At 44.4% G+C, this 71,863-nt stretch overlaps 2 protein-coding genes across 5 annotated transcripts; one reads left to right on the top strand and one right to left on the bottom strand.

Annotated features, from left to right (window-relative positions):
- Positions 1-26,206: 26,206 nt before the first annotated feature.
- On the top strand, positions 26,207-29,315 carry FAM181A (family with sequence similarity 181 member A). Of its 4 annotated transcripts, none has more exons than XM_028717033.2 (2): positions 26,207-26,501; positions 27,802-29,315. In XM_028717033.2, exon 2 carries the CDS (start codon positions 27,986-27,988, stop codon positions 28,889-28,891), a length of 906 nt encoding a protein of 301 aa, XP_028572866.2. In that variant the 5' UTR covers positions 26,207-26,501; positions 27,802-27,985; the 3' UTR covers positions 28,892-29,315. The 4 variants fall into 4 exon arrangements, with proteins under 4 accessions (XP_028572866.2, XP_028572873.2, XP_028572880.2 ...); XM_028717040.2 differs by having other exon boundaries at positions 27,738-29,315; XM_028717047.2 differs by having other exon boundaries at positions 26,207-26,537.
- A 5,328-nt stretch (positions 29,316-34,643) lies between these two features.
- Positions 34,644-61,196, bottom strand: ASB2 (ankyrin repeat and SOCS box containing 2). The gene is made up of 10 exons (XM_028717011.2): positions 60,889-61,196; positions 55,806-56,063; positions 52,845-52,925; positions 51,920-52,086; positions 51,082-51,237; positions 49,344-49,589; positions 45,845-46,016; positions 41,614-42,175; positions 38,101-38,254; positions 34,644-37,799 (listed from the first exon to the last, which is right to left on the bottom strand). Exons 2-10 carry the CDS (start codon positions 56,024-56,026, stop codon positions 37,663-37,665), a joined length of 1,896 nt encoding a protein of 631 aa, XP_028572844.2. The 5' UTR covers positions 56,027-56,063; positions 60,889-61,196; the 3' UTR covers positions 34,644-37,662.
- Positions 61,197-71,863: the final 10,667 nt, after the last annotated feature.

Raw genomic sequence — 71,863 nt, 5'->3', positions numbered from 1 at the left:
AATTGATAGAATTTTACATAAATGAAAATTAATGGCTCCATCACCACCCCTTTCCCCAACTAGGTCACTTGAATGTAAATTTCCCATTCCCCTGAGGATTTGGTGATGGCGCTAACGGACATGTGCTACAAATCAGTCCCCCAAAGCACTTATCCCAAAGCACTTCTCTGTGGGTCAGGGAGCAAGCCTGGCTTTCCCCAACAGTTTTCAACCTCACTGAATGCCTCCCCAGGGGATTAAAATAAAATAGACGATTCTCCGCTCAGGACACGACTTCAATAAAACACTGAAATCCTACTAAGTTCAGCTGCACGGGCTGCCAATTAGTTTCCAGACCCAATTCATAGTGCTGGTGCTGGTCTATAAAGCCTTACATGGCTCAGGACCTCAATACCTTAAGGACTGTCTCTCCCCATACAAACTGACCCAGACTCTGTGCTTGTCATCCAAGGCCCTTCATTCTCTATGTCCCCCCTCTCTGAGAAGTTCCAAGGGTGGGAACATGAGAACAGGCCTTTTCTGTGGTGGCTCCCTGTCTGTGGAATGCTCTCCCCAGAGACATTTGCCTGGTGCCATCATTATATCTCTATATAGGCACTAGGTGAAAACATTCCTCTTTACCCAGGCCTTCAGTCATTAAATAATCTATGGCCTCTTAAACGTGTGGGGGGGGGGGGGGCGGACAGATTGTGATTATGATCCTTTTATTATTATGCTGTGTATTATGCCTTCATTCATATGTTGTGTAGTATGTTCTTAACCCTGGGATCTTTGGATAAAGGACTGTATATAAACCACCACCACCATAAAATAAATAAGACAGTGTTTGATTGCATTGCTCTTGGGCACTTGAGAGCTAGAGAGCAGCAAATATCTCTGGTTCTCTCAGTTCCTCATTTCCACATTAGTTTTATCTATAAAATTTCTTTTAAGTGCACACAAAAATTGTGTAACACATTTTTGCATGCCTTTATTTTGTTTATTTTCTTTTTTTACACCCCACCTTTTTTCCTTGACAGGATTCAAGGCAGCTTACAGATAAAAATAAGAAGCGCTGAAAACAAAGAAAAAACAATTAGGCAAAATACAATTAAACATTGAGAGAAATAAAATGATGTACATACAGTATATGACTTCTTCAAAAAAATGTGCATTTTTGTACGCAACTTTACCAAACCTACACATTTTTGCAAGTGTAGACCACTGATATCTTTCACTCAGTATTGTTTACACCAGTGTTTTTCAAACATGGGTTCCCAGCTGTTGGTGGACTATAACTCCCATCATCCCTGGCCACTAGTCCTGCTAGCTGGGAATGATGGGAGTTGTAGTCCAACAACAGCTGGTGACCCAAGCTTGAGAAACACAGCTCTGCACTAATTGGCAATGACTCTCCGGTGTTTCCCTGGTCTTTCCCTGCCTTGGGACACCAGGGATTACAAATAGGACCTTCTACATGCAAAACTGGTGTTCTACCACTGAGTTAAGACCCTTCCCACAAGCCAGGTGGCTCCACCTCAGCCCTATTGTTTGTACCTTGTTAGTATTGACAACATACCCTCCAACATTTCTCCACTGAAAATAGGGACGTCCTGTTCCATAATATTAATATTAAAAATTTACTTTTTATACCCCCACCCTTCTGACTGGGTTGCCCCAGCCATTCTGAGTGGCTTCCAACATACATAAAAACATAAAGGTAAAGGGACGCCTGACCATTAGGTCCAGTCATGACTGACTCTGGGGTTGCGGTGCTCATCTCGCTTTATTGGTCGAGGGAGCCAGCGTACAGCTTCCGGGTCATGTGGCCAGCATGACTAAGCCGCTTCTGGCGAACCAGAGCAGGGCACGGAAACGCTGTTTAGCTTCCCGCTGGAGCGGTACCTATTTATCTACTTGCACTTTGACGTGCTTTCGAACTGCTAGGTTGGCAGGAACAGGGACCAAGCAACGGGAGCTCACCCCGTCGCAGGGATTTGAACTGCCGACCTTCTGATTGGCAAGTCCTAGGCTCTGTGGTTTAACCCACAGCGCCACCCGCGTCCCTACATAAAAACATAACAAAACATTAAACATTTTTTTAAAAAAAAAATCCTATACAAGGCTGCCTTCACATGGCTCAGGGGTTGGTTAACTCCATACCCTCCAACATTTCTCTGATGAAACTAGGGACATCCTGAGGAAAAGCGGGACATTCCAGTATCAAATCAGAAACCGTGATGGCTTCTGTAAATCCGCGTCTCTCCCTGGAAAATAGGGACACTTGGAGGGTCTGCGTGAATCACAGCTGAATGAGGTGGGTCTGGGTTTGTGGGCTCATAGCTTTTGCCTCACCATACAGTTTCCCTGAAGCAGAGGCAGAGGTGCTGTTAAAATACGCAACCCTGAAGCTCTAGGAGGATAAGATAACTCCTAGCAACTACAATGGTGATTTGTGACGGAGGAGGGACATTTCTCTTCTCCGGGCAAAAAGGCTGTCATCCCTGACTCTGCATAATACAGATGGCGCTTGCATGACATGAAAAAGCTATTATCGCAAGCCACCTCTCTCTGTTCTCTAATAAACGCATCCCAGGAAGAGAAGAGGGACAGTATAAAGAATGCAGAAGAGGGCGGCAGAATGTCCATGAGAGGAACTTCTCCTTCTCCCGTGGGCATTTCCTAAGATTTATTTGGCAATGAAACAGACCCTGAAATTCACGGGGAATTTTTTTAAAAAGCCAATTGTCAGCTTTTCATGCACTGTCAAAGACCCTTCCAAATAAACACAGGCTCAAAGATTCAGAAGAGTTCCTGCTCCGGCAGTTGGATCTGGATGAGTTTTTTTTTTTAGGAGAGAGTTTATGCAATGATGCAGCTTTTCCTAAAATGTAAGGCGATGAGAGAGAGAGAACAATAATCACCCCCTATTAAGCTGATAGATAAGTAGGAAAACAGCAGGGAGAGAATCATTCAGCAAGGCTGTTTTCTATTGGTGGAGTTGGCTTGCTTCATTTCAGGTCTGCCCCCTTTTCTAGATCTGCAGCACAAACCCTGGTCCAGCTTCTATGATATATATAATAAATGAGAGAGAGAGCGCACTTGGGACCTCCTGCTTGCAAAATGCTTGCTCTTCCATTGGCCTATAGGATTTCTACTTTTCGCAGTGTTTTTCTTATTGTTGTAGTGGGTATGAATGCCAGAGCATTAAACACATGTGTAGCATTTATTTATTTATTTATCTATCTATCCAGCAGAGTCTCCTTTAAAATATGGACAGAGGCCCAGTCTCAGCCAAATCACCTTGTATGCCTATTATAAAGTGGTCCATGGTGGTACATACCATAGCTGTCAACCGTCCCTTATTTGGTGGAAAACTCCCTTATCCTAGCGCCGTGTCCCGCTCCTGTCCCTTATTGATGATGTCCCTTAAATTTCCTGGGTTTCATGCTCGCCCGGCTTGGAAGGGAAGCAGCGGCTCGGGGTTCTCCGCCGCGCAAGAGAGCACACGCATGAGCTGCTGCATCTCCGTCTCTCCCTTTCCCCCCTCAGGGGCGCGTCGTAAGGAGACGGGTGGTGGTGGGCGGGCAGGCAGCCCCTCTCTTGCGAGACTTCCTCCACGAAGCTGGAGGTGGCAGCAGAGGTGGCGGCGGCTGAGGAGGCGGCCTGAGGGAGGGGATGGGGAGGGACGCAGAAGGGCGGCGCTTCAGTGGCTGCCGGCGCGCCGCAACCACCTCATGCCGGGCTCGTGGGTGGCGTGGGCGAGAGTCTCTCTCCCTCCTCCCCTCTCTCTTGGGTGGGGAAGGGCTGATGGAACTCCTCGTGCCAGGACGACGGCAGCCCCGAAGTGCCCCTTAGCATACCCTCCAACCAGTGCAGCATCTTAATGTAGTGATTTCCCCCTCTGCATCCCTTTCATAACTCTATTTTTATAAATCATTTTTCCATCCATAGTTCAAATTTTTACTATAAGTTTTCTGTCAATCCTACCAATGTACCTACCTCTTTACATTAGCTTTTCAACTAAATCATAAACTTGCCCCATTCTTTATTAAAGAGGTCCTCTTCCTGGTTTCTAATTCTACTTGTAAGCTTTACCATCTCGATGTCATTCATCAGTTTTGTCTGCCACTCTTCTTTGGTCGGAGTTGTAGATCCTTAGGATCATCGTCCAACCCCCTGCAAAACACAGTCAGTCGCAGCAAAAGCAGCATGGCTCCATCAGTGCCGGATTTCTGTATAAGCTAAGCAAAATCCCTTATTTTGGCTGCTGATCCCTTATTTTTGAGGCTGCTGGTCCCTTATTTTCAAATCTGTAAGTTGACAGCTATGGTACTTACATATCTGCACCTGACATGCTCATGCATTGCACATGGATGTAACAGTCAGATATCTGTACTCAAAGATGACAGCAGAAACCAAAAGAGAGGCAGCAACAATAAATGTTATATTTTATAGAAGGTATACAGCACACGTCTATAGATGTGGAACGGTCTCCCTTGGGAGGTTGTGGACTCTCCCTCCTCGGAGGTTTTCGATCAGAATTTGGAAGGTCATCTGTTATAGATGCTTTAGCTGAGATTCTGGTATTGCAGGGGGTTTGACTAGATGACCTTTGGGGTACCCTTCCAACTCTGTGATTCTATTATTCTATGTGTCTACTCAGACAGCTTAATAGCATTCACTCCAGAGTGAATGTATATAAAGCTGCAGCCCCCACTGTATTATCTGTAGGCCTCGGTATTAGAAATATAATTTTGCATTTTCAAGAACAATTTGGATCATTATTGGATGATGCTGAAGATCTAAAGCAGAAGCGCCCCCTACTGGTGACTAATATAACTACCATTCACTTTGTAAATAAAACAAGGTTCTTCAGCACTGAGTTTACAGACATATACACAACACAGACTCCAGCTACTTTTATAGGTATTTCCTTTCCCCAAGGAATGCAGGAGCCTGTGGACTCTGAACAGATCATTCTCAGCACATTCAGCAAACTGCATGTCCCAAGATACTTGGGGAAACATTGACAGCTAAACATACATCTATAAAACCAAGATACATTTGTAGTGTAGATTGGGATAAGCAGATTTTAGGATTTTGGGTCCTGCCTTCTTCTTTTAAGCAGAACCCTAGGAGCCACCAACAGAAGACAGGTGCAAACTATAGACTCTCCATGTGTCCCTATTTTCCAGAAATGATCCGGGATTTACAGGAGCTGTCCTGGTCTCTAACTTGATCCGGGAATGTCCCGCTTTTCCTTAGGGTGTCCCCATTTTCACTGAAGAAATGTCAGATGGTATGCAGTTATCTGAGCCAAGGTGATAAGTAACTACACAACCTTCAGAAGTTTTATTATGTTTTTTATATACTGTATGTTGAAAGCCACCCAGAGTGGCTAGGGCAACGCAGTCAGATGGGTGGGATATAAATGATAAAATAATAATAATAATAATAATAATAATAATAATAATAATAATAATAATATAGGACACCCCTATTTTCATTGGAGAAATGTCAGAGGGTATGGAGTTATGTGATGCCTGAGTCAAGGAGATAAAGAGATAAGATACAACCTTTAGAAGACATCTGAAGGCAGCCTTGCATAGGGAAGTTTTTTCAATGTTTAATGTTTTATTATGTTTTTATATATGCCAGAAGCCGACCAGAGCGGCTGGTGTCAGATGGGCAGGGTAGAATAAGAATAAGAATAATAGAATATGTCCCTATTTTCTTTGGAGAAATGTTGGAGGGTATGAATACAGTTCCGGACATTGATATATACATACACCTTGTAGGCTTTGCAGATACAGATACAGATATATACAAGTGGAAAGTATCTCTATTGCTCCAGCAATTCAAGACGTAACACAGACTCCTACTCCTCAAGACTGACCCCAACACACGAACAGACTAACTACCTGACTAATGAGATGACATGCCTTAATCACTTATATTGATGTCACTGGACTGTTGCCGTGGCAACTGGCTTGGCTGACCTGTTGACTTATCTCCTCCATGGGATGATTTGTGTTCATGAAGGAAATTAACCTTTTCCTCCATGCCCAGTTCCTCCAGCATCTTGTATGATTCCTTTGGTGTGCATTGCTTTGAATCCAGGACATTTTGCATGAAAAGCAGATCCTCCCAGCTCTCCCATCACAAGGGGAGGGATCATAGCCCAGTGCTTGTGTGGCATCTGAATATAGACTGCATTTTTAATCAAGGCATATATTGGCTTATATTTGATCAGGTTCCTAAATTAAATGGGCTTAGATTTTCAAATGTTTCATGCCAGGCAAGAAGGCCAACTGTTTATAGAGAAAACCTTGGCCATTCTCCTAAGACAAGGGGCCCCCCTTTGATTTATAGCAGAAAACAATTCTCAAAGTCATAAAAGCTGGAATTACAGGTTAAAGAGCAAGGTTACGGAAAATAAAACCATGTGCCTTAAACTTGAGCCAGATCTTCTTTCTAAGGTTAAAAGGCCAAGACCAAATGGAGAAGCATCTAGCTGGCAGAAAGAGAGGCTTTTTGGGAAGTCTTTTTAAAGCATTTTTGGGAAGTCTTTTAAAACTGTTTCTTTCTTAAACTGAGAGAGTTTGAGGAAGAGCTAATGGAAACGAAGCAGCTGGCTGAAGGGGGGGGGATGTAAACTAAAGAACCTTCTTCAAAAACTGTTTTTTACTGAGTTCCTTCCTTTTTACTTTGAGAAGCTTTATTCTTTTAAAAGGTTACCTATGATAATGTATGAAATATATTATCTTAAATATATTGGTTTAAATGTAATTATGCAAAGGATCTAGAAAGAAAGAAATGTTAAATTCTTATTTCATAGAGTCATATTGCTGTAGGAGACCAGGGGGGCAGATGAGCCTAGCTCCCTGCCAGAAATGAGACGCCAATCGAGCACTCATGACAAATGGCTGTCAGACATTTGTTTAAAGACCTCCAAAAGGAGATATTTCATTGATGATGCATGAGAATATGAACCCAAGGTCTCTGACATCTGTTCAAGATAAAAATTTAAGATTAACCATTTGTTTTAGAAGGCAATAGGGCAAGGAGGGCAAAGAGGTGAGCTGGTAATTAAGATTCCTTGTTGAGACACATGTAAAGATATATTAATACTTGTTTGCCAATTATAAATGGAAGGAAATATAGCTCTTTGTCTCCCATAAAAGGCAATAGGAAATGAGTGTATTTTTGTGATTGGTCATACCAATCAGCCAATAGGAATTCCAACCAGGCTGGTTGGACAGATGCAGCCAGAGGAGAAGCAAAGGGGGCTGGATTAAGGAAATATAAGTGCTGGCCATAATGGCAGGAGGCCAGGCCAGAGCTTGGTAATCATATACCACTGTGCCTCACATTTATTTGTCTGACAAATAAATTATTATTTTAATTTCTCTGTTGCTGCGTTGAATATTTCATTCCAGCTAAGCGTTAACCACAAGCAGGGTGCTACATTTTATGGTGCCTGCGACTCGGATAAGTGGTCTGCTGGAACGCAGCCCCTTCGCCTACTGAGCAGGGTACAAGACAGAGGATCACTCACTGCCTACTCAGCGCGCAATGGAAAATTTTTTTCCAGGGGAACGCAGCAGTCTCGTCTGTCTGATACCCTGCCCACCGACGGCGACGGACCGGGGGGAAACGGAACCAGCTAAGGGTAAGTGCACTAAAGGGTTTTGGCCCTCCAATTAATTGGGAGGAAGAGAAGTCCTGATCAAACTTCTGCGTCTCAGTAAAGGGGAACTGAGTACGCTAGGTGGCTGGGTACATCAGATGGTGATCTGGTGTAGGGCAAAAGGGAAGATTGGGAGGTAGAGTGTGGGTGAAGTATCTTGCGCATTGCATGTGTGAGAAAGTACAATGTGTAACTGACCTAAGTGTGGAGTGAGTACTACTTCGTTTCCCAGTAAGGTGTGTGTGTGTGAGTGACTGAGTGGATACTTCACAGGGCCATACAATGGGAGTTGGGGGTTCAAAGGGGGGAAATACACCTCTTGAATGTATGTGAAATAATTTTAAGAAAGCCTTCTCAGGGGCATATGGAGTCAAAAGGACGCCAGAGCACTTGAGAACGTTATGTGAACTAGAATGGCCAAAACAAAATACTGAATGGCCATCTCAAGGAACCTTTGATATAAATTTAGTAAGCGAACTTTGGTCTAACATCACCAAAGAAACTGGAGGGTGCCCAGAACAATTTTCATATATAGATTCTTGGCTGAGCACATTAAATAAAAATCCTCCATGGATAAGGGAATGCAAAGTCCAACGATGTAAATTATTGGCTGTAAAAGCCAAAGCTAGGAAAGGAATCTTGCCAAATAAATTCAAACCCTCCACCAGTTGTAACCCCAAGGCAAGAAAGTGGAATGAATAATGGGGGTGGAGTCATAGAACTTGATTCCTTGATAGATTATGATAAATATCTTCAGGAGGCATTGGAGTCCTATAATGAAGCCCAAGCAGAAGTGGTTATTCCACCTGTGAGTCCCAGTAGAACTCCATCTACAGTCTCCTTTAGTGGAACAACTGATTGCCTACCCCAAACCCCTGTACATCTATTATTACAGAAGTTACAGGGAGACCTTAATCGGTCAGCAAGCAATACAGCTAGGCGTATAGAGCTGCCAAAAGAACGCCTTGGGACAGATACCATCCCCTATGATTTGAGGCCCCTAGAGCAAAGCGAAGAGAAAGGTCACGTAGTAGCCCCTCTTAGAAGAGTATTTGATGCACTTGAGGAGCCTGTGCTGGTTAATGGGCAACCTGGACCACGGCCACCTCGAACTTCGACCCTGCAATGTATTCCATTCACAACTACAGTCTGATGAATTGGAAAACGCCCCATCTTTCGCAGAAAAACCTCAGGCTATGATGGACTTGGTGACTTCAATAGTAAAATACTCATAGTCCTACTTGGACAGATTGTCGCCAGCTCCTGAATACTCTCTTCACCACTGAGGAAAGGAGAGACGTAATTAAAAAGGTACAGATATATTTGCGTGAGCAGGCCAGAGTGGGAAATATTTATAATATTGACCGTCATCTCCAGGACAACTATCCCTTGGAAGATCCTAATTGGGATCCAAACAATGCGATTCACCTGGCCAGGCTTACCACCTACCGCCAGACGCTTGTGCAAGGTATCTGCAGGGCATGCCAGAAGCCCACTAATATGTCTAAAGTCTCAGGAGGGTAGACGTGTTACCCATAACACTGTTTCGTGTTCGGTGTTACCCACAAAAAGACTTAAGTTGTCACCTTTTGAGCTCCTGTATGGGAGGCCGCCCTCCTTTGTTCAGGATATTCCAACTGACCTCAAACAAATAGGAGACCATGTGACACAGGGATAAGTGCAATCTCTCTCCCGTGTTTTTGTCTCTCTCCCGTGTTTGTTTGTTTGTTGTTGTTTTTTTTTTCTTAACAGGTGGGCCCTCAAGCACACGCCGTGCAGCATTGCCAAGCCGATTCATCAGCTCCAGGCTGGCATAGCATATGGGTGAAAGAGTGGAAAACGTGATCCACTTGCACCTAAGTGGCGTGGACCTTACACCGTCTTGCTTTCTACTCCAACAGCGGTGAAGGTAGCTGAGGTGACCCCCTGGATTCATCACTCTCGTTTGAAGAAGTCTGAAGGCAGTTGGACGTGCAAAGGTGACCCCTCTAATCCTTTAAAACTGACTCTCTCCAAAAACCCCTGTATCTAGCCCTACGGGGAACGGGCTAGGTCACGGGCAACATTAGACGACCGGCCTGCTGCAGCCACAACTTGGAAGCTGGCTGACCTGCGCACGCCTGAAGCTTGAGGAGCATCTGAACCAGCGATTGTGAAAGGGAAGATTCTCTTATACAATTGATTGACTGCCCCCTTGTGGAACAATTATCAGAGATATTACACATTGGGGATCCTTGGGATATATGTTTTGGTCTTGGTGGTTCCCCATTTCTGTCACTGGGGGAATTATATTGGGACTAATAGTTTTATGCTATCACAATAAGGTAATCTTTTGTGGAAGGAATGCATATGCTAGACATCAACATGATTTTATTATTAATCCTGATCCCTTGGTAAGGGGAAGGGTCCTTGAATCTGACCAAATTTGTTAAATATGGATTCAGCCATGACCACAATATGTGGGTAGGCTTAGCTGAAATGGTAGCCAATGTTGCAAATAGGACCAATTGCCTTGTTTGCTCTCTTGGGCCAGATGATTCAGAGGGAGGTATGCCCTTATTACTGATACCATTAAATGCCATTGGTATGGTAAGCGAAATGCCACACCAAACAGAAGTACAGAATTTCCCCGGATGGAACTCAACTATACCTGTACAAGGGGAATTCTGTGTACATAAATCATCAGATGCAGCTGATTCTACCATGATAGGCTCTTCTCATTGTCACTATACTTGGGATTATATTAAGAATAGTCATACCTGGGCACACGGTACTACCTATCGAACTCGGAATACCTTGCCCTGTGCACCTCCTTTTATTCATGCATGGAAAGTGGTATGGAACATAACTGTGACAGAGAAAGGCAATCTAACATACTGCACTGTGAACTCTATACCCCTTTTGATATTTCGCCTTATACACTCCACATACCAAAAAAACCTCAGACCCGATGGTTGTGGTGGATATGTGGAGAATGGGCATACAAGAAACTCCCTTCCAAATGGAGTGGGACTTGTTTCCTGGGATGGGTATTACCACCAATGTGGATTTGCCCACTAGTTCAGCTAAGCGAACACGAAGGAATGCTGATATTTCTCGTATAGCAGGAGGAAGTACCCAAAGTTGGAGCGGTACTAATGATTGGCCACCAGAGCGCATTATAGCCTATTATGATCCTGCCTCCTGGAATCCTGGTGAGCTCATACAAGGGGCACGGGATCCTATTTATAATCTAAACAGAATAATTCGATTACAAGCAGTAGTGGAACTTGTAACCAATGCAACGGCCCAGAGTTTGAGACTTATTGCATAACAGCTGGATGAAAGTAGAGCCGCTATTTTGCAGCTGAAAATGGGAATGGATTATGTACTTGCCAGGCAGGGAGGCCTATGTGGAGTCTTGAACTTGACAGGGAATGCCTGTTGCTTTAACATTTCTGATAATGGTGAGGCAATCCGTGTGTTGGCCACAAAGATGGAGAATATAGCACATGTCCCAGTATAAACATGGGAAGGATGGGATATGGGATGGCTCACCAATTGGTTACTTAATGTCACAGGACTCAAAGGGATACTATTGTCTTGCTTGTTTTTCTTGACGGTAGTAATAATGGTTTTATGTATGATGCCATGTATCATCTCATGTTTTAGACGTACAATTAGCAAGATGATTTCGAATGAAACTCTACCTCATATCATGGCCCTATACAGAGCTTTAACTTAGGAAGATCAAGCTATCAAGGACGCTTTGTAGCCAGGTCCTTGAGCTTGAAAGGGGGGAATGTGGCATCTGAATATAGACTGCATTTTTAATCAAGGCATATATTGGCTTATATTTGATCAGGTTCCTAAATTAAATGGGCTTAGATTTTCAAATGTTTCATGCCAGGCAAGAAGGCCAACTGTTTATAGAGAAAACCTTGGCCATTCTCCTAAGACAAGGGGCCCCCCTTTGATTTATAGCAGAAAACAATTCTCAAAGTCATAAAAGCTGGAATTACAGGTTAAAGAGCAAGGTTACGGAAAATAAAACCATGTGCCTTAAACTTGAGCCAGATCTTCTTTCTAAGGTTAAAAGGCCAAGACCAAATGGAGAAGCATCTAGCTGGCAGAAAGAGAGGCTTTTTGGGAAGTCTTTTTAAAGCATTTTTGGGAAGTCTTTTAAAACTGTTTCTTTCTTAAACTGAGAGAGTTTGAGGAAGAGCTAATGGAAACGAAGCAGCTGGCTGAAGGGGGGGGGGATGTAAACTAAAGAACCTTCTTCAAAAACTGTTTTTTACTGAGTTCCTTCCTTTTTACTTTGAGAAGCTTTATTCTTTTAAAAGGTTACCTATGATAATGTATGAAATATATTATCTTAAATATATTGGTTTAAATGTAATTATGCAAAGGATCTAGAAAGAAAGAAATGTTAAATTCTTATTTCATAGAGTCATATTGCTGTAGGAGACCAGGGGGGCAGATGAGCCTAGCTCCCTGCCAGAAATGAGACGCCAATCGAGCACTCATGACAAATGGCTGTCAGACATTTGTTTAAAGACCTCCAAAAGGAGATATTTCATTGATGATGCATGAGAATATGAACCCAAGGTCTCTGACATCTGTTCAAGATAAAAATTTAAGATTAACCATTTGTTTTAGAAGGCAATAGGGCAAGGAGGGCAAAGAGGTGAGCTGGTAATTAAGATTCCTTGTTGAGACACATGTAAAGATATATTAATACTTGTTTGCCAATTATAAATGGAAGGAAATATAGCTCTTTGTCTCCCATAAAAGGCAATAGGAAATGAGTGTATTTTTGTGATTGGTCATACCAATCAGCCAATAGGAATTCCAACCAGGCTGGTTGGACAGATGCAGCCAGAGGAGAAGCAAAGGGGGCTGGATTAAGGAAATATAAGTGCTGGCCATAATGGCAGGAGGCCAGGCCAGAGCTTGGTAATCATATACCACTGTGCCTCACATTTATTTGTCTGACAAATAAATTATTATTTTAATTTCTCTGTTGCTGCGTTGAATATTTCATTCCAGCTAAGCGTTAACCACAAGCAGGGTGCTACACTTGAACATCTGCCTTGAATGCGAAAGGTCCCAGGTTTAAATCTCAACACCTCCAGGTAGGGCTAGGGGAGACCCCAGCATGAAACCCTGGAGAGCCACTGACAGTCAGTGTAGACAGTATTGACCTTGATGGGTTGACGGATCTGGCTCAATATAAAGCAGCTTCCTGTGTTCCTGAGAGTTCATTCACTGGTGTTAACCTCTTTTCAAAATCAATGGGTGTTTTTCACAATGCTGAACTTTAGTTTTGTGTCTCTGCTGGTAATCTGCAAATGCTTTTTCCCTTTCTTACTTTCAGTGGCCCCAAGTAACGCATCTCATTGCAGTGGAACCTTGGTTCTCGAATTTAATCTGTTCTGGAAGTCTGTTCGATTCCCAAAACCCTTCGAAAACCAAGGTACGGCTTCCGATTGGCTGGAGCTTCCTGCACTCCAGCAGAAGCCGCGTCGGACGTTTGGCTTCCGAAAAATGTTCGCAAACTGGAACAGCGCTGGGGAGCCGATTTGTTCAGCAGTTAAGCCATTCAAGGACCAAAGTACCACTGTAATTTATAAGGTGTTTCAATACTGTATTGCAAAGCTAGGGGCCCTTTCACACATTACACTGTTAAGTGTACACTTATCATGTGTTAAATGTCCACCTAAAAGGTAAAGTGTGAATGATGAAAGACAGTATCGAAATCTGCTCTCCAAGACTGAACGTTTCCACTTTTTCTTACAGCTGACAATAGCTTATAGATTAGTGTTTGTATGGTAAAGAGTCTAGCAGTTGTCACTGCAACAGAAAGTCTCAATGTGGTCCTTACAGTGCCCTCCAGTGGTGCAGATATTCTTGAATGTTGTCTGAATAAGCAATATATAAAATCCATCAAAAACCGTTTTTATTTAACTGTCTCCATTCGGTTCAGAAGCACGCAGGTTTGCCAGTTTTCATATTAAATAAGATGATTTGCAGACGGAATGGAGAAATGGCTTCATTCTCATGGCATATCTAAAAATACTGCATGTATAAAAATATAAGGAGAGCCCTGCTGGATTAGAATAAAGGCCCATCTAGACTTGTATCCTCTTTCTCACTGTGGCCAACCAGATTCCTATGGAAAGATATCAGAAAGTTTCAGGAAGTGAGAAGTAGCTAAATTTGACTTTAAATGCATACTGAATCCAGCCTGTTCCCAGATCTCCAGTCCAGTCAATTTGTGGACTCCCTTGCAAGTTTAATATTCACAAGACAAGCCCAGAAACTGTTTTCATGGCCATTGAGCTTAAATACCTCTTCCATTATTATTATCATAATTTATACCTTGCCGTTAAAGGGACGTGGGTGGCGCTGTGGTCTAAACCACTGAGCCTAGGGCTTGCCGATCGGAAGGCCAGCGGTTCAAAACCCTGCGACGGGGTGAGCTCCCATCGCTTGGTCCCTGCTCCTGCCCACCTAGCAGTTCTAAAGCATGTCAAGTGTAAGTAGATAAATAGGTACCGCTCCGGCGGGAAGGTAAACGGCATTTCCGTGCGCTGCTCTGGTTCTCCAGAAGTGGCTTAGTCATGCTGGCCACATGACCCGGAAGCTGTCTGCGGACAAACACCAGCTCCCTCGGCTTGTGGAGCAAGATGAGCACCGCAACCCCAGTCGTCCACGACTGGACCTTACAGTCAGGGATATCCTAGCAGGACTCAAGGCAGCTTACAGATGGGGAACCCCACACACTAAAAAACATAGATTAACCATTCCTGGCATCTTTCATTACAGATTTTTGCAATATAAATAGAGCACATGCTGCTGCCACAGGGAAGCTATCTGACAAGTAAGCAGGAGAGGAGACATAGAAACTTAAAAAGAAGACCCCTCTTGGACCTGTCCAATGGCCCACCTTATTCAGAATTATCCATACTGGTGGCTGATATTCTGAGGCATACCGCCTCTGACAGTGGAGGGAGAACCTGATAGCCCTGACCTCCACGAATTTGTCTAATCCTCTGTTACAGTTACTGCAGATATTAATTTTGTACAGCTTTCTTTGAATGACTTTTTATAATGTGTTGACAGCTCTAAATTTTATGTATTCATTCATTCATTTACTGCCTACTGCCCATCAACAAAAGTTTCCAAGGTCATCCAGAGCACAGTAACATTTTTAATGATTATGAACATAAAACCAGCCATTATGAATATAAAACCAGCTGTGATCCTGTGCATTTGTGATTTATTTGCTTTGGGACAAGTCTTTGGACCATCATTAAACAGAGGCATCGTTAAACATGATCAATTGTGCTAATGATGCTACTTGCACGTGCAGAAGTTCCAAGGCAGACACACTGCTTCATTTCCAATCAGTGCGTGTCCTATAACTTCCTGCTGAAATCGTGCAGCTTTTCAGATTACAAATGTTCCCAAGAGTGGTGGGAGTTTCTTGCTTTTGTTGTGTTACAGTGCAAGAGCACCCCTCCAGATGTCTGGGACAGGGACATTGGGGAAACATCACAGAACAACTAATAAAACAGAATGAAGTGTGGACAGCCCAGTATAAATGCACCACTAATGCACTGTTATTGTATCAGTGACAAATTGCAGAACACCCCTCCAAACAAATTTCTTCATGTCTTCATTGAAAATAACAGTGTAGGTATGCTTACTTGATCCAGTCACTAGAGGGAGTCATATATATATATATTTAGCTGGTCCGCAACAGCTAAACTTTGCTACTATGGATATGCCATCTCCCATTACAGACAAATGCTCTAGTTTATATGTAATAACTCTGTGGTGTACCCACATCTGAAATATGGTGAGATGTCTTGGTTGCCCCATTTTTCTTCTTTTAATATATGCCTGCTTCTTATTCTTCCTTATGGTTGGGGTATGTAAATACCATCTGATATTCAGTGAAGTATGATTGTGCTTTGGTAAACTGGTTTGCTGTCATTATTTCATTCTGCAACTCTGTTATTCTTTTTCTTTTTCAGTGTCTGTATGTTTTTGTATGCAACAAGCATTTTTTTGAGGGGGGGGGGTAATTCAATGCAGACCTGAAGCAAATAAGGTATAAAAAAAGAATAATTAATATTATAAGAGGTTTGCTCATGAGAAAGCTAATACGCAGAGCCTCTACTGCAACCCCCTGTGTCTCTCCCCATACCAGAACTTGAGATTATCAATTTAGGAGGGGAAAAAGTTTTTCCACACAAGAACAAGAGAAAAATAACATGATGACAGCCACCATCTTAGATGTAATGGAGAAGAGTTCTAATTCTAATCAACAGTTATTAGCTTTATTAGCTATATTAGGTAGGACCCGAAACTTGCCTGGTGGAATGCTCCTGTTCAGTGTTCCAGCTAGCTAGTCAGGCCCCCATGGATCTGTTGCTGAGACCAAAAGTCCCCACCTCTTCACAGCTATCTAAGTCCCCTCCTCTCCAGGGCTTTTTCTAAGCAATCAGAGACTATGCCTGCATGAAGCCAACCTCTGCTCTGCCCTTTTCATGCATCTTCTGGTTCTGGGAGACAAGGGGGAAGGGGAGCTTGTCACTGTACAAAAGCACCTTGTCCAGATGCTGAATATTTGCAAAATGTCCAAAGCAAAGGCTGATTCCCGCAGCTGTAAGTTGCATGTTAGCTGGGTTCATCAGGTCCTGGATGGATGGAGACTATTGAGGGCTGACTGTTGGAGCAAGTTGACTTCATAGTCACATCTGATATTCTCTGACTCACAAATTATTGCTTTAAAGGTGCTTTATTTTTGAAACAATGCATTACATTCCTATTCTATGTCTGCATATGGTTATACCATATTAAGGAAAAGCAATTAAACTTCTTTTTGTGATCAGGTGAATGCTTGCTGAATTTAGTATTGAGTTTTGGGAATGTACAGTGGTACCTCTGGTTACGTACTTAATTCGTTCTGGAGGCCCATACTTAACCTGAAACTGTTCTTAACCTGAAGCACCACTTTAGCTAATGGGGCCTCTCGCTGCTGCTGCGCCGCTGCTGCACGATTTCTGTACTTATCCTGAAGCAAAGTTCTTAACCCGAGGTACTATTTCTGGGTTAGCAGAGTCTGTAACCTGAAGCGTATGTAACCCAAGGTACCACTGTAGTCTCATTTTGCTGGGGTTGCATTAAATTCATACAAGGGTGACCAGCTGGTTGTGTACAACCAGAATCAAGAACAGGACAAGATTTTCCTGCATACTACTGTTAAAATTCAGGAATTCCTAGCCCACAAATGCCAGCTTACTACAGAAAGACCATGCCCCTCCAGGCTCCCAGTTCAGCTCCCAGAATCTCAATAACAGACCTTCTTCGGCCTCTTTCTCCCATTGTGTGCCAAGGCAGACATCGCAATACCTTCATGTAAGCAATGCTCTCCCACGTAACTAGGATAAAATAAACTTCAACGTGTCTGCATACAGCTTAGGGCCAATGCCGAACAGAACCAAAGAATTAACATCTGTACCACTGGCAAGTTCTGGGCACAGAGCTAGAGGTGAAGTCCCGAGGGACAGTGCCCGGAAGGAAGGACAATGGTATATGTAGTATGGATGAAAACTGTAACCGGTGTCACTTCACGGAAACTGTGTTGCATTGATTTGACAGTGTTCTCACATTTGCTCCTACGTAGGAAAGGGGAAAAAACCCCAGGGAAATTCAGAGGCCTTGGGAAAGAGGCACAATGATCGTTGCTATTTAAAGCCCACTAGCGCAATGTATGTCATTCTGATGGATGAAGGAAAGGCCTGCCCATTGCATGCACTTGGCACACAGATCGCTCACTGCACCATCCTGTGTATGCATCTTGTTTAAAAATATTTATACTCTCCCTTTCCAGCTTTAGGATCAATAACATGGTTTACAGGAATAAAAACAAGATACTTAAAGCTGTTAAAAACAACAGGACCTTGGAGGCAACAGGGGGGGAAAGCAAATGTGATGGAGCCCTGCATAGGACATTGGATCATTAATAGTAGGGATCAAATTATGGGGGCAAGGAAACCACCTCCTATCTTCTGTGATTACCCCATAGCTGCTGTTTATAGAAGGCATTTCAGGTGGGAGCATAGACTCATAGAATGGTAGAGTTGGAAAAAGCAACAAGGGTCATCTAGCTCAACCCCCTGAAATGCAGGAATTTTTCACCCACCATGGGGCTTGAACCCACAACCCTGGGATTAAGAGTCTCATGTTCTACTGTATGTTCTAGCTATGACCGGGGGTGGGGCTGTGGAACTGAAGAACTGGATTTGAGGTTCTTGCTCACTGCTTTGCAGTCCTGAGTTGCTCCTGAACTAACTACATCTTAGGACCAAACTAGAGCAGACACCACTCACTCATTGCGTGAATGATATTTCAATAGTAAAGTCCAGGCACAGGGAGATCAATTTCAGGAGCTTGGCAGGCAACAAGGAGGTTTAATGCTTTGCTCTCTGCTGTAGCCCCAGTCAAGGGGCCTTCGTCTGCTGCTTGCATTACCTGTGTTCACCTTCCATTGGTTCAAAAGGTTTTGGTGAACATGTCAAGGGAAAAGCAGAGAATTAACCCAGGAAAAGTATTTAAACAGTTGACAGGAGAATCCACTTCTCTTATTGCGGATTAATATCTGTCCATACAATCACAAGCCTTCCTTTCATTGGCCAAGGTATTGCATCTAGATGCAATGTTTTTGATGTCTTTAGCTCAGGTATGCAAGATTTAATATAAAAATAAAAAAGCTTGTAATGGGAAAGGAAGCTAGATTAGGACTGTGGGCTGGGTGAGTTGTTTTAATTCTTTGCCCCTCACGATCCCAGTCCATCGGCTGGCCATTTGCAATGGGAAGGCAGCACCTATTGGTGCCATTACCTGAAAGTCAACTGACAGATGCCAGATTAGCGAAGAGGAGAAGGGACAGAAAAAGAGTACAGTCAAACCTTGGTTTTTTAACATCTTGGCTGCCGAATGTTTCGAAAGCTGAATGCCGAAAAACCGGAAGTGAATGCTTCCGTTTTTTAACGTGCCTCGGAAGTCAAACGGCTTCCGAGGTGTGTTTCTCAATTTTCCCCATTGAACTTGCTGACAGTCCTTTGATCCTTGGTTTCCGAATGTTTCGGAAGTCGAACGGACTTCCGGAACAGATTGTGTTTGAAAACTGAGGTTCCACTGTAGCAAGGTTGCAGAGAGCAATGGCTGAAATATTTTATAAAACAGACATTGCGGAACTGTAATGGGAGAACATAGGAAATCTGCCTTATACTGTGTTAGACCCTTGATCCATCTAGATCAGCAGTGGCTACACAGCATCTCTCCAGCGATTCAGACAAAGGTCTCTTCCAGCCCTACCTGGAGATGATGGGGATTGAACTTGTGACCTTCTACATGCAGGGCAGATGCTCTACCACTGAGTTATGGTCCTCCCCCAGGACCTGGCTTACCATCTCTCCCACTTTAACAGCGTCCAACTCTCTGTGTGTTTTAACAGCCCAAACGTTGTTTCTCATGCAGAATGTTAGGTGGGAGATTTAGTGGCTTAAGATTGCAAAGCTACAAAATAAGCACAAGCTTCAACCTCAGATCAGAGACTCTCTCCATTCTACACGCACACACACACACACACACACACACACACACACCTCCATGCTTTCAAGAAGAAAAAGAGTTGGTTACAGCCACGATTATGGGATTTGGTTGGCTCTCATTATGTAAGCGCAGTGTTGGCCGTCGTGCATTTCCTCAAATGATTTAGCCATAAATTTTCTGTCCATTAGTGAAACCAGTTTCTTTCTTAAAGAAACAGCTGTGTCCTGCCTGCAGCCTGCAAAAGAATGGCGTTAGTCACATGCCGTCCAATGCAAAGCACAATTGAAAAGTTCGCTGTATGAGACTGACAGCGGCTATTCATATCAAATCATTCCACCATCTGCCTGAATGGCAGGCTTCTGGGTAGAAGCAACTCCTCCCCTCCCCCTGCATGCCGTCCTCATGGGTCTCAAAATTTAGCTCATAATGTAAATCTCCAGAGTAGAAGAGACAGAGAGGCAAAGAGGAGACGTGCAAGATTGTGAACTCTGCTCTGCACCCAGCCCCAGAAAAGCAATGGAGTTGATTGCACTAAATATATGTAACTATATGTGTGTATATGTATAATCTATCTATCCATCCATCCATCCATCCATCCATCTATGTAACTGTCTGTTAGTTTCTCCATCCATCCAGTTTTATGGACACAAGCTTACTTTGGATGAACTGAGTGCTCTACTGTCAATTTAGCTTCCTACTCATTCATAAGGATGGGAGAAAAGTTGGTCCAGTTTGCATTTTACACTTCCCAAATCTATGCACCAAAAAAATGCACATATTACAGAAAACATCTGATGAAAATGCACACAAAGCAAAATTGGGTACAAAAATGCACTTATTGGAAAAAATGTGTGAGAAAACGCATTCAATTTTTGTGCAAACTTTTAAGCGGGGGAAGCAAATGGATGGGATTACCTGAAATTAGGACTGGAGAAATGGGAAGCTGAGAAAAGCAAATATTGACACCCGACCCCATGAACACCCCTTCACCCTTGAGAGGCCTTCTGCCTGGTTCCCTGTAGTTTCACTTCTTGCAGTGAAGGAACTGCCAGAAGGCCCTTGGTGCTGGACCTCCGTGTCTGGGCTGAGCAATAGGGGTGGAGACACTCCTTCAGGTGTACAGGGCTGAAGCTGGGAAAGGAAGAGGCAAGCTTTGGAGCAACTGCCCCTTCAGTAGCTGACAGATGGATATATTAAGCACACAGCCCTGATGCTACCCTCATGTTGTGGCATTCTTACTGTTTTCATCCCTTTACAGCTTTAGACAGTCATTGGAGTCATGTCTCTTTTCCGTGGGCTTTTGAACTCTTATTGTTAGGGCACTTAACCCACTCCAGGACCTTAGAGTGAAGATCAGGTAACATATATAATAAATACTACTATTAGTAGTAGTAGTAGTAATACTAATCTTCCTTAGACAGAGACACTGTGGTTTCCAGGTCCCATAATTTGGGGGTTTGAGTGTCCTTGATGGGGTTGCACTTCCTCTGAAAGTACAAGCATGCTGTTTATGAGTGCTCTTGGAACCACCTTTGTCCATCAAGGCCCAGGTGACCTCCGTGGTGAAGGGTGCTTATCATCTGCTTTAGCTGGTGAGTCAACTGCACCCTTTCCTGAACAGGAAGAAGATTCTGCACTTTTGGATTGGTTCATGAGAACTGGACAAAGGAAGACAGGATGCTCAAGCTGGGCTCTTAACTCTCAAAAGTGGAATGTTCTGCAGTGCTGGTCTCTAACTTTAAACCTCAGCTAGCTGGTACCAAACAGCCTGGTTTGAATTTCAAGCAGGATATGATAATGTGTCTCTGCGAGCCCCAAAAATTAAATGTTATTTATCCATCCTTGAAGAAAAAAGAGGGTATCAAAGAAGCTTACATATAGCTTGCAGGCAGCTTATAGGGTCCTGACCCTGCTAAACTTCAGCAGCTGAAATGCATGCCACATGACTTTAGAGTCTAGACCATCCTCTGAGATGTCCTCTTTTAACTTATGATGCTTAGTTTCTGTTTCTTTTGGATATAATTTACCTACTGTGAGCCACATGCTTAATATGAGGCTAGTAAGAAAGTGATGTAGTTCAGTGATCAGGGGACCGATCCCCATGAAAACTGGGAAAGGCATTTGCCCCACTTCACCCCTGCAGATTGATTTAGGGTGCAGGAGAAGGAAATAATGGGTGTCTGGGCCAGCCCTATCACTAGACAGAATGAGGCAGTCATCCCAGGCAGCTGATCTTGAGCGTCATGAAAAGGCAGCAGATTGTTAGTTATTTCATTTATTATTAGTATTTATTATTATGCAGTTCGAAAGCACGTCAAAGTGCAAGTAGATAAATAGGTACCGCTCTGGCGGGAAGGTAAACGGCGTTTCCGTGCGCTGCTCTGGTTCACCAGAAGCGGCTTAGTCATGCTGGCCACATGACTTGGAAGCTGTACGCTGGCTCCCTCGGCCAATAAAGCGAGATGAGCGCCGCAACCCCAGAGTCGTCCACGACTGGACCTAACGGTCAGGGGTCCCTTTACCTTTACCTTTACTATTATGCACTGCTCCGCTCTCCAAGTGTCAAGAGGTTCCTATGCTTAGCCAGGGGTTGATTTCATTAGAATGAAGGTCAATGGAGACTAGAGGATGTATGGTTTTAGTTACATGTATTTAGTTAACACTCCCAACAGATTTTGCTTCTCCATCTCTAGGCACTGTGCTCATCCGCAAGGATTTCTGTATGGTGGGGTTAATGTTGCCAGCCTCCATGTCATGTTTGCACACATCTTTGTAATGCAGAGCTGTTCTTCCAATGGGCCTGGTGCCTGAAGCCAGCTCCCCATAGAGCATGTCCTGTGGACACGACCAAGCCAGTTGTAGACATTGCTGAGACAGGAGTGTGAACATGGTGGGAATGTGGGCTTGGGAGAGTACATCTTTGTTTGAGACACTGTCCTGCCATGTGATGCCCAAAATGGTGGAATACACCCCTATGACTCTACCAACAGAGGCATTTTATGACTCTATGTAGTTCTCCATTAGTGGAGCCATCCATTTTATACCCACTGAAATTTTGTCCACAAGTACAGGCATTATTTCCCTTAAAGAAGTTAATAGCAGCCATTGAGTGCATTGGGGTACCCGGAAAGTAGTAAATAGTACTAGTCACATTCTGTGGTGACCCTCTTGTAACAACTGAGCACATGGGGTGAATAGTTTTTCATCTCTAGCAAAGAATACACAACTATGACTTCTTATTAAGTCTTATGTGTCTGTCTGTCTGTCTCTCTCTCTCTCTCTCTGTTTGTCTGTCTGTCTACATACGTTTTCTGTATTTTATTTGGAGATGGCCAGACTCAAGATGTCATCTTAAGTAGGTTTTTTTAAAAAACACACAAACCCAACCTTTTCCTCTTTTGAGAAAAAGAAAGAGGCTTTGAAAGATAGGAGGAAGGTTTGCTGCATTTTAAATGCATTTGCTCTTGTGAAATATTCCCCACCCCTTTCAAACCTTCGCATACCAGAACACTCAGGAAGCCAGCTGTCAACAGAGTGACATGTCAGATATGAAGTGGCTCTACAGCTGGTCCCTGTCTGCATGCTGGGAAGGCATGTGGAGGCATTTTTTTCAACTGCTGTATGACTTTGACAGTCTCACAGTTAAAATGATGTATCATTCTTATGCCTTTCCTCAGTGGGCACTTCAAAGTGCATTAGAAACTCCAAGAGGAGTGCCCTATTGTTAATTGTTTCTTTCAGATGTACATTGGGACGTACATGGCTAAAGGAGAGAGGAACAAAAGGGTTCCGGTGGCCTCTTTGGAAAACCCCTGTGCAGCTCAACCTGAGTCTGACCTTGAAAGGGTTTCCTTTATTCAGAAAACCGTGCTCTTCACTCCATTGCCCTATTGTCATCCAGCGGCAGGGGAACGGGGTCTCTAAAGGAGGGAATGTCGGCACATCAAGAACAACTTTCTGCAGCAGCATGGAGTATTTAGCTGGGGGTCTTAAAACATCAAATACATCAGGTCCTAAATAATAATGCAAAAGGGAATGTGATGTTAAGATATAGCATGGGATTGCATCCCTACTGGTGTTTTTTCATACATGTTGCTACTAATAATCACTCAGGATCTGGCATAAGTTTGCTGCGATCTGTAAAACTTGTACCTCATTAAACTTTCTTGCAATGACTCTGGGCAGGAGCTCATTCAGCCAAAAGCATTCACGGTTTTTCGTCCCCCCCCCAAGCAGAACTGAATGGTGCTCCAGATTTTTCAGTGATTGCTTGAGAAGTATATGTAATGAATGTATGAATCCAGAAAAAAACATCACAGAAGCAGGGCAAAAATGACACTAAAGAAGCAGCAAACAGGGGAAGCGATAGCAAAGAGCGGGATTTCAAAAAGGTAATTTAGCAGGACGTATTTCTGCCTACTGAAAAGTTTGACCTGGAAGTCAAAATGAAGTAACATTCTTTGCAACTCTAGCCTGACCACAGATTTTATACCACCTCTCTTCCAATGTATATAGCATGTCCCTCCTCTGATTTCCAGCAACTGCTATTCAGAAGCAAATTGCCTCTGACTGTGGAGGCAGAGTAAAAAAAGTAAAAGGTAAAGGACCCCTGGACGGTTAAGTCCAGTCAAAGGCAACTATGGGGTTTGGCAGCCATCTCGCTTCAGGCTGAGGGAGCTGGCGTTTGTCCACAGACAGCTTTCAGGGTCATGTGGCCAGCATGACTAAACTGCTTCTGGCGCAATGGAACACTGTGATGAAAGCCAGAGCGCACAGAAACACCATTTACCTTCCCACTGCAGCAGTACCTATTTATCTACTTGCACTGGTGTGCTTTCAAACTGCTAGGTTGGCAGGAGCTAGGAAGAGCAATGGGAGCTCACCCCATCATGCAGGTTCGAACTGCCAACCTTCTGATCAGCAAGTCCAAGAGGCTCAGTGGTTTAGACCGCAGCGCCACCCGCTCCCTATAGGAGGCAGAGTATAGCCATTGTGAACACAAAGATAGGAATTATTGACTTTTTTCTTCAGTGTGAACAGCAAGAGGCTTTGGCCTAGCATTCCCGTTATTAGGCATCTCAGACGTTCGGCCCCTTGCATAAGCCAAGACAGAAGCAATGAGCAGCTGGTGTGTCTATTGCTGTTCAAATTGGGAGGCAGAATGTTATCAAATCTATTGCCTATCCGGTGGTGTAGACTAGCTTCCAGACACTGTTGAGAAGAACTGCTTTAAGCAAGCTCACAAAAATAGCAACCTCTTGTCTGTACTGCATCTTCCAGCTAAGGGTCACTGCTGTTGAAATAAATGCTGGAAAAGGAATTAGAACATTAAAATAACAATTGGCATAATTTGAAATTATTCAAGTTAACTTTTCTTTTTCCATGGTGAGAGAAAGATTAAATGCTTCACCAACAGTTTGGGGTCGGTATGCAATTGCACAACCTACTTCTTGACATTCCAAAAAGGTTATGTGAGTTTATCCTTAATTTGTGGTAATTAACTCCAATCCAAACTACACAAATTGCCAACCAATTCACAGTTACACAGTGCTCGGGGACAAATATCAAAATGAATAAACAGTTTTGACTCAAAGGGAGATGATAAATTTTAATTATCCAAAATCTAGGTATATTATCTAGAACTTTTATAAATGTTCACAAAATAGAACGCTACAGTCCTATGCACTTCATTAGGAGTAAGCTAATTAGGAGTATGCTCCATTTATATCAATGAAATTTGCTTCTGAAAAAATAAGGTTAGGATCTGGATGTTAGTTTAACTTATTATTTCTAAAGCTCTTGTTATATTTCAACTTCAAGTCAATCATATAGAGCTGTTGTTGTTGTTTTTTAAACATTGGTTGACAAGCTAGTGCCCTGGTGGGGTACAGCTTTTGCTGCCCTGATCAGCATCAGTATTTGAGTGTTCATACAGAATTTTATATAACATGAAGTCCACAGTGTGTGTGCTAAGACTGAAAAACACTTGGACTCCTGTTTGCTCCAGTCTCAGTTGTGAGTGGATGTACCACATTGCAAGCTGGCTTTATTCCTGAATGTCTAGCATTTCTGAAATTCATTCAGGGTAACTTCACTCTCCCCCCACTGCTATTCTTAAAGATCTCTGTGGGGATAGCATACAGTGTGGGACTCCCAGGTTTAGCATGCTATTAAGTTATTGCCACCCCTAAGGACAATCCTGCAAGGAGGATGAGGACTCACATAACTCTGAATCAATAAAGGAAGCAGCTCAATTAGCATTTCACATGCTTTTCTTCCCTCTCTTCTTACCTTCCCTGCAGTGGGCATGCTTTCCCCTTAAAGGATTGTCCTGTTTCTGCTCCTTGCCAGCGTTGGCAGGGTGACAGTAGTCGAGTGTGCAAACTTGTGCTATTGTCCCTGGGCCAGGGGGAGTCATGGAGACCCACTAATATGACACAGGAAAATGTTTGCTGATGGCAATTCTATGGGCTTTGTCTAACTCTTTCTCCATCATGACGACTCGATTTAAGTCTCTAACTGTTTGACTACAGATGCAAGAGTACTATCCAACTCCATCCTTTTGTCCCGGTGGTTTGAATGGGTAATTCAGCTTTTGTGTGGCTCAATTGAGGGGGCAAACATAAAGACAAGATTCTTGAGCGCTCAAGCTCCTTTTCCATGGATATCTGTACATCTCTTTAGAGATTTGTTCCATTCCTACCTTTTTCTGACATCACCCTCCCTTTGGTGGATTTTTTATTTGGGGGGGGGGGGGAGCAGAGGCCCCGATCAAGAACAGTTTAAAAAGTAGGCTAGCCAGGTCTTCGAAACTAGCATTGTCCAGTGTTACTCAAGCATGGCTACTGCCAGCCTTCAGACAGCTTTGGAGTAGTTTAGAGAAAAGGGCCTCAGCAAACTTGCTTTACTCATCCTCAGCATATCATGTTTGATTGTGTTTAAGAAAAGGGGGGCAGGGGGCTGGAAAGGGGGGAATGGTAGGCATCACAGGGAAATGATCGTATTTATTAGCTGTCTTTCTGTGGCTGTCCCCATGGTGACAATTTGTGATGGCAAAGAATGTGAGAACGGGGAGCCTAATGCCTGATTGGGATGCTTTGTATTTGGCAAAGTGGCTTCTGATTGGCCTGAGAAAGCCTCCTAACTAGAAGGACTTGATATTCATTCAGTTTACTCAAGTGCCGCAAAACACTCACAGGGTCCGGCTGCTTCTCTAAAGGTTGGTAGTGTCTAACCTATGTAACAAGATTAGCTGGTGAGCTTCTTCTCTACCACAGAGTTACAGTAACACTCAATATTTAAGAGACAATCTAGCTGGGAGGGTGTGTGTGTTTGACTTATCGAGTGCCAAGAAAATGATGCATAGATTTCTAATCAATGGTTAAATGCTACCTGTCTAACAAGATTGACGAGTGGGGCCATAGTAGTAGAAAATGATGACTGTAAGACTGGGAGAGAGGGGAAGGAATATGTCAGATAGGGTATGAGTGTATGCATCAGTGGCGAGTTTGTAAAAGGGTTGCAAAGAAATGTGTGTTTAGCAGTACCTTCACAGTGGTCCTGAGTCTACATGGGAAGAAACAAGCATGTAAGACAATACTTATATTTGGCTAGTTATTGGGACCAAATGCATGTTTATCTAAAGTTATTGTCTCAAGTGCCGTTTTTGTATTTTGCATAGAGTAACCTGAATGTGTGTGCATGAGAGAGAGTGTGCATGACACAATTGTATTTGGGTATCGGAATGGAGCTTTTAACAGCTTTGTGGATAACTATGTGAAGCAGCTATCAATGGCATTAAGAATGTGTGTCCATGCACACACACACAAAAACAACCGTGTATAATAGATGTGTGAGACACAGAACATGTCAATATGTTGGGCATTTTCATAAGCGACACTAAAAGCACATCTTTGCTCTCTTGCCCTAAGTATACATGTAGATGTCAGTAAAGCAGCACTACATCAAAATAGGGAAGAGTCTTTTTTTTCTTTTTAACACTGTAGATAACATATGCAGAACCTTTTGCGGGAAAGGATAAAAAGGTTTTTAATGTACATGCAACAGACCTGCAGCACAAACCCATGCCACTTCTTAACAACAAACTAAACGCATCTCCACTTTGCATGTGGCTAAAAACAAACAAAAGGGATGCCACCTTCTACTTTCACACGTTACGGGAGACACACACATGTCCTGAATCCCATCCCGGCACGTGCATTTGTAGATGCTCCAAATGCATGGTGTGTGCAAAAGGGAAATGTGAAAATGTGTGTGTCGGGCATTTTATCTTTGCAAAGGTTCTTTAGCGTGTCTGCCTTTGTCCCTTCCCTCAGGGGTTTATGCCAAGGGCGACTCGTCGTCCCCCTTTAGCCCAGCCTAGTGGTTCCCACAGACCACTTGAAAACTGCAGTGTCTTGGAGGGGCCGCTTTATTTATTTATTTTTATTATTAGCCTGCTGTATCTGTTGCAATGATCCTCGCTCGATGCTGCATGATTTTGAATTGCCTTTTCACAGACACTCTGCAGACCGCTGGGGGTGGTCCATGGACCCCAGTTTGGGAACCACTGGCCTAGCCTGAGCATCATCATCACCTGCCGTGGAACTCGGGGTTGCCGAGCCGCGCTGCCCGGGGAGCGCGGGAGCCAGATCCCTCCTCTTCATGGACGGGCCCTCCTCCCCGGCCCCGGAGCTGTGAGAGATGGCCTCGGCCGACAGCGAGGTGAAGACTCTCCTCAACTTCGTCAACTTGGCCTCGAGCGACATCAAGGCGGCCCTGGACAAGTCGGCTCCGTGCCGGCGCTCCGTCGACCATAGGAAGTACCTACAGAAGCAGCTCAAGCGCTTCTCCCAGAAATACTCCCGCCTGCCTCGCTGCCACCATCACCACCACCACCTGCAGCAGCAGCAGCCTCAGCCCGCCAGAGAGCGGAAGGCGCCTGAGGAGAGAGCGCGAGGAGGCCTCGAGGCTCCCGTCGGCCGGGGCGACAGAGACAGCAAGGCCTGCAAGGCCGCAGAGCCCGGCGAGCAGCAGCAGGGCGTCTCTGAGGCGACCGCTAGGCCCGACCAAGTGCCCATGAGGAAAAGGCAGCTGCCCGCCTCATTTTGGGAAGAGCCCCGGCCGGCTCCGGGCCCTCTGGGCGGGAACGGCGTCGCCTTCCCGGCGGGAGCCGCTTCCAACTCCTCGTCACCGCCGTCGTCGTCCTCCTCCTCCAAGGACTTGCCCGTCCTTGAGGCAAAGAAAAGTAAAAAAAGCCCGGATGGCGGGACGGTTAGCGCTGCCGAGAGCCCGCCGGGAAGCAGGCCGGACGCTGAGGCCGCGCAGGTGCTGAGCGCCTGGAGCTGCTGTCCATTTCAGTACCACGGACCGCAAGCCTCTCCCGGCGTCTACCCGCCGCCGCTCGCCGCCTCCCTTCCGCCGGTAGGCCCCTTCCCGGGCCTGGGCCTGTGGAGGAAAAACGCGGCCTCGCCGGCGGAGGGAGAGCCCTTCCGCAAGGCGGGCGGCGGAGGGGCAGGCCCGAAAGTGCACCGGCCGGTGGTGTGGAAGCCCATCCCCACCAAGCCCGCCGCGCCGCCCCCCATCTTCGGCGTCTTTGGGTACATCTAGGCCTGGCGGGCCTGTAGTCGCCGCCGCCTTGCAAGGGCCTCGCCTTTCGCTGGACCGTCCGCAGCGCCGCCTCGCCGGCGATGGAGGGAGCGGGGACAAAGGCCTGAAAGAATAGCCGGCCTGATTCTGCTCTCCCTCTCTTGTGTGGGGCGAGAATCCGGACCCCTGCAAGGACGGACCACCCGCGTTCTCCCCCTGGCTGGGTTGGCCAAGGAGGCACCAGGAACAAAAATCATGATGGTGAATTTATTCAGGAGTTGGCTACCTTTCCCCCCCTCCCCCTCATACAGTTGCAGAAGAGGATGTGCCAGGAAAGTGCAAGGCTTCACTGCCACTAATATGGGCTTCTGCAAACGAGAACTGCGTTCCTCCTGGCATGTAAATACCAAGGGCACTAAAGCAAATAAAAAGCCAATGAATTGTTTTCTTTGAGCCTCCACCCTTCAAATGCTTTCAGATGGGGAAGTCTTTGCCTTCCTGTTTGCAAAAGAAAGATGCTTTGCTTCTCCTGCATGTATGGCAATTGCTCTTTCCACCTGTAGTTGTTGAGTCTGGTCTCTAGGCCAGGGATGGGGATGTTTGGGGCTGAATATGGCCTACCAGGAGGTAGTTTGGGGCTGAATATGTTTGGGGCTGAATATGGCCTACCAGAATATGTCTGACCCTGGAGGTTCTCCTTAGCCCATTCTGCTCACCACAGCCCTACTCTGTGCTTCCCTCCAGTGTTTCAGCTAATCTGGAATGTGTCATTGAATATAATGATGCCTCTCGCTTGCCTGGATGGAGATCCATGCATGTGTAGAAGAACATGAGGCTTTTGTATTGCTGGAATGCAGCCAACTGGCATGCAGCCCCCAAGAGATTGCTCATAAGAGAAGGTGGCCCTCCAGCTGAAAAAGGTCCCCCACCCCTGTTCTAGGGGTGATTCCCAGCTCTGCATGATTCTCTCTGGGTGCTTTTGTCAGCTTGAAGCAAGTGGTCTTGCACTGCTCTCACCAGGCATCCACTACACACTTTGGGATGAGAGACTTTCCATCAGGATATGTGTTAAAATCTTTTTATCACTGACAAGTAACGTATGCCTTTGGAAACACACGTTTGTCACGGTGGGAAGGGGGCATACTAGAGGCAGAGGATGTGCTTTGTATACCAAAACCTAAGACTTAGGATCAGTCCCTACAACTTACAAGTAGAAGGATCCCATATAGCAGGTATAAAAAAAGATCTCCTGATGCTTGAAAGCTTACAGACCGTTGCCAGTCCACGCAGAACATACTTGGCTAGACCAAATAAAGCTGCTTCATTATTTGCAAATAAATGTTTGGGGGAGCAGGGAGGTGGGGGAGAAAGAAGTGATTTATGTAATGTTGCATTGCAGGTTATTGCAGAAAGTGCCATGTATACAACCGCTCAATTATTTTGCTGGATATAATGGCAGTGGCAGTGTTGGTTCTGAGTGAGGCTACAACAAGGTCCCACTTGCAGGCTTCCACTAGGCATCTGGGTGGCCACAGTGAGAAGAGAATGTTGGACTTTGAGTTGGTCCATTGGAGCTTTTATGTTCCCTGTCTACCTTTTAAAAGCAAGAGTTGCATGGACCTCTGGGACACGTGTGGTGCTGTGGGTTAAACCACAGAGCCTAGGACTTGCCGATCAGAAGGTCGGCGGTTAGAATCACCGCGACGGGATGAGCTCCTGTTGCTCGGTCCCTGCTCCTGCCAACCTAGCAGTTCGAAAGCACATCAAAAGTGCAAGTAGATTAATAGTTACCGCTCCGGCGGGAAGGTAAACGGTGTTTCCGTGTGCTGCTCTGGTTCACCGGAAGCGGCTTAGTCATGCTGGCCACATCACCCGGAAGCTGTACGCTGGCTCCCTCGGCCAATAAAGCGAGATTAGTGCCGCAACCCCAGAGTTGGCCACGACTGGACCTAATGGTCAGGGGTCCCTTTACTAGCTTACTAGCAAAAGAGCCCTAAATTTTATGGATTTGGTTTTGCTCACTTATTCAGTGATATGAACTAGTTCTCATAAAAACTAGACTAGCTTAAACAGATTGGGAAACATGGGACAGATGTGAGTGCCCTATGAAGGAGGAATATATTTAAATGGGGGGAAATCATGGCGGGTGGATCTGTCAATGGCTACCAGAAATAATGGCTAAATAGAATTCCATGTTTAGAGGCAGCAAGTAACTGGATACTAGTTGCCACAGAGCAGCAGTTGGAGAAAGCTGCTGTCTTCATGTGCTGCTTGTGAGCTGCCCGGAGCCATCTGGTTGGCAACTGTGAAAAACAGGGTGATGTTAGATGCATTTTTGGTTTGAACTAGGAGGTCTCTTCTTACATTTGAAAGATTATATGGCTCTTGCAGATACATGACCTAGTCCCTAGAGGGCTTTTTCTAAGGTGTTCTCTTAGAGCAGGTTTGTAAACAGCAACTTTCTTAATCACCTGTTTCGAGTCAGAATTGGCTATAGGTGACCAAGCAGGGAAACTATATAAATTGAAACATAGTCTGCATACTCCACTGCTACACTGTTTAATGTTGAATAAAATAATGGGGTCAAGAGAAATAGCACAGGCGCCATTTAGGAAGGGTGATAGGCAGTCCCTTCCCGTTTCATATTTCAGACCACATGTGATTATTCCTCAGTATCATTTACATGTTTCTGGTTTATTATGCAGTATTTTAAAAATGTTAATAACCACAACCTGTGTTCTTGAAGCACACCGTATTTTTGCAATTTAATCTTTAACATATCCTAGACTCTCCATTTGAGCCTCGTTATCGATCTTGCTTTTGAAATACCAGAATCATGAAATGTCTTGCAAATCTTTAATGCTCTTGTGTGTGAAGGTAGCTTGAAACTTTCCAGGGACTCTTTTTGAGAGCATATGCTCTTTAATTAGTTAATTGTTATCTTCTAGATCAGTGTTTCCCAACCTTTTTTGGGCAAAGGCACACTTGTTTCATGAAAAAAATCTCGAGGCACACCACCATTAGAAAATGTTAAAAAATTTAACTCTGTGCCTATATTGACTACCGTATTTTTCGCCCCATAGGACGCACCGCCCCGTAAGACGCACCTAATTTTTTGGGGGGAGAATAAAGAAAAAAAAATTTTTCCCCTCCCCACGCACGGGGCAGGCGCGGGGGAAGCCCAAGCTTCCCCCGACCCCAGCCCCCAGAACAGCCTGATATCCGCAAGCCTAGGGAGCCACACTGGTCTCCCCAGGCTTGCGGAGAGGTGCGTGAAGCCCGGGGGCGCTCTTCAGCGCGCACCAGGCCTCGGGATGCAGGCAGCTCTGCGCTACCCTCCAGAGCCCCGCGCGGCTTCGCGCCGGGATCCGGGGGGTGGCGCGGAGCTGCAAGAAGCCCTGGAGCGCAGGCAGCTCCGCACCACCCTCCGCAGCCCCGCGCGGCTTCGCGCCGGGATCCGGGGGGTGGCGCGGAGCTGCAAGAAGCCCTGGAGTGCAGGCAGCTCCGTGCCACCCTCCGCAGCCCCGCGCGGCTTCGCGCCGGGATCCGGGGGGTGGCGCGGAGCTGCAAGAAGCCCTGGAGGCAGGCAGCTCCGTGCCACCCTCCGCAGCCCCGCGTGGCTTCGCGCCGGGATCCGGGGGGTGGCGCGGAGCTGCAAGAAGCCCTGGAGCGCAGGCAGCCCCGCGCGGCTTCGCGCCGGGATCCGGGGGGTGGCGCGGAGCTGCAAGAAGCCCTGGAGCGCAGGCAGCTCCGTGCCACCCTCCGCAGCCCCGCGCGGCTTCGCGCCGGGATCCGGGGGTGGCGCGGAGCTGCAAGAAGCCCTGGAGCGCGGGCAGCTCCGCGCCAACCTCCGCAGCCTCCTACGGAGGGCGCCCCGTGCTCCGCGCTGCTGGCTGCCGCCCGCAAGCCGTGCACGCGGGGGGGGGGGAGTTCCCCTGGGCGCCCAAGGCTTGCGGACAGCTGCGCGAAGCACGGGGCGTCCTCCAAAGGGCGCCCCGCGCTCCGCGCTGCAGGCTGCCGCCCGCAAGCCTTGCGCGCCGGGGGGGAGTTCCCCCAGGCGCCCAAGGCTTGCGGACAGCTGCGTGAAGCACGGGGCGTCCTCCAAAGGGCGCCCCGCGCTCCGCGCTGCAGGTTCCCGCCCCCCCGCCCCGCTTCGGAGCAGCGTTCCGAAGCAGGGCGGCTGGGGCAGGTGTTCCCGCCCCCCCGCCCCGCTTTGGAACACCGGGAGAAGCGATCTCCCCGCAGCCCCTTGCTTCAAAAGAGGTCCGGGGGCAGCGGGGAAGAAGCGCTGCGCTTCCCGCTGCCCCCGGACCTCTTTTGAAGCAAGGGGCTGCGGGGAGATCGCTTCTCCCCGCAAACCCTTGCTTCAAAAGAGGTCTGGGGGCAGCGCGAAGCGCTTCCCGCTGTCCCCGGACCTCTTTTGAAGCAAGGGGCGGTGGGGAGAAGCGATCTCGGGCGCCGCGGCGCGCAGGCGCACTGCTCGCTCCTCTTTCCGCACAGGCGCCTTCTCTCGCTCTTTCGCCTCCTTTTCTTTCTCTCTCGATGGTCCGCCTACAAAGGAGCGAGGGAGGTGCCCGCCATGTTTGGATTTGCATCCAGCAGGAGATGCCGCCGCCGCCCCGCCTCTCCCGCCTCCCTCCCACGGCACACCAGGCAAGGTCTCACGGCACACTGGTGTGCCGCGGAACACCGGTTGGGAAACACTGTTCTAGATATTAACTATAGCAAAAGTAAATAATAAGAGTCGTGCCTTCACTGACATGAGGAATGTAGACTTTACTAGAATGTCATGTATTTACAGAAACAGGACAGTCGAACTGTGACTGTAAGCCAGCCAGCACTGTTTGCAAGCTGTTATCCATTCAGAGTAGACTTTAATCACGTGCTGCATGCCTCAATGACTGCACAGGTGTCAAATTGTGTGCCCTCAAAAAGCAGCAGTGAGGGCCAAAATCTGTCTTTTATATTATTCTTCCTGCACCCTTTTTGGAGTTACTTAGCAGGACAAAGCAAGTGTAAGAGCTGGCTTGTAAACAGCCACTTACCTCATCACCTGTGATGAGACAGAATTGAATATAGGTAACCATAAACTGAAACATTTCTCTTTCTTTCAGTCTGGCAATGTGCCACAAATGGCTAATGTACGTATATGTGGGCAGCCTAGTAAACATTTGTGGACTGATAACTGTTCCAGTGTGCAAGAAGAATTATATTCCATGCCATTGTATTTTGACTTACCATTGCATCATATAAAAATATTTTGCCAGCGTGGGGGGTGGACATTTGTTTTGAGGAGGAAGAGACTGAGGAACAAGTGTAGGAGGCTTATGCATATCATTGTGATTCTGGCTTCAATAAGCTTACCATGACACTTCTTATCTACCCAGAGCCCACAATGACTACTTGCAACCTCATGTACTCACTTCAGTGAAGGAAGCGACTCCTCCTGCTCATTGGTTTGTGCATGTGTGCAGCTATGCCCACTCCAGTGAAGTGATTAGGAATGTTTACTCATGTCAGAGCTCTGTATCAAACACACATAAAACTCCAGATCAGCCTACAATGCCTCATAAGTTCATGGTGTGAGGAAAAACAGCAGCACATCACATTTGAAAATGCAGTTTTCTCTGCAGCCATTATTATGGTTTAGACTGGCTCAGATTTCTTCAGTCTAAACTAATTTAGGCCCTTCCATGTGCACCGCCTAGCACTGAAATTCCTTATTTAGGTGATTAATAATAATAATAATAGTTTTAAAAATAGTCACAGCAGGTACTTTTACTCATATTTAATGCAGGCAATAAAACCTAAAAATATAACACTTTTATCAATACTGCACACACCCATCCCTCCCGACCAAACCCCACAGTTTATAAAAGCTATAGTAACAAAACTAAAGGCTTCAAAAGTGCATTATGACACAATCATTGCACACATGCCTATGGAAATAATACATCAATCAGGTCACAGAATGCTAGAATGTTTGGGGGCGGGGGCTTTGGCTATTCCTTGCATGTTAAATATATATGCTGACTAGGATTTTTTGACCATCTGTTAATGCATTCTACCATTCTATATCCTGGAATTGCAGGACTTGTTATATAAAGTAGTAAATATTCTACCTTTCAGATTTACAACTATTTCTATACATCTCCATTGAATTTTATAAAAGGCACTTGAGTTTGTACAAATTGGGTATAACTAGTGAAATGTGTGTTGTGAAAATTCAGTTCCCCAGATCCAGGAATTCACTGGTGCAGCAGAAAGACTGGGCCTATATTTCCCCAGCAGATTGCTGCATGAGGATTTAAGTGGGGTAACTTGTGCCGATTTGCATTCATTAACCCAGTGTTCAAACAGTCTTGTCCTCATCCAGTAGCCTTTTTCAAATCCAGTCCAGCTAACCTGTGCATGAAAACCTTTCTGTAAATGGCTTTCTGTTGCTAAATTGGAGGGGGGGGAGAGTTGGAGAGGTAGCATGCATGCACTATGTGCAAATAAATGTAAACCAACCATGTAGAAAAGATGGTGAAAAGAATCCAGTGAAAGTACAATTGTCAGGGGAGCTTTTAAGCAGACTATTCCCCACCTCCCACCCCAATTTATGCGCATAGCTAGCGACACCTTTATCTCCTGAGGTTTGTGCTAACTTTTTGCACTATGGATCCAATCGGCTCAACTAGGGTTGTTCCTAGTATATGTGCATGTGAATGGGGAAGTCTGATCTCCAGGCTACGCATCCATGTATGATGGGAGAAAAGCCTGGGAGAGTATTGTCTCTGCTTCTTTTTCTTCAATATCTTGGATAAAAGAGTTTCTTAAAAAAAAAAAAAAAAAAAGGAGCTGACCACACTCCTATATGTTATAAACCCTGGACTGTTAGTTCAAGAATTAGTACTGTTGTTCCATTCACAACCAGTTAGAACATTTCAAGCTATAAACAAAACTGAAGCCTTGTTACTATACTGTACATGGGAATTGTATTTTTTTTTTTTACTCAGTAGTCAAACCTGGGCTATGTGTTCCTTATTACACCCTACCCCTGCTTTCAAATGTGAAAATCTGAGACCATTCTCTCTGCAAAAAGTGTCATGCATTCTATTTTGGGCATCTCCACCAAGCTCTTTTGAGATGCATGTAATGATGTGCTTGATTCTGCTGTGGTGCCTCAGCTTCAGAGTCACTCTTCTCAAACAATAACTAACGGCTGTAACCTTGAACTACAGCAAGTGGAGGACAAATTGTATTTACCTGAGAGATCTATTTCACTGGTATGCGTTGGTAAAGAAATGGCTGGTAAAGGAAGGGTTAAAACCATGACACTTCTTCATGAAAGGGTTCAACATGAAGAGAATGCCAATGGAAGATAATCACAGGCATCAGTGAAAGTGGGTGGACAATTTGCCTCACAATGGCCTATTTAGCTCATTTAAATGCATCTCAGCCAAGTCATGGTTCCACTTTGAAGGAATTGTTCTAAGGTTTAACAGCAAACTTAGTTACTGCTTCATACATACAAACTGTAAGTCATTCAGTGTTAAAAATACTCTGCTTCGATTGTTGCTTCTTAGGCATCATCCAGCTAAGCATCTGAGTTCCCAAATCACAACCCAAGTTATGCCAGAGTATTTGAACTGAAGCTGATTCAATTGTTTTTCTGAAGCCCTGCAAATAACTGCCAGTGTTTTGCAGCAACAATACATCGATCATTTTCTTCTTTCCAAAGCAATGCAAGTGCTGAATCAGCTCTTTCCTTCATTACTGCTTTAACAGAAGGGTTAAATACCATTGGCTTCAGTGACATAAGAATTGAAGGCTGATGTAGTATAATAAACTAAAACAGAATTCCACCTCGTTCCTTTGCCTATTTAATATAATACACATAATTATTGTGGGTTAAATCCTTCAGCTCACACACTTTGTTAAGTCTTTGTTTAATTTTAATTGGGGGGTCACAATTTTTTTACGAGATCCAGTATTTACTAAATGACTAACGTGGGAACAAAAATATTGTCAAAGACTTTGATCACTAAGGAAGAAAGTCAACTATATATCCAGAAAGGCCAACTAAACTAGACAAAAATGTAAGGTGGTATCAAATGAGACACAAATAGCAGCCAGAAGGTTTGATCAATCCTGCAAACTAAACTAAACTGCAGCTCAACCAATTGGTAATTGAAATGTAACTATTACTGGGGAATTTTAGATCTTTGCATTAGAGTGAGATGCTTTTGAATATAGGACCATTCCAGAAATACATTTGCTGTCCATGTGAGCAATCCTGATTGCTTCTGGTGTACAACCAGTTATGCAGACAAATACAATGTGTGAACTGGCAGATGATGAATATAGTTGACAATAATTCATGTGATTGCCACAGGTGCAAAAACAAAATAAAATGCCACTACATTTATTAAAATTGCGTGGGATCATCTGGTTTATACATTACATTTGTCTGTGTGAGAGCATACTTAGAGATTGCTTGTGTCTTGTGAACTCTTCCTAATTCTCCTTAACATGTGATACTGAGGTGTTTAGAACTTTTAATGTTTCTCTCTACAAAATAGCATAGCACTTTCTTGCCATGTGCTACCAGTGTCTTTAATCCCAACTTCTTCACTTATTTTCTATACTCTAAATACTGTTGGATTTGCCTTTTCTGCAATTCTGATTTTCAGATATCCTTTTTCCTTCTTACATAGCAAAGCCGGCCTTTCCTTCCATTATCTCAGTCTGTCTCCATCTTGTGGCTGTCACTCTAGCAAATGATTGACTGCCAAGTTCACCTTAGGTCAGCGAGTATAATCATATTGTAAATAGCGCATCAGTCTCCCTGGAAGAGGCAAAGTGTCAATAAGAGAAATACGGCTCTTCCCAATCAGACTTCGAATTTTGATCCGGCAGAGGTGAGCAAGTGGCCTTGGTGGCTCTGGAAAAGAGAATATATGGTAGGGTAAGTGAGTGAGTAAGTAAGCAAAAAAACAATTTTATGCCGCTTTTGGGGGCCTGAAATAGTCACCAGAGAACGTTATGAATTTTTTTTTACAGAAGCAAATGTCTTCACTAATTAGTTTTTGAAGTTTCCAAACTTAAACCCTTCAATAAAAAAATCCAAGGGTGGTTTGCATAGTTTAGTCTCAGGCTCTCACTTTCCCCTGCCTCTTCTGGTGAAGGAGGAGTTTGAAAACTTTAGTTTCTATTTTAGATTACTCGGAATTATTTTAACTAACCTGCTTTGTATTTAATGCCAGCCCAGTCTTCATAACTGTCAATGTGCTCCTTGAGCCTGGAACAAAGTTGCACATTGCCCACATAATCCAGAAGAACATCGATAATAGGCCCAGCCCAACGACTCATCTCCGGAGTTGATACCATTTCACAAAACTGGGGGCAAAAATGAGATATACAAAATTTGTTATTGTAGGAGAACAGCAACAGACACCCCCGCCCATCCTTTCCCCAAATCCAAAGTAGACCGCTAGCAGGCAACCTGCAATAGAGGTGGTAGAAGGTCATGAACTTTACAGGGAGAGCTCTGATTTACAACAGATTCACCTGGTTGCCTTACAATCAAGATGCGGGAAAGCAGGTCTACATGTCATACAGAAAGATATCGCAGAATCCTTGACCCTATCATTTAAAGTTAGAGGTGGGGAGCATGCATTCTGAATGCTTGCATTTAGCATAAAGCTACAGGGCCTACAGGCAGAGGGCCTTCTCGGTAGTGGCGCCCCCCGTGGAATGCCCTCCCATCAGATGTCAAGGAGATAAACAACTATCTGACTTTTAGAAGACATCTGAAGGCAGCCCTGTTCGGGGAAGTTTTTAATGTTTGATGTTTTGTCGCTTTTTTTTATATTCTGTTGGGAGCCACCCAGAGTGGCTGGGGGAACCCAGGCAGATGAGTGGGGCATGCATGCATGCATGCATAAATAAATATTATTATTATTATTATTATTATTATTATTATTATTATTATTATTATTACCCATTCCTGCATGTAGCAAGCAAGTATACCGGGGAGAAATATTTAACTTGGCCCACTCTCTGATGTGTTTGTTTACATCATGATCAGAGCTTTCAAAACTATGACCACATATATCCTGAAGTGGCAAAATCTAGAATTCTACCACCTCAATTTGTGTGCTGTGCAGATCAACTCTAAAATGTGGCCCTTCGTGGGCGGCCTTTGACAGTGGCTGTAAGTTCCTGTATTGTATGTCTGGTCATAGGAAACTCTGAAATGCATAGCCTAAATAGCTTTTTGTTCTTCGCCCTTCACTCCATTCAGGAATGAGGAACTTGTGTCCCTCCACATGTTGTTTGATCCCAACCCACATCAGCCCTAGCCAGCAAGGCCAAAGGGAGCTGTAGTCCACCCACCTGGAATGCCTCAGGTTTCCCCATCCCTGTTTCTGCTGCATAGTGCTGACTCTATGATTTGCCCACATGCATTCATAATGGCTTCATAATGGAAAATGCAAGGCTGCAGAAAATCTGAACATTGCAGCTCTGCCTGGCACATTGCAGCACCCAACTCCAAACAAACCAGCATCATCATGACAAAATATTGTTCTAGATATTAAATTCCATATTAACAGAAGCATCTCCCAATAAGATTGCTCTGAAAGTAAAATAAGTATTCTGCAGATGTATGAAGTGTGATTCTGGAAGAAAACAAGAACAAATCGCGCTGCTGCTGCTGCTAACAGCTCTTATTTCACTCTCTGTGAAATAGTTTAAATGCCCTCTAGTGGCGTTCAGATAAATTACTTCTCAAGGTTACATCCTATATATATACAGTGGTACCTCGGGTTAAGAACTTACAGTGGTACCTCAGGTTTAGAGCTTAATTCGTTCTGGAGGTCTGTTCTTAACCTGAAACTGTTCTTAACCTGAGGTACCACTTTAGCTAATGGGGCCTCCTGCTGCCGCTGTGCGATTTCTGTTCTCATCCTGAAGCAAAGTTCTTAACCTGAGGTACTATTTCTGGGTTAGCGGAGTCTGTAACCTGAAGCGTCTGTAACCTGAAGTGTCTGTAACCCGAGGTACCACTGTACTAAGAGAGCAAACCCACCCCCCAAATGCCTATTTTACTTTAGCCCAAAACAGCAGGATTTATGCACCAGAGGGAAGTATCGGCAAGCTTCGGTAAGCCCCAGTGTTTGCAGAGGTACAAACAACTTCAGAAAATAGTGTCCTGGAAGAGGGCATGGCTAGCTGGTTGGAACTCTGAACAGTAATATTCCACACTGCAACATTCTGCTGCAGGCCCCACTTCTAAGACAGGCAACGTCTGATTTGGGTGTGTCCGAATGATGCACAATTGCACACCTGCAGATGGTGCCAAACCTGGAAGTAGCCCCAAAGTCACAAAAATGTCACAAAAAGGGAAGGGGCGGGCAGGGTGGAGTGGGCTGGGCTTACATGCTCTCCACCAATGTGTGCAGGGGTCTGGAACAGGACCTCCACACAAAACGAGGGTTGCCTGTATGCTATTAACATTACCCATTTCTCATTCATTCATTCATTCATTAATTTATTCATTCATTCATTCATTCATTGAATTTGTATGCTGCCCTTCTTCCTGAAGGAGTCGAGGGCAGCAAACCGTCCACATTTTTTAAAGAAAGAAAAATATATCTAAAACAGTTAAAACTTTATAAAAACAGTTCCAATTCAAAACATTATTTCAGCCACTGATCTCAGATTTCCCCCTGAACTTCAGCTACCAAATGCCTAGGTAAGCAGGAATAGTTTCCGCTTCCACCTCCCTGGGCATGTGATTATTTCCAGATGTTTTGGTCTTAGAAATTTCTTTACACTGCTTGGGACCTCACTTATCTCCATCGTAATCCTGTGAAGTTGGTAAGATTATTATTATTTATTAAATTCATTATACAGTGGTACCTCGGTTTAAGTACATAATTCGTTCCGGAGGTCTGTTCTTAACCTGAAACTGTTCTTAACCTGAAGCACCACTTTAGCTAATGGGGCCTCCTGCTGCCGCTGCGCTGCTGCTGCACGATTTCTATTCTCATCCTGAAGCAAAGTTCTTAACCCGAAGCACTATTTCTGGGTTAGCGGAGTCTGTAACCTGAAGCGTATGTAACCTGAGGTACCACTGTACCGCCCTTCATCCAGACATCACAGGGTGGGTTACAACATAAAAACGCAAAATGCACAAGATGGACAGATGTTGCATTCATTAAACGGAATTTCTTATTCAATAGGAAATATTGGTGGCTGACTCGAGAAATATATATATGAGCTATCTAATATGAGCCCATAAGAAGTTTCAAAAACATCTGACATCCAGTAGTTTGGGAGTTTTATCAAGTATCATTAACCTTTCTATGATGCCTTTTTTCCATAGGATTATGCTGTTCAGCCAATTACTCAGCTAGCTCTCTGCTGTATTGTTACCCAGACTGGTAATGGTTCTCTCGAATTTCAGAATGAGGCATTTCCCAGACCAACTTTACATACTTCAAACCAGCCTTCCCCATTCTACTGCCCTCCATATGTTTTGGACTGCAATTCCCATCATCCCTAACCATTACCCATGCAAGCTGGCGCTAATGGGAACTATAGTCCCAAACATGCAGAGGGCACTGGATTGAAGAAGGCTGCTTTAGAATGGAAAAGCTGGTGACTGGACCTGAAGCCTTTCCTAAGGAAAGGCCATAACCACAGCTCCTCCAAATGTCACAGAAAATACGAGCTAGTAAGGGTAGACTCACCTGTACAATGCTCTGCTCTTTATTCACCTGGGGATCATGATACCTGTCTCTCTTAGCTTCAATGGGAGGATGTGGGCCACACCCATACTGACATTTAAAGCAAGAGATGGCATCGCAGCCTAGATCCATCAGAAATTTCAGCAGAGAAAGATACTTCATCGAGAACATGATGGTAGCAGGGAAGGTCGTTGGGTGGGAAGCGACGTAGGCATCAATATTGGCTCCATAGTCAATAAGCAGCTTTATCATCTTCAAGCAGCCATGGCGGATGGAGATGAGCAGGGGGTTGATGAGGTCGACGTTGGGATTGGCCCCAGCCTCAAGCAGCAGCTGAGCAGCTTCAACGTTGTTGTTAAAAACAGAGAAGTAGAGGACAGTGGTGCGCCTGTCCTCGTAGAGCCGCGAGCGCTCAGGAGAGAGAGTGAAGTTCACGTCAAAGCCAGCCTCAACCAGCTCTTCCAAGACATCGTCGCGGTTGCATTCAGCTGCCAAATGCAGAGGGCTGATGCCACTGCGTTTGGTTCTAGTGCGGCTGGTGACCGGGAGCAGCATTTTCACAATCCTAGCAGAAATGAATCAAGGGCCAGACGTGAGCTTAAGCTTGCTTTTCCAACAAAGTTATTGCTTCTATAGCAGTATCTGGCTGTCCTGTTATGATAGGTGCTGCAGGCATATATAACAGCAGTGAAATCATCTTCCCTCCGATTGCTTAAGATTTATTAAGGCAAGGGGAGAGAGAGGGGGCCACAGCACCTGAGGAATGATCTTGAATGCTAAGGCTGGGTACGGGTGGTGTTTTTCCTTAGCCTTGAATACAAGGCTAAAATACATACGGATAAAAGCAACCAAAAGCCCAAAACTGTACAATGAAAAATTCTTATCATGCTCATCCAACACCACAACAGGAAGGACAAGTATTTCTCTGCGCCACTGAAAGATTAGCACCACAGCAGAGGCCAACTTAACTACCAAAGGCCTGGGTAAATAAGCAATGACAGCCTGGTCCTTTAAAGATCAACAGTGGAGGTCTACACGAGGTGCATTTCCAAGAGGAGATCGCTTCACAAATCAGGGCTACCACCGAAAAGGCCTGTTCTTGTGTAGCCAAACTCCATACCAACCTCGGATAACTTTACTGAATAAAACCAAGCTGTTCCACCCCAGCTTGCAACTCCCCTTTCTTCTGCTTTCAGTCCTTATATCCTGTGCTGTTCTTAAAGTGGCACTCTTTCTAAATGAGATCTATAAACTATATTGATATAGGCTGCCGTAGTGAATGGTTTCCCCCTGATATTTCTCCTTACATTGCATGAGCATCGTCATTGGTTTTTATGGGGTGAGGCATGTAATTTCACAATGTGGACTGAAACAGGTAAGCACCCAGTGCTCAAGAGTGGGATGGGCAGACAGGCAGCATGAGTGGTTCTATCAGAAACATTATTGAGCAAATCCATTTGAGACAGGCCTATGGCATGAAGAAGTTCAACATGTACAGTTAAAGTAGGGGAAAGGTCTAGGCAACAGCTGGAACAGGAACACTAGTGGAAAAGTCTTCGGAACAACAGCTACCAGCCTGCCTTGCATTATCCATGCTCTCGAGACATTATGCCCTCATCAGAAGAAAATAATCAAAGCCACAGGAGGAAATTCATGTGCAGATCATTTCTCAAAGCAGAAAGGCTGACCTCACCCAGCAGTGATGCTCCCTGGAAGGCGGGAAGCCTGGGTGCTGTTTAGCTGGCAAACATCCACCACTAACAAATGCTTTGTAATAGCCATAATAGCTGAAAAGTCACACACAGTGCCGAAATGAGAGTTTGCCAAGCACTAGCATTAGTCATCCTGGATTCTACTGGGATTTATTAACATTTAAGGGTTGAGATTATTCTGCTGCTCAAGCAAGCTTCTTAGAGCTGAGTTAAAGAGGAACTGCAGGCTTTTCCCCCCAGTTAGGGACCGATACCTTGTTGGACATAAAGAAGCATAACGTTTATGGGTATTAAAGAACCTAGTCAAATGCATCTCTGAAACAGAACAAGCCATGTTCTTCTGGATGTAAATCTAAACTAAATTATGGCAGGCAACTAGATGGGGTAGGATGGAAGGGTCAACTTCAAAGAACCTTCAGATTACCACCAATACGTATCCACCTGGTTTGTGAAGAAAGGTGCTTGTAAGGGGAGGTTGTTTTAATTAGTTGCTCCTTGTGCTGCTGTGGTGCAATTTTTTAAAGGAATGATCTAGTTCAGGGATGGGGAACCTGTGGCTCTCCAGATGTTGTTGGACTCCATCTCCCATTTACCTTCGCCAGCATGGCCAGTGGTTAGAGATAATGGGAGCTGAGGTCCAGCAACATCTGGACTTCATCCCTTGATCTGAAAGGAAATTCATGCAACTCTAAGAATAACAAGAGTATTACACCAACAAAGTCTAAGGAGAATCATTCCAGCATGACTGTCACTGCTATGTAAAGAATATACATAAGTTGCTTCTCAGTCGCTGGATGTTGGAGAGACAGATGGTTCAGTACATATCTTAAAAGCCAACACTATGCAAAAGCTTGGCCTACGGTATAGGTCAACCCCTTCCCCAAGACTTGCAGTGGATAATTATGAAATTAGAAAGCTAATCTATAGCCCTGAATAATGCCAAAACAAAATACAGTTTAAAAGGCATTTGTCAAGTAGACTATGCAAACACATCTTCCTCTGTAAACAGGAACTAGAAGTTGCAAACTTACATTCTCTTATTCAGGACTAATTCATACAGCTCTTCTCCCAAACTAGATTGCACTGTGCGTATGGTTCCTAAATCAGGGTTATCTGACTCATCCTTACAAACCATGGCTTGGCATAATTTAGCAGTGGCAATTTGTGCTTGTGAGGAAGTGCTATTCAGGCAATCGATTCAGCACTGCACAACACCAGCACAGAGTGATCATGTGAATAATCTCTTAGGAATTCCTAGTTATCATGACTGCCTGTCTGCTCCTTTTTAGTGTGATCCTGCTGTCGGATTTGCTTTTTAATATTCTTCTTCTCTCCCAGCTACATTGATAGGTTCATCACACTGTTCATCAGGTCCCACTCTTCTGAGTCTCATACTGCTAATAAAGAATGTAATAAATACTATATCTATTAATACTATATCTAGAAAGGAATAAATTCCAACCACTTCACAGCTACAAATATTCATGATTGTATGAGTTAAAGAATATGTGCCTAAGGTCATGGATTTGACAAGATACAGTTTCACATTAGCCTTCCAAACAGGGTGAGAGCATTAAGTACAATAAACAAACGCCAAGCAACAAGAGTTAAAAAAAATAGAAACGATCCCCTTGGCTTTTTTCATATTATGGAGGCTTCGTGTCCTGGCAGTGAGTCTGAATGCAGAATTCCTGCAGAATTATGTATTAAATCCACATGCTTACAAAGAGAGGTCACTGTGAAGAGTGTTGTTATTCAGAATACCAAAGGGATTAAAATGACTGGCCATGCGGGGGCAAAGTTTGCCACTTGGATAAATATTTTGTCCAAGCAGCTAAAGATGGGAAGCTCTTTAATACTTTCACCTCGAAACCTTTTAACAAGTGCTTGATCTTTAACTATTCAGAAACATTGGGTCTTCAACCTAATTCTGATCTCATGTATCAATGCAGTTTTACATTGACAGAGCTTTGCAAAGTAAAAGAATCTACTTTTTAAATTTTATTTTGGGCAGAGCGGAGTCCAATAACTTACTTGCAATGATTATGTTTGGTTATTACATTTCAACCAGCATCTCAACCACACATCAACCTGTGTGATTTTAGCAAGTGAAGTCTATGGATCTATTTATTTTGGATCATACATGACAGATAGCCACCCAACCTCTGCTTAAAACTTTCCATGGCAGCTTAGAAATATTTCAAACAAATAAAATAATAACCCCTCGAATCACAGAGGATAAACTGTGCATTAGATATGAGATTACTGGAAAGAAGATGATGGCAGAGAAAATGCCTTCTTAGAAGGCAACATGTCCCCAGTGCAAACTGAGACTATTCTAAACATAACAACTTGTTTTGGATCTTGTCTGTAGTACATTCATTGCTACCCAAATCCCCATGGTAACTGTGGATTCATATACACAAACTTATATGGTGTTTTGTTTTTTAAAAAGAACCCTGTTAACCTTTATGCAGAAATGCTCAAATCTGTCAACAACCCTCAGGAATAAAGTAACTTACTCATAATAGCCTCTTTTGGAGGCCACGTGAATAGGCAAGAGACCATTCTTGTTGGTTTTGTTAGCATCAGCTCCTTGGGACAGGAGAAACTCCACAATCTCCTCATGTCCATTTTTACAAGCTTCAAAAAGGGCAGACGCTTTGTCACTGGCCTGGGTATTGATGTCAGCACCTGCAAATGAAAAAAATATAAAGCAAGGCTCACTTTTGGAACATCTGGAAATCAACAGCATATGTCTCTATGCAGTGCCGGATTTATGTATAAGCTAAACAAGCTATAGCTTAGGGCCCCACTCTCTTGGGGCCCCAAAAACATTTAAAGGAAAATACACCTGGATGTACATTTTCAAAATATAAGATAAAAAACAATTGTATCTCACTATTAATATACTTCTTCTTAATTGTATTTCAGTTCAACAATTACTTTGATAAAATACATATTTTGTTATGTGCAAATGGCTTTCGATACCTATTAGGTCCATAAATTACCATATAGCCTATATTCAACACAAAAAACAGTGACAATTTGTTGTTGAGAAATGACAGCTGGACATATAAAGGGCCCCATTACCTTCAGTAGCTTAGGGCCCCATCAAACCTAAATCCGGCCCTGTCTCTATGCCTGAAATTTAGGTAACAAAAGAGGGCCTTAAGATGTGTATATGCCAATGAAGTGGCACAAACCACATAAGTGCTGGGTTTTCATCGAACACACAGGATTCTTGTATTCAGGCATCATGCTTATTGCAATGAAGGTTGCAATGACATGCCCTTTGGAGGAGGGGGCCGTGACACAATGAAGTTAGCAGGCATTATGATCAGGGCTCCATATCTCCATCAGAAGTAGATTTCTAGGGGTGTGCATTCTAAAACAAACTAGCAATTAGAGAAAGGAGTCTTGCTCATTTCCCCCTACGTACTTATAAAAATGAATGGGAATTCAAACAAATGAGATCTGAATGGAGGGGGGCATTTGGTTCACATTAGCTTCAGTTGTTTCTATTGGGATGAAAAATGGAAACTGTCTGGGACAGCCTGTCCAGCTCAGAGAAAGATTACAAGGAGAAAAAGCAGTGGAAAATATACAGTGGTTTTTATAAAATCATGAGTTTTTGTACTATTTCTCTGAAATTTGTCAGGTCAGATCCTTTTAGCTACATCTCCTATTCGAAGCAATGGTCAGCTTAAAGGACGTCCTTTTAAATTAAGCATCAAGCCCTTTCCCCACCTGTCTGAAATGTGGCAAGGGTGATGCTTTGAATGAATAGTAGAATTCCTGAAGAGGCTATGTTATTTGGATGAAAAACACTGGCATCTTTCTGGCAACAAAAGACTCACTAGGTCTTGCCTTGAAATCAATTGTGGAATCATGAATGGAAATAATTCAGAGTAACCTGAATTAGTTATGAAAACAAATGAAAAGCAAATGAAAGAATAGCAGAACAAATGGAACTTCTGAGAACAAAATACAGTGTGGTGTAGTGGTTAAGAGCGGTAGTCTCGTAATCTGGGGAGCCAGGTTCGATTCCCCGCTCCTCCACATGCAGCTGCTGGGTGACTTTGGGCCAGTCACACTTCTCTGAAGTCTCTCAGCCTCACTCACCTCACAGAGTGTTTGTTGTGGGGGAGGAAGGGAAAGGAGAATGTTAGCCGCTTTGAGACTCCTGAAGGGGAGTGAAAGGCGGGATATCAAATCCAAACTCTTCTTCTTCTTCTTCTACTACAGTGGAGTAATTAAAAGTTTAAAAACTTGCACACCCTCTACAAATTACTTGATCTATACCTTCACACTCAGTGTAAAATGAGACTGGATGTACCCACTGCTTCCCTTTGCTACACAAATTCTCTCTCTGTTATGTGTATTAGATGAATACACATAACACGAACAAGCCATTCTATAATGTCTATTCAGACATATGTGTCTCTGACTTCAGTGGGGGTTACTCCTAGGGCTGCCATAAGTCAGGAATTTCCTGGACATATCTGGGAAGTGTTGATTCTTTAGCAAATTTCAAAAAGAAAAATAGCTCCAAAACTTTGGCCAAAAAAAGAGAGAGAAAAGCTCCGCAACTGTTGTGTCCAGATTTTCACTTTTTGAAATATGGCAACTCTACTTACTCCTAGGTAAGTGTTTGCGGAATTTCAACCTTAGTCCCGTACTAGGAAATTATAATGTGCCAGAATTCTATTTGCTTGATTACAAAAAATATCCACACTTAGTTTGGGAGTAAGTTCCACTGAACAGGGTGAGATTTGCTTCCAAACAGACATGCGTAGGAATCGGTTGTGCAAGTGTCTGCCAAAGGAAAACTTGCTCCTTTGTGGCAAAGTCTTTCCATTGCATTTGAAACTTTAATGTACTTACAACTTTAACTAGCAACACAACTGCAAAGCCCAACATGGGGATACAACTAAATGAGGGAGAGAAACGGAATCTTTATTTTATGACAAGCACTGTGCATTGTACAGATGCAATAAAGTTATTATAGGGGTTCTCAGAGGAGCTTTAAAAGCTTGGGATAGTAGTGCAGTTTTATTGTATATTCTTGTTGCGATTATTATTTTTTGTTCATAATTGACCATGGGAAATGAAAACCAAGCTCAGACACTCTTCAATTTCCCCTTGACCTTTCAGATACTGAACTTGTGATTCGTCAATGACAACGTTCAGTTGCATATGCTCTAACTGCCCCTCTTTACCAGGGACAACCGCCTCATTGTTGGACCTGTCTCTGGTAAAGCACTGTTTTTATTCTGTCCCCCTTTTTTTGCCTCTTGGAGAAATGCTACGTCTCTGTAAGATAGAACTGAGAGGAGGACAAATAGGACCTGAAACTAAAGTTGGCCATGTATTTTCATATATGAAGAGTCCTCCTACTCTAAGAAGCTCACGTAAAGCACCACACAGAGCGTTTTTTCATTTTTCTTTGCCAACAGGCACCCAACATTCCATGGTTAATGAGTATGATAAATCCTAATTTGGTGTTTCATCCCTTTAAGGCTTAAAATAAATTCCTGTACTTCTGTATCCTCGGGGGATGGACTAAAACTTGGAGATCAAGGTTCAAATCTCTACTGATCCAGGAAGCTCACTGGGTGAAGGGCTTGACACGTGTGGGGAATTGTGTGCACTCCTTTGAACGCCTGAGAGAAAAGGCAGGACATCAATGTGAATCATCATCTTTGAGTAGATTCAAGTATGGGTCTTTCAATCACCTCAGAATCTCCCACTAAAAATCTGGAAAAGGTTCAGCCTTCTTTGTACTATACTTTATGAAAGTGTGGGAAACCAATGCACAATAAGCTACCTCCGACAAGAGCTTGTAGAAATTAGAATTTCAGCTGTCTTCCTTTGCAAGACTGCCGTATAGGATGAATGAAAAGCAAACCCAAAATTATGAACTGGCCGCTGAAAAACCCAACACACAAAATCAATAGATGGTTCTGCATATCTCAGCCGCTGCACATGAAATGCTCCTGCTTCTGCAATACTGCTTACCGCACTTGGCAAGGTATCGCAAGGCTTCTAAGTGGCCACTCTCAGCTGCCACGAAAAAGGAAGTGAGCCCGTAGGAATTTGTGCTTTCGACCTTGGCACCTCCTTTGACCAAAAGGTCTATTATTTCCAAGTCATTCCGAGCGACAGCTTCGTGGAGGGCAGTCCACCCCCGATTGCAGCGATGGTTCGCGTCAGCATTGTACTCCAATAGCACCTGTACAGCTTCGGCATTCCTGCGTTCACAGGCTGTGGTGACAAAAAAGAAAAGAAAGTTTAGGTTTCCGTATCTGGGCCTCAAAAACAAGTTTCATTTGGGACAATTTCACCAAGATGTTGCTCATTGTCCAAGAAAGGCCTCGTTTTATTCCAGGTATATTTTCTCCTGCATTCTTAAAATGAATTCATAGATTTCAGTTTGCTTTTTGGGGTACAAGAGGATTGTTTTCCAAATGTTTCCCCCCACAAACATGCAAAATAAACATTCAAGATTGTGGCATTGCTTCAGATAAAACAAGTCCTTATTTATCTGCTTATAAAAAAATATGTACACACCACTTTCAGCCCCTCCCAAAGTGATGAACTTGCAACTCTGATGAATATCCATATATCAAGGATATAAAATGACTCCCTCTCCCATTGATTTCATTATCTCAAATCTCTGTTGTATAGAGTTTCCCTATCTTCTTTCCTGCTCTGAAAATGACAGCAGCCTACTAACCACATGGCAGGGATGGTATATTTAGCCTCTTCCTCATCACAAGGCAATTTCAGGGAAGGGTACAATTAAAACACAGAAAGGATAAAGCAAATTACAAGAATAAAAAAGATTAACAAAGCAGCAACCAGTAGAATAGCAACCATAACAAACCCAGACAAGGCACAAATACCTTGAGAAAGTCTGAGCAAACAAATAGAGAGGCTACATTAAGCAATGTGTTTGAACACTGAATATGTAAGTTTATGTCTAAAGTCAATGGTGAGAACAAACACCATTATATGTACTGCTGGATAAGTGTTTAAAGCTCATAACACTGGGTCAAGTTAATCAGTTTTGTTGACTTAATTGAGCTAAATAATTTTAATTGAATTTTGAATAAATGTACAATTAATTGTTACTGTTTAGAATTTTGTTGTGTTATTATCTTCTTTAGCGTGTCGTGCAAACCACTATTCTGAATAATAATAGTTTATTATATTATTATAATTTATTGTTGTTATTAGAATATTACTACTACTACTACTAACTAATGCTTTTTATAAGGTAGGGGACACTAGGGATAAGTTTATGCCACCAAGTGGGAAGCGGCCCAAAAACGTTTGGGAACCACTGAACAACTTAGACTTTGGCCTGATCCAGCAGAACTCTTTTTATCTTCTTATTTCAAGAGCAGCTTGAAATAAGAGCACGGCCAGATATGCTCACCAGCACCCACTAACAGAGGAGAAGAATCCCTAGGGGACACTTTGCCCAGTGCCTTCTCAAACCTGGAACCAGCCCTGATTTCTGAACTACCGCGGGCTGGGGTAGCAGTGGCGGGCAGTGGCCCAGGCCCAGTTTTTTATGGAGCCGTCACATGCCTGTGGACACTGCAGCAGCATGACAGCATATGATGTCACGATGTTGTGCATGGCGCGCTGGGCACCCACTGTTGGGGGTCCAAGTTGGCACACACTGTTTCCAACTAGAAAAGTAGTCTACTCGTGGGCACTCAAGACCTATGAGAATCAAGCAGCTTACCTTTATAAAGTGGGGTCTCCCTTGCTTTGTTTGCAATATCAGGTTCTGCTCCAGCCTGCAGCAATAAACGGACACACTCAAGATTCCCTCTATTTGTTGCTAAGTAGAGCGCCGTTTCCTCCTGAAGCGTACGCTGATCAAGTAGCCCAGGATAAGCTATGGAGAAAGCGTTGATCCATATTTAGTGAGGCGTGTAATGTACACAGATTATTCTCACATCAGACACTGTGCTCAATAGTGTCAAACTTTTATGTGATAGCTAACCACCCACATACAACTTGTCTCACTCTTTCGTCAGGGTTAAAAAAATTCTTGCTCCAATTGTGACAGAATACATTTTCAGAGTAAGTTTAGGAAGTCTGATCGCCTGAGTTCACCACCCTCTCCTGCCATTGTTATTGGTGACGTTTTTGGTACACAGTATTCCCATTAAAAGCCACCACAGGAGCTTGTTGCCATTCAAACTGTGGTGGGGCAGGAAGAGTTTAGAGGACATGCAGAAAGAAACCTTCAGCACATGCCAAGAGAACTCTCCATAAAACAGCTACCAGGATGTTTAATTTGGGTAACATGCGCTCTTGCTTGATATGCATGATCCACTGGGATGGGGGTGAGGGGCAGAAGATACGGTGAAAATGCTATTTATAATCAATACATTAGCCTTTAACCTTTGGTGGGGGGGGGATGCGTATAATCATGAAATTCCTTGCATGTAGAAAAATAGGCTGAATAAGCAAGCTTGCATCTTTCAGGGAGTGATATGACTCAATGGGTTACTCTATACCCTGTGATGGTTTTGTGGTTTGATCTTATCAGTTCTTTTTTTCCTGATACTTGCATTTATACAGCAGTTTCAAGCAGCGCTCTTGTCCATAGTAAGCAGCCTCGTGGAGGGGCAACCATCCATCTTTGTTAGGCTGTGCAAGGTTTTTCCCCGACTGCATCATTTTAAGAAGTGCGTTTTCATCTCCTCTCTGGATTGCTGACACCACAGGATCCAGCACTCTTTTAAAACAAAGTTGAAAACTCGTCACTTTTTGCAGGGTTGCTTCTGACATTTGCAATGGCATGGCAGCACTATCCATGCCCTGGCTGTGAAACCATCCCACTATGGTGGTTGAAATTATGGGGCTGTTCCCCCACCCCCTTGAAGTCACTCGTATTTTATGTGGCTGACTAAACTATACAGAATCCCAAGCAAACTCTCCCACCCACCTGCAAGCCAGCAAACACAGAGGGCTATATATTCCAAAAGCAACTGAGAACAGATCCCTGTGTCCCTATTTTCATGCTCTTTAGTGCATTGGCTCTCCCATTTTGCACACTGAAGGCACGCATGGCAACACAGCTAAAAATAATCCCAGTCAGCTTTGTTTACTATTTTGACATGGGAACTGGTTGATCTAACTAAATCGCTAGACAAGTATCCTGTTTCCGCTGAGTCAGTCACTCCAGTGCAACGGAGAGAGTCCTAAAAGATGGGGTTAGAAAGGGACGCTTTCAAGATCAGCAGGCCTCCGGGGTGGGTGGAAGAGGTGGGAGGGAGAAGGGCAGGCAGGGAGAGGGAACGGGGAAAGTCAGTCCCTTTTCCCTCGGCCAGTTATGCAAACTCCTTAGAAGACATAAAATGATGCTACCTCTGTCACCACATGCCTATCCCCCCCCCCAAACCCTTTCTAGCTGTCTAGTCAAGCCAAGCACACGACAACAAATGTAGCCTAATAATGAAAAAAAGAACAGGAAAGAAAGTAAGGAGGACTTACTCCGGCTGGGGTGTTTTAAACAGGCTGCCATCGTACCTCCGTCTGACCCCTGAACTGGCTGCTTGATTCTGTGCTGATCGCCTGGAGTGATGACGGCACGAATGAAATAATGAAAAATACTCCGAATAAGAAAAGCAGGTCATGTCTCGGGTTGCTTAGCGGTGGGCCTGGGGGCTGAGAAAGCCACTGAAGGAGACAGTATCCAGTGGACCTGCAGCCCCCTCTGGGTCTTTAAACAAAGGCAGGCTTGTTCTGGCTCAGCTGCTCTCTCGGTTCTGGATTATTTTTGGCCTTCACAGTGTCAGGGGATTCAAATGACCATATAAGACAACAGGGGAGATGAATCCCTCCATCACCACCCAACAGGCAGAGAAAGAGTTTGAGGGCCTTCTTCGCTTCAGGGAGAAGGATGGCTGGATAGTTTTTGTTGTGAAACAGCTGTGGGAATGAAAGCTTTGCAAGAAACTTTCAGATCAAGACCAAGAAGAGATCGCTGGGGTTGCCAGGTCCAAACAAGATGGCCTGCTATATCTTTCAGAATTGCAGAATTACATTGAAGACACAATTTCACCAGATGCGTAAGTGTGTGAAGTGAGCTTCATGGCTGAGTGGGGATTTGAACCCTAGACTCCACTCTAACCACTACCCCACAACCCCACACCAGCTGTGACCATTGTACCACGCTGTGGCAGATCTACAGTGAAGGGAGAGGTTGCGCTTGGTGGAGCTCTGTTTTAAAAGCCTTTTTAAAAAGTGGTTTTCCTTTCCAATCATATAAAAGGCAGGACATAATCAACAGAGGAACAGGAATATTAAAATATAACTTGATAAAATATGAAACACAGTGGGAGGCGCTAGTTAGCCTTTTCCTAGGTCATTAGATAAAAACATCAGACAAGAGAAAAGATGAAAGAGAGTTTGTGCCCTCCTCCAAAAACTTGTAATACATGATCTTAATACGGTCTGATGAAGTCTTTCCTTTAAGGAGGAGGGGTAAATGCATATTGCTTTGAATTTATTAGATCTTAGCATGACATTGATCTCTATCAGCATAATATATTATGAATATATCAAGCACTTCCTAAGCCATATGCAACTCAAGAATGGACTTGCATTGAACTTTGCAAATCTGGAAAACAGAGTACCCCCCACAACTGCTCAAATGACTTTGCTACACTTTCCTGGGTCATGCTGCTCCTAATTTTGCAACTGCCAAGTTAGCTAATTTTAAAATAATCGTGTTTACTGTGGTCAGTGGGGATTTCCCCGAAGGGTGATTTCATACATCTATGCAATTGCTACTATGAGCCAGTCATCTGACCCAGTTTGTAAACTAACACGGTGAAGTAACACATAAACATAAAGTATTGCACAAGAAAAACTAAAGTGCCCCATTTATTCTGATGATCACTGGGATGGCTCAAGTCAGCAAGATATATGTTTTGTTTTTTAAAAAAGTTCCAGAGTTGGGTCAAATATACTTTTTGGCAGTGGAAACAGACATATGTAACAGTTTTAAGCAGCAGTGACATAAGGATGTTCAGACACACGTGGAAAAAACTATTCTCAAATGTGACATTTTCTGTTATATCTCACCCAAAGTTTAACCAAGAGGGCAGGACTGGGTCCAACAGTTAGTTTCACTGGGAAAAAGTTATATCAATGAATAATTTCATCTTAACCAGTAGCTGCTGTTGTATGCTCATTGCATACATGTAAGTTCTAGTTGCACTTTCGTTTTACTCTGTAATGCTAAGATGAATAAGTTCTACTGCTCTGAAGGGTCATATTGCATACATCTAAGCTCCAACTGAACCATCTCAGGCTGCAATTTGTGTATTCCATTCTGAAGGAAAAGCAGCTATGGAGGGCTTCAATCTGGATCATGCTTGAAAGTGTGAGCCAGACAGCAGGTTCATGCACTGTTTTTCATTGAAAATGAAGTGGCACTCTAAAAGCACACTTTTTTTTTTAAAAAAAAATGTGTTTAATGTAATGTAGTTTAGTCCTGTGTATTCAGTCAAATAGTTTTTACCAGAAGATTCAAATAGCAATTTGAGGGCTTGGCAGCTAATCAATATTTCGCTCAGTTCCAAAATCTGACATTTAAAACACCACCAACACATTTCTGCCTTTCTCTTCCTCCAAGGATTTCAGACAAATGTAAGACGTATCCTGCTGCATCAGGAAAATGCTCCATCTAGTCTAGCATCCTGTTTTCAATGGCCCACCAGGTGCCTGTAGAAAACCCTCAAGTAGGAGATGAGCAGAAGAGCCCTCTCCCCTCCTGTGGTTTCCAGCAACTGATATTCAGAAGCATTGTTGCTTCCAACTGTGAAGGCAGAGTATAACCATTGTGGTTCATAGCCATGAATAGCATTATCCTCCAAAGATTTATCTAATGCTCTTTCAAGGCCATCCAAGTTGGCGGCCATCACTTCTTCTTGCAGGAGCAAATTCCAGAGTTTAACTAGGTACCGTGTGAAATATTTTCTTTTGCCAGTATGCAGCTTCACTGGATATGTTCCTAAGTCCTCGTGTTTTGCAAGAGAGAGAAAACCTGTTTCCCTGCCAACTTTCTCCAAATGCATCGTTGTATAAACTTCCATGGTGTCCCCTGTTACTCCCCTTTCCTCACAGGGGGCTGGCTCCACCCCCTTGATAATTTTGGTTCACCTTTTCTGGAACTTTCCCAACTATAGAATGTGCTTTCTGGGGATATTGCGAGGTGTCTTTCTGGACTATCTCCAGCCCGGTTACTAGTCAGGGCAGGACTCGCGTAGCCTCAGAGCGGCAACCGTATCAGGCAACAGAGCCAGAGTTAACATCTAACCTACCTATAACAGAGTAATCACAGAAGCACTAACACAAATGTTTAGGACTGGGGTGCAGGACATGCAGTGAGTTTACAGTGGGGTGTTTTTTGTGGGGTTTTTTCTTTTTCTTTCCTTGCTTCCTTACCTTTGCCAAGGGTAAAGGTAGAAATTCTGGCAGTAAGGGTCGTTGTGGGTCGGCGTGGTTGTCTTCTGTGTAGCTGTTTGTTCTGCAGGGTCTTCTGTCAGGCTTTGCTGGATGGCCAACTCAATGAGCTCATCTTCGCTCATACTGCTATAGAGGCTGTAGTCCTCATGTCCTAGAGCTCCCGTCTGAGAATTCCTGGCCACCGTGACCTGTGTTGCCATCTTCCCTGTTAAGTCGGAAAGAGACGGCTCCAAACACCTGGAATGTACAGAAATGAGACTTAGGTTGTGTCCAGATGGGGGCGGCAAACAGGCCATGTGGACCTGATATTCCTGTGCGCATGACTTGCAGGAGATCGATCGCACACTCCCTTCCCCCCCGCCCAGTCGTGGTTGTCCATTGAAGCTTCACTACTTGCCATCTACATCAGTGGATGGAGCTTCACAAAATGTTTCTGGGCTGCGTGATGCTGTTGCTTTGTCCTGCCCTCTGTCACTCCTCCCTTTCCTTTCCTTTCCCTTTCCTTTCCCTTTCCTTTTCCTTTCCTTTTCAAAAATTGATTAATTAATTAATTTTACAATTTTCAATTTTATACATTTCAATAATTTTATAATCATTTTTACATTTCAAAACTTGACTTCTTTCCCCCTCTTTCCTTAAATTTATTTTTAGTATTTTCTGCATCTCCAAATTAACTTAATTTACTCATTTATTCATCTACTTTAAATATAAACTTATAAAACTGCAGGATATTACAATAAACCTGCCAATGTTCTGTTTACAATTTATTCGTACATATTCAATAAACCATTTTCATTCTTTTATTAAAAATTTGCTATCTTGATTTCGTTATTTTTCTGGTATGTTTTGCCATTTCTGCATATTCCATAAGTTTTTGTATCCATTCTTCTTTTGCTGGGACTTCTTTCCATTTTGCGGCAAGTAACATTCTTGCCACTGTAGTCTCATACATGAATAAATTTCTATATAGTTTGGGTAGTTCTGTCCCTATAATTCCCTCTCATTTTCCATTCTGGGCATCCATGCAGGTACAATAAGTTTGCAAGAGCATAAGAGCAAAGGTTATAAAAATTGTCCACAAGGGAGGAAATGGAGGGTTGTGCTGGCTGCTTTCCTTCAACGTAACCCCACTTTCCACACACACATGGAAGTCTGGTCATATATAAATTGGGGTTGGAGAGGTGACGCCTTATAGAATCACATTGTAGAGTTGGAAGGGACCCTATGGGTCATCTAGCTCAACCCCCTGCGATGCAGAAATATGCAGCTGTCCCATGTGGGGATCGAACCTGCAACCTTGGCGTTATGAGTACCACACTCTGACCAACTGAGCTTTAATAAAGCAGCCTTTCAAGGAGCAACTCTCCTTCGTCTTCGCTCACAAAGCTTTGCCGTTTTGCGCAATTTTCTTTTTGCCCTCACTTCTAGGAGCAAAATAAAACTGAGGGTGAGGTAGGACTTTTTTTTAATCACAGAAAGCTGATTATTCCCAGTAGTTGGTGTTAAGTTTCAGGCCACTATATGCTTTTTTGCAAAACCAAAAAGAGACTCTTGCTAGAGTTGTCACGTACCAGCTCTCCCCTCCTACCTCCCAGATCCTCCTTTCCTGAGTTGTGTCACCCTTTAAAAATACTCTATTAGAGATCAAGTTGCAACTTGACATTTGCCAAGTATTTCATATGACACATAAAGGAAAATAAACAGCTCTCAGGAGGTCACTGTGTGAGGAGGAGCATTGCAGGGAAGAACATTTCCTTCAGGAGGGCACAGCGTGAAACACAATGGGTGTTTGTGACAGTACTAAGACAACTGTCTGAATATGCTGGAAGAGGGTTCAAAGTCCTGTACATACATACACACATACCATGGCAGCCATTTTGTTTTCTAAGCTTCTGAGGTCAATATACTGACTGTTCACAATGAGGTAAAGCTGAGCTCACACTGAATTTTTAAGTCAACTCCCGTTGCCTGAGGTACTGTCCAAATTTCACCCTCTCTGCTCTTAGCATATAAGCCAGGCTTCCTCATCCTTGGCCCTCCAGATGTTTTTGGCCTACAACTCCCATGATCCCTAGCTAGCAGGATCAGTGGTCCGGGATGATGGGAATTGTAGTCTCAAAACATCTGGAGGGCCGAGGTTGAGGAAGCCTGATATAAGCCAGCTAACCAGTTTGATACAAACTGGCCACTGGCTCACAGACAGAAAGAAGTGATTGCTAGGAACAGTTCCACCATGGAGCTGCCAGATCCCAGGAGGCTCTTACCTTCCACCTGACGGCCATTTCACACATTACCCTGAGGGAAACCTGAGTATACCCAAGAGACAGCTGCCGCCATCATGGTTCCCCTGTGGAGTGTATGCATATGGCACACGCGTCTGCAACATTGGACACAGCATTTTCATCTAAAGTTGTACTGTAGTGTGTAAGGCAACCCCAAGGCAGACATTGGTGCAACAACTTCAGGGAAGTTTGCCAGATCTGCATTTTCACACTTGCATTTGCCTATCTCTGAACACATATCTAGACTTCCCCAATCCCATGTCTTGCTGTGGAACAGAAGAGAGAGGAATCAGTCAAATTATTGGGATTCGCTTCCTCAACTCAGCAACCTGCCTCACGGCCACGTGCTAAGTGCAAGGCCTTACTGGTGCTTCTATCAGCTGTAGGGTTGCCATGTGTCCGGGATTTCCCAGAAATGTTGGGGGTGCTGTCCCCCCAAACATCCAGGAGGATTTTTGTATTTTGGATTAAATATCCGGGTTTGGGGGTTTTATTTTATCATTATTTTTTAATGTTTGAGGTTTTTTAAATATTTTTTTGTGGGGAACACACATGCTCAGAAGGTGCTGTGCCCCAGAACAGAAAGCACACATCAGGTGGCCTGGAGCAGCCTGCCGGGGGTCGCGCTAAGTCTGGTGTTGTTCCTGGCTGCCACCAGGCCTTGCACATCAGAGAGGTCTCCTGGTGGCTCCTGGTGACTACAGCCTTTTTTTATATTCTCCAGGCCACCTGCTCAATTACATGGGAAGAGAGGCTGGATTACAGCTACTGGCCATGCCCTTTATCAGCATGTGGCTGCTGGTCCTTCCCCCTTACCTATGTATATCAGGTGGAATGTGAGAAGGGTCTCTCCACATGAGCAGCTGTAGTAGACATGTAAGGCTCAGGAAACCTGGGTTCTGATTAGCAGTACAAAGCCTACATCAGCCTTCATCAACCTGGTGCTCTCTTGGACTGCAACTCACATCAGCTCCAGGCAGCATGGGGAATGGTCAAAGGTGACCAACAGTCCAGTAATCTTTGGGTCATGGGAGCTCCATTGCATTGCATGGACACACACACACACACACACACAGCTACCACAACTAGAATGTCTTCTGTGTCCACATACCCTCCAATATCCAGAGTCTCAAAGCCAGGACGCATGTCTTCCTGTCTGTACATGAGTCACGTGACCCATGAGCGATCATGGAGCCCCCAAGACGCACTGTGGAGGGGGCGTGTTCTCATGGCATCCAAAAACATGTGTCTTGGGATGCCACGCAAGATTGTGGCCCTGTAAAAAGCGCTTTTCGGGGTGAGATCTCGGTGCAAAATCTCACGAGAACACAGTGACCAAAATAGCCACTGTGTGCTCATGGGGAGGGGGATATGATGGCCTTTTCTTCTGGGACGCTTACAGGGTATATGTTCATTTCAACCAAAGGATTAAATGTGCAAATATATTTACAATAATGAAATGCATTTCAGAGGAAGGGGGTGCAGATTGGCCACCTTTAAATTCTTTCTTCTTGCCCTGTTGTTGTTGTTGTTGTTGAAATGTTTTTCTTGGTTCAGCTCACCAGCTGCTTTTGTACAGTGGGAATCTCCAGGTGTGTTGACCACAATTGCCCGTTGCAATATCTGTATATTTCCAGCCACCCAAATCCTAAACACGTAAAATGGAACTTGCGGACCTTGAGAGTTAATATTTTTAGATCAGCTACATAGGATGTAGGTCAGGCAAATATATTTTGGGCACAACGATTACTGCAATCTGCTAAAGCACAGGGAACCAAGTTTCCAGATGATGAAACATTTCTGAGTAAATGAATCCCGCCAGTCCCCAGCTGTCTGGATACATCAAACTGTTTATGAAGCTGCCTTGGCACATCTTGGATGCCAACGACAACACTTCCATGCAGTCGGTCCGCTCACCCACCCCCATATCTGTTATACTTTAGTCCTTACCATAAGCACCTAAGAAGAGTCTACTGGATCAGGCCAGTTGGCCAACTAGCCCGCCATCCTGTTCTAACAGTTGCCAACCACATGCTTATATGGGAACCCACAAGCAAGTTGTGAGCACAGAAGCACTCATTCCTCCTGCAGTTTCCAGCAACTGGTATTCAGGAACATAATGCCTCCAACTGTGAAGAGCAAAGCCATCATCGCTAGCAGCCATTGATAGTCTTTTCCTCCATGACTTTGTCTAATCCAAAATTGATAGCCATCATTGCCTCCTGTGGAAGCAAGTTCCGTCGTTTAACTATGTGCTGCAGAAAGAAGTGCTTTTTAAATCTGTCCTGAATCTCCTAAAATTCAGCATTCATACCACTTGGCATCCATCATCACAATTGTTGTATCTTGCCATAGCCATGGAAATAACAGAAACAATCTGGATGAAAGAAATGGTAACTTAAGATGGCTTTAGCATTTCCCTGTAGGGTCTGTTGAAAGATCAGGCACTACAGACATTCAGATTCCTCTTCTAATATCAATCACTTCTGCATATAATATTTCAGAAGTAAAGACATCAAAACATTCCTTTTGAATGGATGCATATGGTGTGGTGGAGGAGTGATAAATTACATATTTACATTTTAGTGAACCACTTAGGATGCAAAGTAAATTCTGTTTAAAAAGTCTTTTGTCTTCCAAGATTTCGTATGTGTAAGTCATTTCCCATAGTTAATTTAATGCATTCCTACATTTGGAGAAAGGAACGGTTATGCACATTGTAAGCAAATTACAGGTTCTGCACCCAACCAATACATTCAAAGCATGCATAACTGCATTACCTTATAGCTTCTGTAGCTAACAAAGTTTACCCCGAAGTGATTTTCCTTGGTGAACTCTTAATTCAGAAAATCCCCTTTCGGGTGCATCTCTCTCCCGTCTCTGTGTGTAGATAAACTGCAGAGCAGCTCTGAACTCTCTCCCTCTTTGAAGTGCGGAGTTTATTTCTGGATCACCCCATGATCGACGATTACAAGCCAAAATATAAGTTGCTCTGAATCTCAGATTTCCTGTGTGAAGTCTGTGGCAAAGCGACTTCTCCCCCTCTCAAGTTTTCTCTCTGCAGCGTTATAATCTGTAGAACTTCGCTTTCTGCAACATCCCTTTCCGAAATGACATAAGCCTGACCCTTTTTGTTACATCATTATTTATTTATTGCCCTGTACAAGTAAACCATATATGGCCATGTTGCTGAAAGTTGGAAAGGAGTTTACAATGGCCATGCAATCTTCAAATGACTATGGCTGGACTGATATTTTTCAGGGGTTGTTTTTAGCACGTGTAATCTCATTTTTATCCCATACTTCCTCAAAAGAGTTCAGGGTTACACACACACAGTTACACACCACACACACACACACACACACACACAGAGAGAGAGAGAGAGAGAGAGAGAGAGAGAGAGAGTTTTTAAAACCCCAAAACAACATTGCAAAGTAAGCCATTCTGGGAGACACTGGCTTGGTTTTGCAACATGGTAAACCAAACTATGTGGGACGCGGGTGGCGCTGTGGGTTAAAGCCTCAGCGCCTAGGACTTGCCGATCGAAAGGTCAGCGGTTCGAATCCCCGCGGCGGGGTGCGCTCCCGTTGCTCGGTCCCAGCGCCTGCCAACCTAGCAGTTCGAAAGCACCCTCGGGTGCAAGTAGATAAATAGGGACCACTTTCTAGCGGGAAGGTAAACGGCGTTCCGTGTGCTGCGCTGGCTCGCCAGATGCAGCTTGTCACGCTGGCCACGTGACCTGGAAGTGTCTGCGGACAGCGCTGGCCCCCGGCCTCTTGAGTGAGATGGGCGCACAACCCTAGAGTCTGTCAAGACTGGCCCGTATGGGCAGGGGTACCTTTTCCTTTTTAAACCAAACTATGGATTGCGCAACCAGCATGTTGAGTCAAGTGATGGTTTGGTTTTGTGTGATGTACAAACACAGGCTTATGGGAGAGCTTCTTACTCACTATGAACTGTACTAAAAACAAAACAAAACAAACAAACAAACAAACAAACAAACAAAAAACACCTTTACCACAAACCTGGGTTCAGACCACTCACTAAGCCATGGGAGCAAAAAACAAACATGCAAAAAACTTAGGGGATGAGCAAAGTTTACACATTTGCATAGTCCCAGTAAACTATGGTTTGGCTTGAGTATCATAGAAACCAGACCAGTGGAAGGCCAAAAGGTACACAATGTGTTTCAAGTCCAGGCAAGGATTTGAACCTGAGTTTACCCACTTTAAGTCCAAGTGTCTGTCTACTATGCCATAGTAGACAGCTAACTTTTGTCACAAGTAAGGGAAATCCAAACACGACAACCTGTAAGGCTGCAAAGCTGGACAGGCTACTGAGATGCTACATTCATTCTTTAGACATCAAAAGATGTAGGGTAGATACTTGTGTCTGAACTGACTTCTTCCAGGGAGAGAATTGTGGTTCTGAGGGCAAACAGAGGTGTTACCTTGGCTTCTTTCCTGTCTTCAGTTAGAAAGCCCGAGTCTCAGAGCGTTACGTATATTGAAGATCAGCAATTTCACATTTGAGTTCTTTACAGTTGTGTACATACCACACCTTTAAAGCACATTTGAAGCACATTCTTTCCATCAAAGAATTCTGGGCACTGCAGTTTGTCAAGGGTTGCCAGGAATTATAACTATGTGAGGGTTCAACTACGATGCCCAGAATTCTTTGAGGGACAGAATGCGTTTCAAATATGCTTTGAAGGTATACACAGCCTAAGAATAGCCAAGCTGGTGACTTATTGATACTGCTATCCAGTGCTTTTTTCCTATTAAAAAAATGTTTAGGGGTAGGTACTCTCATTTTAGGGACGCGGGTGGCGCTGTGGGTTAAACCACAGAGCCTAGGACTTGTCGATCAGAAGGTTGGCAGTTCGAATCCCTGCGACAGGGTGAGCTCCCGTTTCTCGGTCCCTGCTCCTGCCAACCTAGCAGTTCGAAAGCACGTCAAAGTGCAAGTAGATAAATAGGTACCACTCCGGCGGGAAGGTAAACGGCGTTTCCGTGCGCTGCTCTGGTTCACCAGAAGCGGCTTAGTCATGCTGGCCACATGACCCAGAAGCTGTACGCTGGCTCCCTTGGCCAATAAAGTGAGATGAGCGCCGCAACCCCAGAGTCGGCCATGACTGGACCTAATGGTCAGGGGTCCCTTTACCTTTTACTCTCATTTTCCTACTCTGCCCCTCAGTGAGGCCAAACTTAGATTCACAAAATGTTTAGGGGTATGTGTCCCCCTGCATCCCCCCAAGAAAAAAGCACTGCTGCTTTCAAAGGGTATTTGTCATGGTGGCTGCGAGCTACGATCCAGGATCGGGGCAGCATCCCTCAGAAGATCAGCTGCTGGGAAACATGAGCAGGAAAGTGCTATCACATGTTCTGTTTGTGGGCTTCCCATGGGCATTTGGTCAGCTACTATGGGAATAAGAAAATGCCTAATACTGCCTTCAAACAGAGAGAGAAGATGGATAACTTGTTCTAAGTCAAAAGCAGAAGGTAATTGAGCTGTGTGACAGCCTCAGGCTGCAGGAAGCAAACCAAACTGCCACATCTATGGTCTGTGATTTTCTAAAGAACCTTTGGACCACATCAGCGAAGCCGAGACAGGGGTCTTGTCATCTGGGCAGCCCAGGGCCTCCATATACACTGCCCAGGATTGCATCCCAGGGAGGTCATTTCAGTGCTGCTAACGCAGCAGTTTGACTTCACCGCTGAAGGAGCATACCATTGTCTCTCAAGACAGATGGATGCCAACAATGGGAAACAGGTAGTTGGACAACTGAGCCTTTGCTCTGATCCACAAGGCTCTTCTAAAGTACTGGTGACTTGTTAATTATTACATTGTCAAGAAACCCTAGAGCTGCATCTCTTGTCAGACGGGGACTCTGGTGGGAGAAGGAGGGGACTTTAACCCTTTGTCCACCTCTGTAATCCCAGTCCTGATTAAAACAGAGGAAACTTAGCATGAAACTTGGAAAAATTGCAGTCTAAAGCTGCAATCTTTTAAACCCAGAGTAGAGGAGTGGAACCTCTGACCCTGCAAATATTCCTGAACTACAACTCCCATCAGCCCCAGCAAGCTGTGTCAATGAGCAGGGATGCTGGGAGAACATAAGAAGCTGCTGCTGGATAAGGCCAATGACCCATCTAGTTCAGAGTCCTGGGCTAGATCTACACTGACCTGTTTAACGTTATTTCCTCCATTAGAATATTAGATACCGTATTTTTCGCTCCATAAGATGCACTTTTTTCTTCTTAAAATCTAAGGGAAAATGTCTGTGCGTCTTAAGGAGCAAATGTGTGGTCCCTGTACCCGGGCTTCCCTCGCCAGCCCCGACAAGCTCTGCATGCAGCCTTCCCGCTGCTCCCCGGGGCTGGCGGTGAGGGAAGCTCGGCTGAAGCCTGGAGAGCGAGAGAGGTTGGTGCACACCGACCCCTCTCACTCTCCAGGCTTCAAAGATAGCCACCTGAAGCCTCCGAAGCACAGCGGGAGCTCCTGCTGCGCTCGGGAGGCTTTGGGTTCCTTTTGCTGAAGGGTAGGTGCCCCTTCAGCTAAGGCACAGCGCCCCTTTAGCTAAGCGGGAGGAGAAATGGAAGGGGCTCCGTTTCTCCTGCTGCTTCCTGAAGGGGCGCTGCGCAGAAAGGGGGAGATTTCTTTTCCTTGTTCTCCCCCTCTAAAACAAGGTGCGTCCTATGGTCGGGTGCGTCCTGCAGGGCGAAAAATATGGTATGTCGTTCTAAAATGTCACAGGGCATACCTGTTAGTTAAAATGTCTTTTACCTTGTTTTCCCCCGCCCAATGTAAGTAATACCACACCATTTTCCAAAATGGTTTCTTTTCCTGCTGCTGGTCGCTGGTTGCTCTGCTCTGCCCTCTGGCGCCACATTTTAATTCTCCCTCCCTCCCTCCCTTTGTGTCCTTTGTTGCATGGACTGCAAAAGAGAAACCGGAAATGGAAACAATGAAATGAAAACATACTGCTAGGATGGAAGAAGCAAAAGGCAGGAGGAGAAACTGAACACTGCCCTTCGAATACCTTTGGAGAGGGGTCAGAGTTTGAATACAATAAAAAGAAAAAGGTAAAATGCTACATAGAGACATATGGGCAGTATTTCACCGATACAGCTGCAGAAAATGATAAAAAATAAGTGATAAAAAAGCAAGGTAATAACGCTTTATGAATGTAAAAAGTAGGACTTCATGTGTCCATCTATGTTATCAAACCCCTTCCTTAATGTTAAAAACCATGAGTGTAGCTCTGCCCCTACTTTCCCATTTCATCAACATCTGGTGGGCCAAAGGTTCTCCACACTTACTATGTGCACTTACAGGGGAGTAAGAACCTTCAAATTCATTGACACTTCAGAGTGGGTGTGCACAAGATTGTACTGCTGGGTTGCAGTGTTATTGTACAAACTTACCTGGAAGTACATTCAGCTGAGGTCAGTTGAATGTACTTCTGCATTGACGTGTATAGGAATGCACAGTAAATTGATGAGGTTCTTTCAGGTGCTGTCCCAGGTGTCCTAGGTCCACCTCTACTTTGTTTAACATTCAGTTCGATGAAGCATTTTGTAGAACTTGAAAGTTTTTGTAGTCATGTAAAAACACCTCTTCTGTTGTTTTATGTACTATGTTTATCAAAATTGCTGTTTTAAACAACCTGGAGAAACAGTACATAAAACAAAGGAAAGGATATTTGTTAACACTCTTGTTCATGTTAATTTTGTTGTTAAGTCTTCTGCAAACCTTGAGAAGACTAACTGCAATGCAGTGTCTTAGACATGACATTTCCTGCCATTCCTAGAACAAAATATAGGTCATCATTTCTGCATTCAAGGCATGCATCTATCAAGGAGAGCATCTGTTTGTGCTATTCTTTGAACTCTGCAGGCTGCGAAGACATCATTGGTTGTATCAAGGAATGCAAGGAACATTGCTTTCCTTAGAAATATCAGATGCAGCTGACCATCGTCCATGGTGGGACTTCATGCTATGGGAATTATTTGTCACTGCTAAGACAAGACCTTTAGGCGGTGATAAAGAACATTATTCTGACTGATCTACACCAACAAACATTATAAAAATCTGGCCTCTTGTTTTGAAGGTTCGCTGTAATAAATAGAGAGACAGAGAGACCGACAGAAAATGCCTAAAGTAGAACTTTAAAACGATGTTTCAGGTTGTCCCTATGACTTTTATCCAATTTTGTTTTCTGGCTTCAACTATCTGATTGCCATCCATTTGGTATCTGCTGACATTAAGGAAAGAAAACCTGAAAAGAGGGACATTTACGGAGCAATCTGAACCCCAGATCCACTAGGATGAGGTGTCAGGCATGGAGAGTCCTCCCCTCCCTTTGGTAACTTCACAGATAAGAATTAACAAGCAGTTGATAGATTTATAGTCCTTTTATTACAGCATCATGTTACGAGCACAAATACACAGCTCTCTGCAGCTGGCTAGTCTAATCCGACTTCCACAGCCTTTTGGGCGCCAATGGGACATTTCTCCCTCCCTCTGACTCCTTTACTTTCTGATACGTTTGGACTTCCGAGTCTGTGGTGAGGGGGGTCTCCCACGCTCTCAGCTAGCTGACCTCTCCCTTCTGGTTCTGTTGTCATTATCTCATAACTAGGTAACTCCCCCCTAAGATGTTCAGCTCCTGTCTCTCTCTCTGCTTCTGAACACGCTGTGGACAAGGGAGGCGACTCTTCTCCCTCCAGATCTCCATCGGAGAGAAGCTGGTCTGCCATAGAATGCATTCTCCAGTCCTGTCTTCAGACCATTCTGGGACTTGAGGGGAGGTTTGGGAGAGGTGGGTCTTGGGTGAAGCCCAGCTGGCTCAGCCAGGGCAATCCTAGCTGAAATCCCCCTCCACCGAAGGTAGAGATACACAGACAAAAGTTTTACATACCAGCTCTGCTGAGGATCAGCTGACTCAGCCCAGGCTGTGATAACTCCTGGAACAAGGGTGTTCTGGGATGCAGTGGGGCAGAGGCCAACTAACCTCTATTCTAAACTCCTTTCAGCTTAGCTACATAACCTAGCAAACCCAGAGACATATGCACCTGCAAAAAAGATGATGCAAGTCAAACTCTATTTCAAAGGCTTATTTTTGCCTCGGCCAGGCTTGGGCTGGCTCAGAGAGCAGTCAGCCTTACTCCTGAATGTAAATTATGCTAACTTTCTATAATCTGCAATGCTGTGCCCAACCAACCATTAGCTTTGAACCTCTCCATCTTGTCTTCAAAGCTCCATTACATTAATACAGGGATCAGCAAACTTTTTCAGCAGGGGGCTGGTCCACGGTCCCAGAGACCTTGTGGGGGGCCAGACTATATTGGGGGGGGGGGATGAATAATTTTTGCCCACCCACAAAGAGGCCTGAAGATGCTTCACTTTACCTGTCCCAGTTGTCGTCCCAATAGCCGCAGTTGGGCTTCTCCAGCCAGCCAGGTGCTGTTGCGGGGGCTATATTGGCTGGTGAAGACCGAAACAGCTGCCCCAGTGGAGGAGCCGTGGATGGAGGTAGGGGAACCAGGGAGTTGCCAGAGATTTTACCCACCACCTGCTGCTGCTGCTGCTGCCCAGGAGGCACCACAGAGAAGAAGACAGAGCCACCCACCAACCCGCACGTGACGGCCGCGGCCACTGCAATGATCCGCCTGAACGCCATGGGAGGAATGAAGGAGGGAAGCGGCGTGGAAAAGGGGCACAGAAAAGGAAGGAAGGACAGACTGAGGGAGAGGGAGGAGGAGCAGGAGGAAGACACAGCAGCAGCTGGCAGCCGGTGTCACACGCCCCCTTCACAGCACCGCCCTGCTTAGGTGGGCAGGCAGGTGAGCCAACTCCCGCCATCAACAGCGCCTGGCATGGGACAATATTGCTCCGTCCCTGAGGAGAAAAGCGCTGCCATGTGAGGGAGAGGGAAAGACCGTGTGCGCTGGAGATCCATGTGCTGGCGATCCACGTGGTGATTCCTGGACCGTCTGCAGGCCGGATCTAGAAGGCAATTGGGCCTGATCCGGCCCGCTGGCCTTAGTTTGCCCATCCATGCACTAATGCAAAGAAACCCAGATTATGAGAAAGAAAAATGTAAAGAAGTCTTTCTAACAATTCTGGTAGCATTATTTTGTTTTGGCTCTCCATTTTTGTACAATTCCCCTCACCGTATCCCTAAAAGCCACTTACAATGAGATTTTGGTAATATGGAGTGTTAAGTAATTGATTAATCAGTTGCAAGACAGATGATTAATCAGCTAAAAATTCTCCAAACATTTGACACCCTTGCTTTATAGTGAAGGTGAATTATTTTGAATGATTTTGCTGAATCTTTCAGGGGATACAGTGCTAGTACTTTCATTCTCTTATGTTTATTTTGAGGGCAAAGCGTTCAAATTGAAGTCACCCTGTTTTTTGCATGTTTGAATTTAACAGACAATGGAAAAGGAGCTCAACGTTTCAACTGAACAAACTGGGAATGTCTCAAAACAGTAATTAGGCTTTATTAGTAGTATAAAGGTTGCAATAATATGTTTCTCTGGGAATTCTTAATTTAGCAGTCAGTCTCAAAGCATTTGTAAAAGATTATAACTTGTCACCTGCAAAATTAAATCCATGAGCTCTTGTCACTTCGAGACTGGCAAAAGCAGAAGACAGCAGAGGATGTGAAAGTAGCGGTGTGAAATGAGAAGTGCAAGTTCTGAAAACTTGTTTCTGCTTTCTGGCCCAAAAGAGCCAGCAGCGACTGCTAAAACAAGTCTTGTTAACCTCTCCTTCAACTCCAGACTAACTCATAACAGGTTGGTTTATGAACTCCTTTGATGGCTCAGTTGTGCCTTGGTTTGGATACAACAAATTTGATTTCTTATTAGAGAGTAGGGCAGGGGAAAAAATTGATTTAGTTCACTTTTAAAGGCAAATTTACCCAATTTGCACTTTTACAATGCACCTGCCTTTGAAATTTGCACTTCTCTGACTATTCCAGTGCTGCTCTCTAGCCATGGGGTGGGGAGAAAAATAGCAATACACATTATATTATGGGAAATGGCTATGCAAAAATGGCATATAAACGTGTCTATTTTAAGAGAAATTCACACAAAAATGCTGATGTGGTTTCATAAACACTTTTGGGGGGAAACATAATTCGCAAACTGACATGGCAAGATGGGTGAACTGAACTGAAGATTGTGAAATTAGATTCTGAGAGAAACCACATCAACAGATTCACCCATTCCTGGCAAAGAGTATCTTTGTAATGATGGCTGGTGTGCTGTAATAATTTGTAATGGGAAATGGGAAAGACTGGTTTGTAATTCGGAGAACCCATAACTCAGGTCTTCCTTGACCCTTCCCACCATGCCTAGCTGAAACAGAAAAATTATGCATTGACCACGTGCTTGCCAATATGCTTGTTTTGCATTATTTAATCTGGAGGCCAGATTAGACATCACATGAGAAATTCGCCAAGACCTATTGGTTTGTTTGCTTTTTAAGAGTTAGGAACAGCCACCTAGGTCCTCAGTTTGGATGATGATCATGGGGTGTGTGGGTGTGATCCCCCTCCCACAAATTTTCTGTTAAAATCCTTTCCCAGGCTATTATTTGCCCCTCCAGTGAAAAGAGGTACTTGCCACTTCTCTACAAGGATAAAATGTTTTCTTTGTACCTTTCATGTATACACTCAGACATTAATGTTTGCATTACATTAATGCAAATTTAGTCAATGTGCACGGAAGGAAGAGAGAGGGAGGGAGCGAGACAGACAGACAGACAGACAGACAGACAGAGAGATGGCTACTTATTATATGGCCAGTATGGAAAAAACACAAAGTACTGTTACCCCTTTACAGCTGGGGAAATCAGGTCATGTAAATGGGTCATGCAAATTTAGCTCAGTGGCTGAACTCCGGTTGACTTTGCTCAGTCCAGCTGTGCAGAGGCAAACGCTGGTTCTTCACTTGAGTATTTTTCCATTCCTTTGCTGCTGCTCCACGGTTTCCTGCTTCCTGGGGATGTACATGTGAAGAAAAGGAGGGACGCTCCTTCTTCGTAAGTGACAGTGCCCACCTTTTTGTACTTCCCCCAAAGCCCAAACACAGGGGGGATATCTTTGTAGGAAAACAGTCTCTTGTGTGAAGAGCCCCTTCTTTACGATTGACAGGGAATCATACCTCGAGGGAGGCAATATTGTTATCCGAGCTCCTCAACACCATTTTAGCTGATTGCTGACTCAGGCTGGCAAGTTAAACCTTAGGGGAACTCACTGTTATGAGTCTCAGGCTCTCTCTGTGTAAATATCACCAGAAGGTCATGTACACAGATTTGAAATGGAGGGGTAGTGCGTAAAATTGCAAATGCAACAGGAATTTAAGCAAAACGAAGGTGAATCTAAACAAGCACTTACTGCCTTGGTGAGTAAACACCACTGTTTAGCCGTTGTTTGCTTGGCAAATATCACTGATATTTCACCATGAGGATTAACGGGAATTTTTAATTAAAGCATTCCTGAATTTTAGGAAATGTGGGGAAAGGTCCGGTCCTCTAGTTAGCCAAAGCAAAGGAAGAGTGTGTGTGGGGGGGGGGGGGGAGCTAAACATGACAATAGAATGGCAAGCGCTTTCCTACTGTGTAGAAAAGAACTGACTTGAATTAGGGTTCAAAGGGACTCTAGTTTTCAGCCCTATGATTCAGCCCAGGTCTGAGAATCTTTTAAGCATGTGCAAAGTGCCACTGAATAGCCACAGACCAACCCCACACAACATTGGCCACATCTCCAGCATACATGCCAAGCACTGTGATACCGCTTTAATAGCCATGGCTTCCTCCAGAGAATCCCAGGAACTATATTATAGTTACCGTATTTTTCGCTCTATAAGACGCATCAGACCATAAGACGCACTTAGTTTTTGGAGGAGGAAAACAAGAAAAAAAATATTCTGAATCTCAGAAGCCAGAAAAGCAAGAGGGATCGCTGCGCAGTGAAAGCAGCAATCCCTCTCACTGTTCTGGCTTCTGGGATAGCTGCGCAGCCTGCATTCGCTCCATAAGATGCACACACATTTCCCCTTACTTTTTGGAGGGAAAAAGTGAGTCTTATAGAGCAAAAAATACGGTAGTTAAGGGGACTGTGGGAGACCGCTATTCCCCACATAGAGCTAAAGTTCCCTGGGAAGAGGGACTGGTTGTTAAACAAAGGTGCCAGCTTGCGAGGGAGACTGGGGAGGTGTGACATCGGGACGTCGGGATGACCCGGGGGCAGAGCCAAATGCGGCAGTAGCGCTGCCTAAGTGGCTGGCGGCTCCTCCTCTCTGGCGCTTGGCCGCCTTCTCCACCTGCTGCTGGCCGTCGGTTGCTTCCCCCATCTTTCCCTCACACAGCAGGAAGAGGAGCTGCCAGCCAATGGAGCCATGCTGTGCTATGCCCAGTTCCACATTTGGCCTCCTCTTGCCACCGCCACTGGGTGGGGGCTACTTTCCCCTCCTTCCCCTCCATGGCAAGAGGAGGAGGAGAAGGAGCTGACCACTGAAGCCATTCCATGCTCAGCCTCCTCCGCCCCTATATTTTTTCAACATGGGGGCATCTCCAAAAAAATTATGGGGGAGCCAAAACAGCTGGGCCACTACGAATTGGTGCCTTTGTTGTTAAACCATACTGGGCATTTTAGCTCGGTGAGGGGAATAGCAGTTTGGCCACCTCATGAGAAGAGAAGACTCCCTGGAAAAGACCCTGATGTTGGGAAAGATG

This window comes from Podarcis muralis, chromosome 1, assembly GCF_964188315.1.
Source record: "Podarcis muralis chromosome 1, rPodMur119.hap1.1, whole genome shotgun sequence".
In the NCBI taxonomy this organism is placed as follows: Eukaryota; Metazoa; Chordata; class Lepidosauria; order Squamata; family Lacertidae; genus Podarcis; species Podarcis muralis.
The sequence above is the reverse complement of the archived record's forward strand: the minus strand, read 5'-3'. Positions and strand labels throughout refer to the sequence as shown.

What these genes read in the sequence shown, in the direction of transcription:
- FAM181A (XM_028717033.2), top strand. Translation starts at nt 27,986, where the DNA reads ATGGCCTCGGCCGACAGCGAGGTGAAGACTCTCCTCAACTTCGTCAAC.
- ASB2 (XM_028717011.2), bottom strand. Translation starts at nt 56,026, where the DNA reads ATGGCAACACAGGTCACGGTGGCCAGGAATTCTCAGACGGGAGCTCTA. An exon ending in TACCTTTACCCTTGGCAAAG is followed by an intron (nt 52,926 to 55,805) that starts GTAAGGAAGCAA and finishes TCATCACTCCAG; the next exon opens with GCGATCAGCACAGAATCAAG. An exon ending in CTTGAAACTGCTGTATAAAT is followed by an intron (nt 51,238 to 51,919) that starts GCAAGTATCAGG and finishes CTTTCTCCATAG; the next exon opens with CTTATCCTGGGCTACTTGAT.